General features: G+C 37.5%; 1 protein-coding gene and 1 non-coding gene across 2 annotated transcripts; one reads left to right on the top strand and one right to left on the bottom strand.

The window, feature by feature from the left end:
• Window positions 1–13465: 13465 nt before the first annotated feature.
• Window positions 13466–51833, top strand: LOC129041510 (uncharacterized). Its single transcript, XM_054497051.1, has 3 exons — window positions 13466–13881; window positions 50743–50840; window positions 51601–51833. Exons 1-3 carry the CDS (start codon window positions 13466–13468, stop codon window positions 51831–51833), a joined length of 747 nt encoding a protein of 248 aa, XP_054353026.1.
• Window positions 51834–54468: 2635 nt separating this feature from the next.
• LOC129041890 (U2 spliceosomal RNA) lies at window positions 54469–54657 on the bottom strand. The gene has a single exon (XR_008504002.1). It is a non-coding gene; the product is annotated as a U2 spliceosomal RNA (small nuclear RNA).
• Between the last annotated feature and the right edge of the window lie 17432 nt (window positions 54658–72089).

Genomic DNA, 72089 nt, shown 5'->3' with positions numbered 1-72089 from the left:
TACCCAGGAGTCATTCAGGGTCAGGTTGTTCAATTTCCATATAGCTGTATGGTTTTGAGTGACTTTCTAAATCTTGAGTTTGAATTTGATTGTGCTGTGGTCTGAGAGACTGTTATTATTTCAGTTCTTTTGCATTTGCTGAGGGATATTTTACTTCCAATTATGTGATCAATTTTAGATTAAGTACCATGTGGTGCTGAGAAGAATATATACTATGTTCTCTGTGGGTGAAGAGTTCTGTAGATTTCTATGAGGTCTGCTTGATCCAAAGTTGTGTTCAAATCCTGAATATCTTCGTTAATTTTCTGTTTCAATGATCTGTCTAATATTGAGAGTGGACTGTTAAAGTCTCCAGCTATTATTCTGTAGGAGTCTAAGTCTTTTTATAGGTCTCTAAGAACTTGTTTTATGAATCTGGGTGCTCCTGTATTGGGTGAATATAAATTTAAGATAGTTAGCTCTTCTTATTGAATTGAACCTTTTACCATTATGTAGTACCCTTCTTTGTCTTTTTTGATTTTGTTGGTTTAAAGTCTGCTTCATTCGAAACTAGAATTGCAACCCCTGCTTTTTTCTGATTTCCATTTGCTTGGTAAATTTTTCTCCATCCTTTTATTTTGAGCTTATGTGTGTCTTTGCATGTGAAATGGCTCTCTTGAAAACAGCACACTGAAGAGTCTTGACTCTATCCAGATTGCCATTCTGTCTTTTAATTGTGGCATTTAGCCCATTTACTTTTAAGGTTAATAATGTTATATGTGAATTTGATCCTGTCATGATGCTAGCTGGTTATTTTGCAGACAAGTTGATGTAGTTCCTTCAGTGTCGTTGGTCAGTGTTGTACTTCAGTGTGTTTTGTAATGGCTGGTAATGGCTTTTTCTTTCCATATTTAGTGCTTCCTGCAGGAGCTCTTGCAAGGCAGGCCTGGTGGTGACAAATTCCCTCAGCATTTGCTTGTCTAAAAATGATTTTATTTCTCCTTTGTTTAGGAAGCTTAGTTTGGTCGGATATTAAATTCTGGGTTGGAAATTCTTTGGATTTTGTGGGGGCATTTTTGTTATGCTGCTGTTGTTGTTGTTTTCTGTTTGTTTACTTTTCTTTTAATAGGCACCTCTTCTGTAGGGTTTGCTGGGGTTCCACTCCAGAACCTATTCACCTGGGTCCCTCCCGCACCTGGAGGTATCACCAGTGTGGGCTGCAGAACAGCAAAGACGGCTGCCTACTCCTTCTTCTGAGAGCTTTGTCACAGAGGGGCACTGACCTGATGCCACTGGGAAAGCTCCTGTGCAAGGTGTCTTTCCCAGTCAAGACACCTTGACTGGGAAACCCCTGTTGGGGGTTTCACCCAGTCAAGAGTCACAGGATAAGGGATCAGCTTAATGAAGCACTCTGGCTGCTGCTTGGCAGAGGGGGTGACACACTGGGAGAAATCCCTCTAGTCCAGACTGCCCAGATTCCTCAGAGCCAGCAGGATGAAAGACTAAGTCCACTAATTCATGGAGACTGTGGCTGCCCCTCCCGACAGGGGCTCCATCCCAGGGAGATCAGAGTTCTGTTCACAAACCTCTAGCTGGAATTGCTGAAATTCTGACAGGGAGGCCCCACCTGGTGTGGAGGGATGGGTCAGGATCCAGACCAAAGAGGCAGTCTGGCCACAATCTGTGAGAGCTGCTGTGCTGTCCTGTGGGGAATTCCCCCTGGATCCAAGCCACCCAGTCTCCCTTTCACCAGCAGGTCAAAACACCAGACTAGAGCTGCAGTGATGGCTGCCATTCCTCCTGCTGGGAGCTCAGTTGCCTTAGGCAGCCGACATCATAATGATGACAGCTACCCCTTCCCCCAAGAACTCGGTGGCCTTTAGTAGTCTCCAGCCGAGTGGCCACTGAGAATCTGCACATCTCTGTGCTTCGGACCCAAGGCCTTGGTGGCATTGACTCACCAGGGGAACTTCTGATCTGTGGGTTGCACAGATCCATGGAAAAAGCATGGTTTCCCAGGCAGGGTAGCACAATCAATCACCACTTCCCATAGCTGGGAGTGAGGGCTCCCCTTGCTCCATGTAGCTCCCAGATGAACTGTCACTCCACCCTGCTTTTCCTCACTCTCTCTGGGTTGCACCGACTGCCTAGTCAGTCTCAATGAGAGAACCTGGATATCTTGGTTGCCGGTACAGGATTCACTCACTGTTTTAATTCTTACTGGGAGCCTCCAACTGCAGCTGTTTCTAGTTGATCATCTTGTCCCCTCCCTTATTATTTGAATTTCTTACATGGTTTCTCACATTTTTATCTTTCTCTATTGTAATTATATTCTGAGTATGTTCTTCACAATTGTGTTTCAATTAGTGGATTGTCTCTTACTAGCTTTGAGATTACATCACATTAAATGTTTTAATTTGGGTACAATAATGTTCTTTTAAATACATTTCATGTGATTTTTCCATATTTTTTGTATTTGTCATTGTCTTAATTTTATTTCTAGTTTAAAAATTTTTGTTAACTATTTTGTTGCCACTTTAATAGATTTTCTTCCGTTTTCTTTTTAATTTGTTCTTGTTTGTATAAAGGAATGCTGAAAAAATATTGAATATTACAGTTATTTTCAAGTTGTTGAATTATTTTATTGTTTTAAAAACTGAAATCAATTTAGCCATCATATTCCCATTTTAACCTACATTATAATTTTTATAATGATTATAGCTTTTTCTTGGTTAATTCCATTAAGTAGTATATTCACAATATCATTAAAGGATTTTTTTTTAATTCCCAGACTTAATTGGAATATTGTTAAATATCATGCTGTTTGATACATTTTAAAAACAGAATAATATATATTTTTTATTTCCATTATATTCCCATATATAATTTTTTAAACAAAACTGAGATATGACTCATCACCTATCTTTTTAGCTTCTATAGAAAAAAATTTTATTAACAACATGAAATAATTTACATAATTTATAATATTGAATCATCTGTGTATTCCTGGAACAATTTTATTTGGTCATGATATATCTTTCTATAATTCAGTTAGTTCATCTTGCTGTTTTATTAGAACTTACACAATCATGTACTTACTTAGATTGACCTGTAGTATTGTTTTCTGTGTTAAATATATCTTGAGTTTATGACCAATGTTATGTTTGTTTCATAAAAATAACTTTCAAGTTTTGCAGTTGTTGATAAGCTATGATACATTTATTAGCTTTTTCATAACTAGTTTTATGAATATTTGGAAAACCTTTTCTGAAAAATTTTCTGGGCATGAACTTTTCTTGGGAGATGTACATTAAAGTTTTGTATTCTACAGAGTTTTTTCACTTCATTTGCATCACTTTATATTTTACCATAACATTATCATTTGATCTCTCTCTGTATATATACATATATATGTATATATATATATACACATACATATATATGTGTATATATATATACATATATACGTGTATATATATATACGTATATAGGTATATATATATGTGTGTATATATATATATTTGAGACAGTGTCTTGCTCTGTTGCCCCAGACTGGAGTGCATCGGCACAGTCTCCGCTCACTGCAACCTCTGCCTCCCAGGCTCAAGCAATCCTTCTGCCTCTGCCTCCCAAGTAGCTGGGACTACAGGCATGCAACACCACACCTGCTAATTTTTTTTTCTATTTTTAGTAAAGATGGGGTTTCACCATGTTGGCCAGGCTGATCTTGAACTCCCGATCTTAGGTAATCCACCTGCCTCGGCCTCCCAAAGTTCTGGGATTACAGGCATGAATCACCACTCCCGGCCTCAATCTATATTTTTAAATGAATTTTTATATATCTAAGAAATAAATTTTTAATATTTTCATTAATTTATACTCAAACTCTTTTTTTCTTTTTGAACTATTTCTTATTCCGCATTAATATCTGAAATTAATCATTTTACTTTCATTTTTATCAATGTATAAAACAATACATTTTCCTCTGAGGAGAATTTTAACTGCTTTCCATTGAATCTATGTGGATAGTTTATTATTGTTGACATCATCTTTATTATTAAAGTTTTCTATATATCACATCATTTTGTTTTTATTTCTCCTTTAATGCTACTTAAATTTAAGAAAGGTTTAACTTTCTATGCACTAGAGATATTTTTGTTTCTAGTTTTGTCATTAACATTTAGTTAAATTTATTGTAAAAACAGGATATTTCCTGAAGCATTTTCATTTCCTGCAAAATATTACATTATCCTCAATGTCAGCTTCTGTGACTGTTTCATGGTGTTATCTAGGATTTCATAATACCGAGTTTGCACATGTGTTCCTGTGTATGTAATAATACTAAGGTCTAATTAATTAATATTTGTTTTCTCCTTATCAATAAATAGCTAAAATAATAATCTGTTATCAAGTAGAGTGGAAGAGATGAGTAATATTTTTATACTATCAAAATGATGTTCCAATGCTTCGTTATCTTTAGTTTTGCAAATCAATATGTATTTACAGAATTTATTTGTTACTATCAAATTGTTTTTGTATCATTACAAGTTGCTCTCTTTTATGCCATTTCTAATGTTTCTTGATTTGAGACTGAAAAGTAATTTTTGTTTTAGATTCCCCATTTAATACTTGAGGTTAATATTTTTACTTGTATTGATATAACAGCCATGCTTTATTTAATTCCTTTATCATATGTTATGCCATAATTTGTTTTTATTGCTATATTTTTAAAAAATGTACTATAAAGCCTTTTTCAGTATTCATGAAGGTATATGAACTTATGTACAGCTGTGTTTTTTTAAATTCTTTTAGTCTGATAATTGGAAGGCTTTTTCAAACAAAGCTAATGTAAAAATGTTCAAATGCTTTAAATCATGAAATAATGTAATTATATCTTCCTATTGTAAATTGCAGTCATTTCATGATTTTAGGAAAATCAAGTTTAATTCTTTTTCTCAGTGCTTGGCTTTAATCGTCAACTATCTACACAGAGCCTAAATGTATTAGAAATATACTTGAGGCTGGGTGCGGTGGCTCATGCCTGTGATCCCAGCACTTTGGGGGGCCAAGGCAGATGGATCATGAGGTCAGGAGTTCAAGACCACCGTGGCCAAGATGGTGAAACCCCATCTCTACTAAAAATACAAAAATTAGCTGGGCATGGTGATGGGCACCTGTAATCCCAGCTACTTGGGAGGCTTAGGCAGATAATTGCTTGACTCTGGGAAGTGGAGGTTGCAGTGAGCCAAGATCATGCCACTGCAGTTCAGCCTGGGCAACAGAGCGAGACTCCATCTAAAAAAAAATATATATATATATACACACATATATATATGTATGTGTATATATACACATATTATATACATATATATGTGTGTATATATACACATATTATATACATATATATGTATGTGTATATATACACATTATATACATATATATGTATATACATATACTTGAAAAAGGGAATGATATTTTTGTATAGAATATTATGTAGTATATGTTTAAAGCTTGGAGAATAAGATAAAAATCAAAAGTGATTTTGACATGATATTTTGTGAATGATTGGCATACTTTAAAATTACTAAACTTTGTAACTTAATCATTGTACACTGCTAGATCCTTTTCTAAATGGTAGCATGACTACTTTCTGACAGACCTAATTTAATTTGAGCAGCCAACAAAAATAACAAAAACTCAGATAAAAAATATATTTTAAAATCATGCAGAAATGAGCTCATATGCCTACCTCTCAAGAAATGTAAAAAGGAAAACATTTTAAAGAGCAATTTTAAATTTCTCTATGTACTTGAAAGATTTTTAACATATACCAATAGCAATTATATTGGAATCATTGGGCAATATAATATTATATCATAGAGGGAGGGAGCCAAAATAAAAAGTAAATAACTCAATATAGTAGAATTCCTGTATTAGTTTTATGTTTCTGTGTATCAAACTACCACACAATTGGCAGTTTCATATTCACAGTGGATCCCTGAACAATGCAGACAATCTGGGCAACAATGCCCAAGTGGTTGAAAATTCCAGTATAACTTTTGGCTTCCCAAAAACGTAGCTACTAATGGCCAACTGTTGACTGGAAGCCTTATTAATAACATGAACTGCCTAGGCTGGGTGTGGTGGCTCACACCTGTAATCTCAGCACTTTGGGACGCTGAGGTGGGTGGATCACAAGGTCGGGTGTTCAAGACCAGCCTGGCCAACATGGTGAAACCCCATCTCTACTAAAAATACGAAAATTAACCAGGCATGGTGGCAGGTGCCTGTAATCCCAGCTACATGGGAGGCTGAGGCAGAGAATTGCTTGAAACTGGGAGGCAGAGGTTGTAGTGAGCAGAGAGTGTGCCATGCCACTGCACGCCAGCCTGGGCGACAGAGTGACTCTGTCTCAAAACAAACAAACAAACAAACAAACAAAAAACAAACAAGCAAAAAAAGCAAAACAAAGAAAAAGGGAACTGCCTATTCTTCCATTAAGATAGGTCTGAGAAAAGGAAATGTTATTCAGGAAATCATAAGAAAGAGAAAATATATTTAATAATCATTTAGTGGAAGTGGGTCATCATAGAGGTCTTCATCCTCGTGGTCATCATGTTGAGTAGGCTGAAGAGGAGGAGGGAGAGGGGGAGCTGATCCCACTATCCTGGAGAGGAAGTGGAAGAAGAGGTGGCAGATGCGGAAGGGGAAGCAGGAGAGGCAGGAACACTCCATGTAACGATGTGAAGGTTATGGGCACCAACCCTCTGTGCAGATGAAAATCCAAGTATAACTTTTGACTCTCCAAAACCATGCAGATATATTGTAATTTTTGTGTGACTTTTTTTGCTTTTTTGTTTCTCTAAAAATGTTTCCATATTTTTCTTCTTCCACAAATTCTTCTTCTACCATTTGCTTTAGTGTCAGGGCTCAGTTATCATAAAAGGATACATGTTGTAAAGAAGTCAAAAGCAAGCACTCTTGGATAATGACAACCCTTCTGCCACATTGTCTACTGTCAATTTGTTTTCTGGCACTACTTATTCTATGTTCTCCTCATTATCTGGCACTGGTTTGAATGCACTCATCTCCATCAAGTCATCTTCTGTTAAGCCCTCTGGTGTGGCGTCTATTAGTTCCTGATTTTTCCAAGATTTGTAACTTGAAACCATTTACACCACCCCCACTCCCATATTTTTTTCCATATGTACATTCTCTTTCATGATTTCCTTGATTTGGCTCTGTCTTTAATCCTGCGGAGTCATGTATAACATCTAAACATAGTTTTCTCCAATAGAAATTTATTGCTTCTGGCTTGATGGATTTGACACCTTTTTCTGTAACAACAATGGCATCTTCAATAGTGTAATCCTTCCAGACTTTTCTGTAACAACAATGGCATCTTCAATGGTGTAATCCTTCCAGACTTCTATGATGTTCTATCAAGATGCTCTTCTATAGCCTTGACCATCCTCTCCATAGAGGGTTGACAATCCTCCTCTTACTGTGCATAAGAACCCAACTTATGACTTCCTGTTATAAAGGCTGAATTAGAGATGTTGTGTTTGGGAGCAAGTAGACCACTTTGACACCTCTGGTGTTGAAGTAATGAGTTTCTTGGAGAACAGCGGCATTGTCCCATATTAAAATAATTTTAAAGGCAGTCCCTTACTGGCAAGGCACTTCCTGATTTCAGAGACAAATCACTGATGGAGCCAATATAGAAAAGGGGTTCTCATTGTCCAGGGCTTCTTGTTGTACAAACAAAAAGCTGGCAGCTGGTGTTTATCTTTTCCGTTGAAGGCTCTGGGGTTAGCAGCTTTATAGATAAGAGCAATCCTGATCATAAATTGGACTGCCATTTGCACAAAACAGAAGAGTTAGCCTATCTCTTCATGCCTTAAATCATGATGCTCGTTACTCTTTCTTGCTAATCAATGTCTTTTGTGGCTTTTTTTTTTTCCAAGAATGGAGCACTTTTGTCTGCATTAAAAACCTGTTCAGGCAGATATTCTTCCTCCTTAATGATTTTCTTAATGGCATCTGGGAACTTTTCTGCTGCCTCTTGGTTGGCAGAAGCTGCTTCTCCAGTTACCTTGACATTTTTTTAAGCCAACACTTTTGCTAAAATTATCAAACCATTTTCACACTGGTATTAAATTCTTCAGCTTTAGATTCTTCTCTTTCCTTTTGCTTTAAGTTGTCATATAATGACTTTACTTTTTCTCAAATCATATGAGTCTATAGTTATGCCTTTTATATAGCCAGGCTGCACCCACATAAAAGCTGCATCTTCAATATGAGATAAAAAAGTATTTCCCAAAAAGTGTAAGATTTTCATGACTGCTGGAAGAGGTGCAGCTATGGCTTCATGAATTTTCTTTTCTTTTGCACAATGATATTTATGCTGAATTCATATATCTTAAAATGGTGGGCAATTGCAGCTGCAGACCTCTGTCTCTGGTACATCCTAAGCAATTCAACTTTTTCTCGTAATGCCATGACTTTTCTCTCCTTCTTGTGAAAACTTCCAGCTTAACTAGTGGTACTTTGTATAGGTTATTCAAGATTTACCATGTTGCATGGAACACAATGAAAAAATATGCAAGAGCCATGAGAGATTGCTTTTTATTGGGATAAGCAATTTACTGAAGAGATGAGAGGCTAACATGGAGATGATTATCTTCACAGGGCATTTTAAGTGGATCCTAGCAACGCTTGAGTTCCCCTCAATAGCAACAGGGGAGGATCTGAAATTAGTACAGTAGTACAGCATCACTACAGTTAATTTTATGCAGCTATTATTTAATATTCCATCTTCATGTTTGTTTACATTTCTCTGGACTGAATGGTACCATGTATGTTTTGTGTTTGTGTGTGTAATTTTGATAAATTTTAATTTTTATAACAGATTTGTGGGCATTTTATGGTAATGATAATGAAATAGACTAGTAGCTACAAATATTTTCTGTCTTTATGACATATCTAATTTTTTCTTAAATTTTTATTATATTTCTAAGTTATGCTATTTGCAAGTTTTTTTTCAAATGGTCACAAATTCCCTAAAAAAGTATTTTAATATATTTGTTGGAAAGAAATTTGTGTGTATGTGATCCCATGCAGTTTAAACTGGTGTTGTTCAAGGGTCCACTGTATATGGTGGTCAGAATTCCTCCTCAGGTTGATTGGATTTTCTGTTCAGAGTTTCACTGGGCTAAAATAAAGGTATCCACTGGGGCTGCAGTTCCTACTGGAGGTTCAAGGTCCTTTTACCAGTCTTGAATTTTTTTTTTTTTTTTTTTTTTTGGCAGAATTCATTCCATGGGGATTCAGGGCTAGGTACACTGTGTTTCTGCTATTGGCTGAGAAAACTCTCAGCACTTCGAGGCCACCACAGTTTCTTACCATTTGACTCTCTTAAGTAATGAACAACATGACGTTTGTCATTTTCCAGGCTAATCAAAGAATTTCTTATAACCAGCTGGAAAAAAAGTAGTGCCTTTAAAGTGCACACTTGATTAGCACATGCCGAGGATAACCTCCCCAATTGCCATAGTACATAATACAATTAAGGGAGTGATAGGTCATCTTAGCCGTGGGTTTCATCCACACTGAAGGGGAAGGAGGCTGTAGAAGAAAGAGGGCTGTCTAAAACCCATGGAATTTTAATTTACAGAGGTGACAGGTCAATGCCATTGAAAGAATATTACTGAAAGTTTCCAAGAGAAGGGAGCCAGGCTGCATCATGCAAGGGCATCTGGGGAAGCACCATGATCAGCCAGGAGGCAGAAGGTGCAAGAGAAAGCCTGCTCCAGAGCCTGTATTGTGTTTTCTATGGGAAAGAAGGGAAGATGGGATCATTGGAATAATTTTGATGGGCTCTGGAACATAAGGGTAGTCTCTAGTTTGCTCCTGGCCCTGGGGTGATTTAGGGTAGGGAAAGAATTGGCATTGTGTGTGAGAGTTAGATAATGAAGGTGATTTGAGGCATAGGCTGTACTATTTGATTTCTATATGAAAAGTATGTTCAAAGGCAAGTTGTGTTTTATCTCTAAAAACTCCTAGGAGTTAGCTTGAATTACAATGGAAGGGGCAATCTCTCTATAGCAGGAAGATTCTCAAGATGTCAAACCATCATAAAATACAGGGAAAAAAGAACATGATTAATACAAGGTCGTGTGAATCATCTTAGAATTCTACCTACCATAAATTGAAATCAAATTCATAAGAGTTTGTTATGATAACTGAAGAGACCCAACATTGTTTAATGAAAAGATTATAAACAAAGAATAAAAAATTTAGCAGTGTATGATCTTCAGCAAGCATCTTTATTATTCTGAAGTTTAGTTTCTCTAACTGTAAAGTAAGTGTAACAGTATACACGCTAAAAATATGTAGGGTGAAGGGAGAAAGTATATTTTAAGAGCTTACCATAGTATGGGCACAGAGTTGGGCTCCAAAATGACAAATATCATTATTATTATTATGTTATTATATAAATTTGATTATTCTTAGATTCTTTTAGCCTGCCTGCCTGCCTTCCTCCCTTCCTTCCTTCCTCCCTCCCTCCCTCCCTTCCTTCCTTCCTTCCTTTTTCATCATTTAATTCCAAACTATGGAAACTCCTGGTTTTCTCATAACAGTGTCTGGACTTGTACCCTTTCTTATTTCTGAGATCCATATTGTGGTTTCCAGAATGTCCCACTGATCATATTATTTACAAAAACACCTAAAATATGTAATACCACCTATTTTGTAGGACAGCAGGCACCAGAAAACAGATAGACCAGTTTGAATCAATGGAGACTCATGATATACTGGGAAAACTTTTGGATTCTTATTTGACAAGATTATAAATAAACATATGTACATAGGACAGAATTGACTGAGGTCACAAAGTATGAATGAAAGGGAGTTGAGTTTGGAATGCGTGGCGCTACAGGGTTTAAAAGCCTACTTTTGGAAGTCTCCATTGAATTGAGAGGGACAAGGTGGGTTGAGGGTTAGTAAAAGAGAGAGAAACAGACAAACAAACACACCATGGTAAGGAAATAAAGGAACAAGCCAAGCATGGTGGCTCACACCTGCTATCCCAGCACTCTGGGAGATTGAGGCAGGCCGATTACTGGAGCCTAGGAGTTGGAGACCAGCCTGGGCAACATGGTGAAACCCTTTCTCTACAAAAGTACAAAAAAAGTTAGCCAGGTGTGGTGGTGCACACTTTGTAGTCCCAGCTACTCGAGAAGCTGGGGTGGGAGGATCGCTTAAGCCCAATAAGTGGAGGTTAGAGTAAGCCACGATTGTGCTACTGCACTCCAGCCTGAGCAACAGAGCAAGACCATGTGTCAAAAAAAAAACAAAAACAAAGAAATAAAATCAGGAACTGTAATTATGTCTTGATATAATTTTGGTTGTTTTAATCAACATAGATATCTGACTATAATTAAATATGGCAAAGTTTTAGACTAAAAATTCTTTGCTTGTTCAAGTTTTAAAACAGCTTTATAGCTTTTTATCTAGAAACTCTAACAAGAGAACAGCTGAGAAAGCTTTAGAGCTCTGCAGAAAGTGTGCATATCAATGACCCCTTCAGAAGAAGCTAGGGTGTAGTGGTCATTCTCAAGTTCCCAAAGGAGCTATAATAGGTGGAATCAGGGACCAATGAAAGATATTTTTATAGTCTCCTAGAATATAGGTTTTCACTATATTCTAAGCATTAGCATTTGTGAGACCCCTAGATGGCTGTCTAGTGAGCAAGATGTAAATGTTTATTTTATGAAACTATTGTGTTTTGGGTATTGTTACAGCAATGAACTGTATGTAATTCAATAGTTTAAAAAAAACAAAAAGTCACTTTTTAATAGGTAATGAGTAATTATGATGTCATGAAGGCAAATGACAAAGTGCTGTGTAACACTCTTGAGGATTTATGGATATAGACGTTCTTTGGGCTTCCAATGGTGGATGTAGGTGTGGGTTAAAGAAGCTGTAAGTTGGAAAAGACCCTGAACCTGCCAGCAGAATAGATTAGATTCTCTTCCTTATATTGCATACTACGTATTACATTTCAGATGTATTTAAAGAAATGGTATACTCACAAAAAGATGGAGGAATGGAGCAGTATTATGACTGTAGTTATGGAAATCTGTATCAAAGATGCAAGGAAAACATTCTAAATTAGGAAATTAGAGGAAACGGTATGTTCAATCATTGCTATCTATAGAGTTGTAAATCCCTGCAAATGATGAGATTGATTTATACAATATAAAGACCACACAAAACATAACAAACAAACAAAACACAACATAGTTTTGATTTCATAGCAATCTTGTTGGAAATAAGTAAATTCAGTGACAGCAGAAACTCTGATTCGGCAGAGACCACAGCAATGTCAGCTCTAGTCGCAGAAATCTTGGGAAGGTGATGGACTTCAGACAAAAGACAGGCAGAAAGTCTAGAACCAATTTTGTTTCATTGCAAAAGTCAGGAGGATATAAATGGATTTATGAATTATATTTAGTAGGAAATATGAATTTTAGAAGGCTTATTGCAAAATCAAATTTTGTGATTTTTAAACTATACTTCAGTGCTTCCCAGATATATTAAAAAATCATAATCCTGGGCTTTCCAGAAAATTTCTTTATAGTATTTTCTTCACATTTACCCATCATTTCCAAGATGTCTCATAAATTTTAATATTTTGTGACAATACTCCATCCTTTATCAACCCAGAAAAGAAAAGAGTATTGCTTTTGAGACATTTCAAACCAATGATTTTTTTTTTTTTTTTAATTCAGAAATTTTGGTCATTGATGCTAAAAGACGCCCCGGCTGTTGGGAAACCTAACCGAAATGGTTGAAGAAAGATTTTTAAATTAGTTAAACATAATCTGTCTACATACATTAAGATAATCAAAACGCTTCCATTTTTGTCAACCAGCGTATGCTGTAATCACAGTTGAAATCTGCAAGGCAGGCCGGCGCGGTGGTTCGTGCCTGTAGTCCCAGCACTTTGGGAGACGGAGGCAGGCGGATCACTTGAGGTCAGGAGTTCGAGACCAGCCTGGCCAAAATGGCGAAACCCTGTCTCTACCAAAAAAAGCAAAAATTAGCCGGGCGTGGTGGCACAGGCCGATAATCCCAGCTACTCGGGAGGCTGAGACAGGAGAGTCGCTTGAACCAGGGAGACGGAGATTGCAGTGAGCAGAAATCGCAACACTGCACCCCAGCCTGGACGACAGAGTGAGACTCGATAAAAAATAAATATTCACGCAGACAAATACTATCTGTGATGGCTAATCCTAGGGGTCAGCGTGGCTGGAGGAAGGTGCCTAGATGGCTGGGCAAAGTTCTTTCTCAAGAGACTGTGAGGGCGTTGCCAGAGGAGATTGACAGCTGAGTGGGTGACTGGGAGAAGAAGACCTGCCCTCAGTGTGGGGGACCAGCCAATCCGGTGCCAGTGCGGCTGGAACCAGGCCGACAGAAGATGGGGGATGAGCAGCATGCACGGTCTTCTCCCTATGGCTCACTCTCTCTTACTGTGCTGGGCGCTTGCTTCCTCTCCTGCTGTCCTTGGGAGTCAGACTCCAGGTTCTTCAGCCCCAGCCTGCCCCTGGGGCTCTCGGGCCTTGGAGGACTGACTAGGAGCACACTGCGGGCCTCTCTGGTTTGGGGGCCTGGGACGTGGCGAAGCCCTGCGGCTTCTGTGCGGCCTGTTCTGGGCGTTGCGGTGAAACGCCAGCCAGTTCCCCAAGTAAGCTCCCTGCACACACGCCTGATAGCCTGTTGGTTCCATCCTTCTGCGGGATTTTCACTACCACTCTCTAACTCACACACAGCTGAGAGAGTATACGGGAGAGATGAAGCAGTCCACTCCAAGAACATTGTCATCCTACCGATTACGAGGATTGCCTGAAATCGTTTGTACATGTGCATAAATGTGATTTTATGTCCAGCATCTTTAAGCATGTGGTACTGAGGGAAGGTGGGCAGCCCAGAATTCGTACCTCGGTTTTCAAATTTGGGCTTCAATTATACTTCTGACACCGGTTTCATGATTTTTAAAACTCATCACCCATTTGGGGAACTTTGTTTTCCCATCTATGAAATATGGATAATTGTGCCACATAATATTTATTTGAAGAGTGACAGGATATCTGAAGGTCATGAATAGTCAAACATCATTTAAACAAAATTTATAATGTTTTTTACAAAATTGAATCAAAATTTGATAAGTACTTATAAAGAGTAAGTCAAGTTTTTACCAAGACTTCATACCTGATATCTGTTTTATTAAAATGATAGGCATTTTTGAAGATTAAAAAAAAGGCAACTAGACAAACTGTCAGAGATATAATAATGTTTTCCAAGCTACCAATGATTTAACCTAAATACAGAGTTTACCATTTTCTAAGCAATTAAGAAAATGAGATCTCTTGCTAATTAAGAATTAGTAAAAATACTATCTATAATATATAATCTCATATATTATATATAATCTGTTATATATAATATACATAATCTCATATATTTTATATAGTCTCATATATTTTATATAATCTCATATATAATATATAATCTCATATATAATATATATAATCTCACATATATATATAAAATGAGAGATAAAATATATATGGTTCTGTCTCTCTGGAACCCTAACATAGGTGTTAAACATATTCATAATTTATTCTTTTAATAAACATTATTGAAAACAAAGTATCTGTCAAACATTGTACCAAGTAGTTGAGATTTAATGGTGAAAAATCACAGTTTGTGCTATCAATTTAGAAGGAAAGACATTTGAGCAAGTAATCATTTTGAAACCTATGATAAGTGAATAATTTCAGGACATTATGCTATGTGCTAGATTTATACAACCAAAAAGAGTGGAATAACAGGGAAAAAAAGTCTTTATTTAAATAGGAACCACAGGGATTGGGCGCAGTGGCTCATTCCTGTAATCCCAGCACTTTGGGAGGCTGAGGCAGGCGGATTACCTGAGGTCAGGAGTTCGAGACCAGCCTGGCCAACATGGTGAAACCCCGTCTCTACTAAAGAAAATGCAAAAACATTAGCCTGGTGAGGCGATGGGCGCCTGTAATCTCAGCTACTCAGGAGGCCGAGACAGGAGAATCGCTTGAACTGGGGAGGTGGAAGTTGCAGTGAGCCAATGTTGCGCCGCTGCACTCCAGCCTGGGTGACAAAGGAGACTCCACCTCAAAAAATAAATAAATAAAATAAATAAATAAATAGGAACCACTGTAATAGGAGTGAGTTTATAGGTCCATTGTTTAATATTCCCAACATTTTTATTTATTAATCAATTTAAAAATTTTAATTATTATGTATATTTAAAAGTTGTATATATTTCCGGGGCACATGTGAAATTTTGATACAAGCATACAATGTGAAATGATCAAGTCAGGCTAATTAGGGTTCCATTACTTCAAGCACTTATTATTTCTTTGCTTTGGAAACATTCCAATTTCGTTCTTTTAGTTATTTGGAAATATTGGCAATAATTGCAAATTTCCAGCACAAATTTCCTTTAGTCTTATTTACAAAACTATGGTAAGGAAGTTTAAATTAAATTCAAAGTACGCCATGTTACAGGTAAAATTGTTCCATAATAAAGCACACTGAAAAATTGTTGTATTTATTAGTTGAGGAGACTGTCACAGCATCTGTCCCAATATGTAGAAAACATATCTCTCTAACATGTGTGTATACAGACACACACACACACACACACACACGTATTTATAGTGCCAAGCTAGGTAGCTAATAAATGTGCTCAGCAGCAATATATAAATCAATAAAATAATAAAGGGATAGATTGAATTAATTTTGTTAGAAGATACAAAAGTTGAACATTTATAAATTTTAGGTGGCTTAAACTTGACCCTTTCATTTCACACTTTCAAAAAATAAAAGGTGAATTTTGTTTTGCTTTCACCCAGCAGAATTATAGTAAATGCATAATTCAAAAAATATAAAAATAAAAACAAACCTAATTAGTACAGTGCATCATATAATATGTTCACTTTCTTTAAATTTTGTAAACTCCATACCACTTTATTACTGCAAATCTGATTACAATGAAGTTACGTTTTACTGACTACTTTATATTTGTTAAGTTCTAGAGACTTATTGTTCAGGATAATAAGTACACAACAGCAAAAATATGTATTGTATATGAGATGAAAGTGTCTAGAGGATACTAATTTTTTGGTGTACGGATGTAAATTATTTTTTTCTTTGTATTTGTATGAATTACACATTGTAAGAAAGCAGTGCAGTTTTAGAGAATTATTCTTAGATTTCTGATGATAATTCATGATTTTATTAAACATTAAAAAGGAAAAAGTAGTAGCTGTAACATTAATATAACATGAAGTAGGACTCTGCTGAGATTTTTTTTTGTTAACAATATATTTAGTATTTATTTCAATAAACACTCAGGTCTTTTTTTGTTTTAATTTTTGTAAAGCCAAAGGTAAAAATACCATAATTTATAATATTTCCCTGGGTGAAATATTTAGATTTAAATGTATATTTTCTCAAATATTAATATGACTGCATAAAATTTGTGGTTATTAAAACAAAGCCAGCTCTGATTTAAGTAAATGATGTTTTCTTCTGAAAACTAATGAAAAAAATAGATCCTAAATCCTCCAGAGCAAAATAATCTTTAAAATTGGGACATAAAAATCATCTCATTTGGGGGTCTGCTCAAAGAAGAATCTAAGAGACTTATTTGTTTTCTTACATGTCTTCTGTATTATGCCAAATTTAATATGGTGACTGAAATAGATCATATAATTCTATGCTTCTATGCATCTCATTAAGTAGATCTCATTACTATATATACTTATATATTTTTCTTTCCTTTTATTCTATTCATATACCTTGGAGTGTCATTTCCACTTGACTTTACGTTTGCACTTTTGCAATTTTTCTCTTTAAAACTTTATGGTAATATAATGAATATATCATACAATTTAGCCGCTTAGTGTACAATTCACTGCGTCTTAGTATATAAACAATGTTGCACAATCAATTTTAGAGCATTTTAACAGCAGTCCCTGTAAAAGAAACTCCATCCCCGATTAGCAGTCACTCTACTTTTTAAATTTTTTCTTTTCTTTCCTTTTCTTTTTTTTTGAGACAGTGTCTCACTCTGTCGCCCAGTCTGGAGTGCAGTAGCGTGATCTCAGCTCACTGCAACCTCTGCCTCCCAGGTTCAGATGATTTTCCTGCCTCAGCCTCCCAAGTAGCTGGGACTACAGGTGTCCGCCACCACACCCAGTTAATTTTTGTATTTTTAATGGAGATGGGGTTTCACCATATTGGCCAGGCTGGTGTCAAATTCCTGACCTTGTGATCTGTCTGCCTCGGCCTCCCAAAGTGCTGAGATTATGGGCATGAGCCACTGTGCCTGGCCACAGTCACTCTACTTTTACAGCCACCCCCACCCTCAACTCTAGACAACCACTGATAAAAATTCTGCCTCTATAGATTTGCTTGTTCTGGACACTTAATATAATTGATATAAATGAGGTGTGAATTTTGTCAAATGATTTTTTCTGTGTCTTTTGAGATAGTGTGTGTTAAATCAATTAACTTTAAGATGTTATGGCACTCTTGCATCCTTGGAAGAAATTGCACTTGATCTTTGTGTATGATCTTTTTATTTTTCTGGATTCAATTGTTAGAATTTTCCTGACAGTTTTTACATATATTTTTGTAAGAGATATTGGCCTCTAGTTTTATTTTTCTCTATTGTTTTCTGGTTTTGATACAGCATAATACTTGCCTCATCGAATTACTTGGAAAGTGCTCTCTCCTCTTCTAATATTTTTTTTAAAAGTTAGTGAAGAATTTATATTTATTATTTCAAGGTTTTGTAGAAATCATCAAGCAATTTGGAACCAGTTTTTTGTGTGTGTGTGTGAAATGGAGTCTCTCTCTGTTGCTCAGGCTGGAATGTAATGGTGCAGTCTCGGCTCACTGCAACTTCTGCCTCCCGGATTCAAGCAATTATCCTGCCTCAGCCTCCTGAGTAGCTGGGACTACAGGTGCACACCACCATGCCTGGCTAATTTTTGTATTTTTAGTAGAGATGAGATTTTACCATGTTGGCCAGGATGATCTCCATCTCTTGACCTCATGATCGCCCTCCTCGGCCTCCCGAAGTGCTGGGATTACAGGCATAAGTAACCTTCCCTGGCTAGGACTGAGGTTTTTTTTTATTAGAAATGTTTAAATTTTTAATTCAGTTTCTTGTTATAGATCTATTCTCATTTGCTATAATTTTGTGAGTTTTGGTACTTTCTCAGAATTTGTTCACTTTGTCCAAGTGACCAAATTTTTGGTATATGTTGTTTATAGTGTTTTTCTTATAAGCCTCTTTATTATTCTACAACATTGGTAGCCATATCTCCTCTTCTTCCACTCTTGACATTAAGTTGCATCTTGTCTCCGTTTTTTTTTTCTTTACTAATATAACTAGTGGTTTGTCAATATTTTGGTCTATTCCAAGAACCAAATCTTGGTATCATTAATTCTCTCATTTTCCCAGTCTTTATTTTATTACTTTCTGCTCTAATATTTATTAGCCTTTAATACTTGCTGTGTGTATGTGTGTTTTTACTTTTCTCAGTGTTTTAAGAAGGTGGTTCTGGTTATTCATATGAGTTCTTTTTTTTTTTATATAAGCTTTTCAACTTTGAAGTTCCCATTGTATAATTTAAAAATTGTCTGGCCTTTCTTTCACTTTCTTACCACTAAAATTCTAAAAACCCTTATAACTTTCCAATGATGGAAGTGTCTTGGTTATTCAATGCCCCCTTGAAATACACTTGAAATTGTACTAATGAAGTGACTTACGGTAAGACCTTAAATAGCTTTTAAGATTGGGGCTGCTAATGCCAGAAAGGCCACTCATATGATTAGAGGCTTGCAGTTTTGTGCCAACAATATCAGCCTTACCCTTAACCTCTGTGGAAGGGAGGGAGGTTGTACATTGAGTTCAATTATGTGGCCAGTGGATTACATTGACCATGCCTATGTAATTAAATTTCAGCAAAAATTTTGGACACTAATGCTCAGTGGAGTTTCCTGATTGGTGAATACACTGACATGGAAAGAGAATGATGCAACCTAAAGAGGCATGTAAATTCTGTATTCCAGACCCCTGGGAACCTCACCCTGTGTATCTCTTTGTTTTGCTATTTCTGAGTGGAGTCCTTTATAATAAAATTGTAATGCTAAGTATAGTGTTTTCCTCAGTCTTATGAGTAGTTCTAGTGAAATTATAAGACCTGAGGAGGGTGGTGGAAATATTCTCGATTTGTAGCCAGTTGATCTGAACTGAAGACAATCTTGTTGTGGACTGTGCCCTTTAACTTCTTGAGTCTGTGCTAACTTTGGGTGGTTCATGCCAGAATTGAATTGTACTACCTCAGTTAGGGTGGGTGTCAGAATAGTTGGTGTCAGATGTGGGAGTCACTAGCATGACCGTGGCTCATTGAAATCTGTGCTTTGAGAAGAGAAGTAATGAAAGGGAAGGAGATAGGGAAGCTTGATTTACAAGTGGCCATGAGGTTACCCATAGTATGAAATAGCAGATATGCTGTAGTCAGTTACTGAAAGTAAAGGTTACCAATGAAATTCAGGTATGATTGATTCTTCTCCCAGAGAGGTGCATTACTGGGTGTATAAGAAAATATAAAAGAAAAAAAATAAGTTTGAGAAAAACTGGTGTTTGAATGTGTAAACTAGTTTTATTTAATTTATCTAAATGTATTATGGAGATACTAGTGTGTCTGACTAGGGGACATTTCCTCTATGTAGTGTTATAAAACAGAAACATAGAAATCTGCCTTTAAAGCTATATTAATTGGACCTGCTAAATAGGAGTTAATAAGATTGTGTGAGCCCAAGCAAGAAAGAAAAGAAGCAAGAGTGCTAGTATAGAAAAGTTATCTGTGCAATCACCTTGTGTGGAGCACAGGCTGGGGCTTATAATGAAAGCCTGTAAGTGTCTTCTAGTGAAGTATATTTCAACCACAGTGTGAAACATCTAATGTTTGTCCTCAGATGGGTCAGCCTTTGGCATGTGGGCTTTCACTATGAAAGAGGGGACTCAAAAAGTTGCTTTCCTTGATATCTTGGTTATGCTGCCTGAATCTGCTGATACCACAACGAGAAGTTAGGCTCCACTAATTGCCAGCTGATCCTATTGCTTTTAACAATACCTGGGTGGGGTATAAATTGTTCCACTTCTGATATAATTGATGTTGGGTCCTTTTATAGACTTTAAGATTGGTCTTTGAGGCTTTCGCTGACATACTAGGTGGACTCTTTTCATCTTTCTCCTTCCTGATTTTCTCTGATAAATTTCTAGCTAGTCCAATGTTTAGCTGGTTGCTGTTAAGGAGCAACCAGCCTCTTCTTTACTGTTTACTACCAAGTCTCCATTGTTTTTGAAAGCACCTTTAGGGTTGAACTTCTTCACAATCTGTTCCAAACAGAGGCAATGATGCTCATGGAGCTGTCTGCTCTTGTGTTTTTACTCTCCTTCTGAGAAGCAACTCTGAACCCTACTCCAAAACATGGGTAGGGACGAGATGCTTCTCTTATTTGAGTTACTCCCTTGCTTTATGAATAGGGCACTGAAAAGTGCTGATCACTTCTAGTCTTCTTGGGCTGCCTGACCAGCATGGAACAGGCAACTTACAAGTGATCTGGGGTGAGGCTGATAAGGGTTCAGTGTTCTTGGCCTGCTGTTCCTTTGTTAGGCCTTCCCCTCTCTGAATGAGGCCTGCATGGAAGAAGAAAGTCCTGTGCTTCTTAGCCAGTCTTGTCTGGAATAGAGCTTATGCAAAACAAAGCAGGGGTGGAGGATGAGAAATGATGGTATTATGCACTTCCTGGAGAGATGCCATAATTTTAGAATAAAAGGTAGAGGGAAAGGGAGTCCTGTGTTCTTGGCTATAGCCACTGGGATTTGAGCTTCCATCATTCTGAGCCATAAGGCAGGGAGACAGAGCAAGCTATGGTTCACATGCCACTAACTTTCACTGTTCATACTAAGATTTGGTAGATTTCTTAAGTTTTCTTGTCCTCCTCCATTCCTACTTACCCATAAGACAGTTTCTAGAGACTTTAGATAGTTCTTTTTTTAAAAAAAAATAATTTTTATCAGCTATGATCATTCGGCTGGGAAAAAGGTTCTGTAGAGTTTCTCATGCCATCATTCCAAAATCTTTTTGTACTATCTGCTTTCAATCTGTGGTAACACATAAACTGAAGCATCAACAAAAACTTCAAGTCTAAATATAGTAATTACAGATGAGTACTTCACTACAATTCAAACCCTTATATTAATTTTCAGAACTCAGCTTCAGGGAAAGGAGTTAGAGAAAATGGAATAGCAGGCAGATGACCTATCCACTGATACAAGATAAAAGAAGGCTAGAAGAAGTCTTTTTATATTTTTTACAAATAGATTTACACGCATTTATTCATGCATTCTTAAGATGATCACTACTGAATATACAAAGCCTATCAACACTGCTTTTTATTTGTTATTCATGTAAAATAACCACAGGTTCCTTGGTATTTAATTTTTTTAAATGTGGTCCAGGAAAACAACACCTACCTTCTTTCTATTCTTTCAACTCTCTGGAGTTGAAAACAAAGGGAAAAAGGAGTAGAAGAAATGTGATGGATAATTTTTTAGTTCTTTTACATTCATTCTGGTAGATAATTTTTTAATTCTTTTACATTCATTCTGGTGTAATGAACATTATTTTTGGTTTTTCTACCACATAAAGAATACTGCACTAGAAATGATAATTTAAGCCTAATGCTTCTCTAGTTGGAGAAAAGAAGATAATATTAAGTGATGAAGAGTTTTAACATACCAGATAAGCTTTTTTTAAATGCCATAAAATATCTTTCATTTATGATTATTGATTTGTAATTTATAATTGGGGGAAATTCAGTATGCTATAATAGGTTTGTTTATTTTTTGTTATTTTAACTCTATTATTCAAACTGGTATACATTTATTTTAAATCTGTAGGTAAAATACAGATATGATGGCAGGGTATGATGATTAGCTGTGGTTTTTGACTGGCTTGGCAGTTTGGGGATATTGCATTTAACCAAAATATGTTTGTTTTATAAACTCTTGAATTGCTACAAGAATCACTATTCCATGGCTAAACAAACTAACAAGAGATGTTAATTTCTGATTAAGTGATCTGAAACATTGAGTCGACCGGGCGCAGTGGCTCAGGCCTGTAATCCCAGCACTTTGGGAGGCCAAGGAGGGCAGATGATGAGGTCAGGAGTTCGAGACAGCCTGACCAATATGGTGAAACCCCTTCTCTACTAAAAATACAAAAATTAGCTGGGCATGGTAGCAGACACCCATAATCCCAGCTACTCAGGAGGCTGAGGCAGGAGAATTGCTTGAACCTGGGAGGCGAAGGTTGCAGTGAGCCGAGATTGTGCCACTGCACTCCAGCCTGGGTGACAGAGCAAGACTCCATCTCAAAGAAAAAAAAAAGAGAAAGGAAACATTGAGTCAATGGGAATCTGATGAAAATATTTTCATATTTTGAATTAAAAAATTCAATTATGGGACAAAAATAAGCTATAAGCTAACGATGACAGGTTATTGTAATTGATGTAATAAGTGTAGAAAATATCATGGTCAGAAATAAAAGGGAAGGAACAACGATGATGAAAAAGAAATGGAACTGTTCAGAAAGAAGATTAGGGCTATATAGTAGCTAATGCACTGCAAGACTGATTGCCTACAGCTATAGAGCCAAAGTCAATGAAAGACATGTGATATTAGATACTTAGATTTTAAAAACTTTGTTAAATAAATAGAATATATATGAATATGTTTAGGAGCTATATCTGCCTACAATGTTTATACTGGCAAACAATAGGATATTGTTGGCAAATAAAAGCCCTATAGAGTTATTTCATACTAGAAATATTAAAATAAGAATAGTTACACACTTTAAACAAATTTAATGAGGCCCCAGAAAAATATTTTAAGATTGAAGTTGAGAAATTAAGGAATATAAAGTCAACTTTAAAGAACATCCTCTTTCAAGCTTGTCAAAAGCATTGTAGTATGGGTTGGGAATGTAGAATCAAAGGCGAAATACAACTTATGTCAGAATCACCTTCAGTGCCAATTAACAATGTAAATTCCTTTGATGAGATTTGCTGGGATAAGCAATTTTGAGGACAAGGGTTGGAAATCAACAGTTTATAAGATATCCGGTGATTCTCATATATACTAAAATTTAAGAATCACTGCCCCAGTCTATTGCATTACTAGACAATTTGCAATATGGAATCTATTCAATAAAATATATATGGTGATTTCAGAAACTGAGGAATGAAAATGCATTTTTCCCTTTATTCACTTAAAGAGCAAGGGGCCGGGGGAAGGACTGTGGCCTTCGGGATGCAGGAGATGCCCTTAATGCACTCGACGCAGTCTTTATTTATTTATTTATTTATTTATTAATATTATACTTTAGGTTTTAGGGTACATGTGCGCAACATGCAGGTTTGTTACATATGTATACATGTGCCATGCTGGTGTGCTGCACCCACTAACTCGTCATCTAGCATTAGGTATATCTCCCAATGCTATCCCTCCCCCCTCCCCCCACCCCACAACAGTCCCCAGAGTGTGATGTTCCCCTTCCTGTGTCCATGTGTTCTCATTGTTCAATTCCCACCTATGAGTGAGAATATGCGGTGTTTGGTTTTTTGTTCTTGCTATAGTTTACTGAGAATGATGATTTCCAATTTCATCCATGTCCCTACAAAGGACATGAACTCATCATTTTTTATGGCTGCATAGTATTCCATGGTGTATATGTGACACATTTGCTTAATCCAGTCTATCATTGTTGGACATTTGGGTTGGTTCCAAGTCTTTGCTATTGTGAATAGTGCCACAATAAACATACATGTGCATGTGTCTTTATAGCAGCATGATTTATAATCCTTTGGGTATATACCCAGTAATGGGATGGCTGGGTCAAATGGTATTTCTAGTTCTAGATCCCTGAGGAATCGCCACACTGACTTCCACAATGGTTGAACTAGTTTACAGTCCCACCAACAGTGTAAAAGTGTTCCTATTTCTCCACATCCTCTCCAGCACCTGTTGTTTCCTGACTTTTTAATGATTGCCATTCTAACTGGTGTGAGATGGTATCTCATTGTGGTTTTGATTTGCATTTCTCTGATGGCCAGTGATGATGAGCATTTTATCATGTGTCTTTTGGCTGCATAAATGTCTTCTTTTGAGAAGTGTCTGTTCATATCCTTCGCCCACTTTTTGATGGGGTTGTTTGTTTTTTTCTTGTAAATTTGTTTGAGTTCATTGTAGATTCTGGATATTAGCCCTTTGTCAGATGAGTAGGTTGTGAAAATTTTCTCCCACTTTGTAGGTTGCCTGTTCACTCTGATGGTAGTTTCTTTTGCTGTGCAGAAGCTCTTGAGTTTAATTAGATCCCATTTGTCAATTTTGGCTTTTGTTGCCATTGCTTTTGGTGTTTTAGACATGAAGTCTTTGCCCTTGCCTATGTCCTGAATGGTAATGCCTAGGTTTTCTTCTAGGGTTTTTATGGTTTTAGGTCTAACGTTTAAGTCTTTAATCCATCTTGAATTGATTTTTGTATAAGGTGTAAGGAAGGGATCCAGTTTCAGCTTTCTACATATGGCTAGCCAGTTTTCCCAGCACCATTTATTAAATAGGGAATCCTTTCCCCATTTCTTGTTTTTCTCAGGTTTGTCAAAGATCAGATAGTTGTAGATATGCAGCGTTATTTCTGAGGGCTCTGTTCTGTTCCATTGATCTGTATCTCTGTTTTGGTATCAGTACCATGCTGTTTTGGTTACTGTAGCCTTGTAGTATAGTTTGAAGTCAGGTAGTGTGATGCCTCCAGCTTTGTTGTTTCAGCTTAGGATTGACTTGGCAATGCGGGCTCTTTTTTGGTTCCATATGAACTTTAAAGTAGTTTTTTCCAATTCTGTGAAGAACGTCATTGGTAGCTTGATGGGGATGACATTGAATCTGTAAATTACCTTGGGCAGTATGGCTTTTCATGATATTGATTCTTCCTATCCATGAGCATGGAATGTTCTTCCATTTGTTTGTATGCTCTTTTATTTCCTTGAGCAGTGGTTTGTAGTTCTCCTTGAAGAGGTCCTTCGTGTCCCTTTTAAGTTGGATTCCTAGGTATTTTATTCTCTTTGAAGCAATTGTGAATGGGAGTTCACTCATGATTTGCCTCTCTGTTTGTCTGTTGTTGGGGTATAAGAATGCCTGTGATTTTTGTACATTGATTTTGTATCCTGAGACTTTGCTGAAGTTGCTTATCAGCTTAAGGAGATTTTGGGCTGAGACGATGGGGTTTTCTAGATATACAATCATGTCATCTGCAAACAGGGACAATTTGACTTCCTCTTTTCCTAACTGAATACCCATTATTTCCTTCTCCTGTCTAATTGCCCTGGCCAGAACTTCCAACACTATGTTGAATAGAAGTGGTGAGAGAGGGCATCCCTGTCTTGTGCCAGATTTCAAAGGGAATGCTTCCAGTTTTTGCCCATTCAGTATGATATTGGCTGTGGGTTTGTCATAGATAGCTCTTATTATTTTGAGATAGGTCCCATCAATACCTAATTTATTGAGAGTTTTTAGCATGAAGGGTTGTTGAATTTTGTCAAAGGCCTTTTCTGCATCTATTGAGATAATCATGTGGTTTTTGTCTTTGGTTCTGTTTATATGCTGGATTACATTTATTGATTTGCATATATTGAACCAGCTTTGCATCCCAGGGATGAAGCCCACTTGATCATGGTGGATAAACTTTTTGATGTGCTGCTGGATTCTGTTTGCCAGTATTTTATTGAGGATTTTTGCATCAATGTTCATCAAGGATATTGGTCCAAAATTCTCTTTTTTGGTTGTGTCTCTGCCCGGCTTTGGTATCAGGAGGATGCTGGCCTCATAAAATGAGTTAGGGAGGATTCCCTCTTTTTCTGTTGATTGGAATAGTTTCAGAAGGAATGGTACCAGTTCCTCCTTGTACCTCTGGTGGAATTCGGCTATGAATCCATCTGGTCCTGGACTCTTTTTGGTTGGTAAGCTATTGATTATTGCCACAATTTCAGCTCCTGTTATTGGTCTATTCAGAGATTCAACTTATTCCTGGTTTAGTCTTGGGAGAGTGTATGTGTCGAGGAATTTATCCATTTCTTCCAGATTTTCTAGTTTATTTGTGTAGAGGTGTTTGTAGTATTCTCTGATGGTAGTTTGTATTTCTGTGGGATCGGTGGTGATATCCCCTTTATCATTTTTTATTGCATCTATTTGATTCTTCTCTCTTTTTTTCTTTATTAGTCTTGCTAGCGGTCTATCAATTTTGTTGATCCTTTCAAAAAACCAGCTCCTGGATTCATTAATTTTTTGAAGGGTTTTTTTGTGTCTCTATTTCCTTCAGTTCTGCTCTGATTTTATTTATTTCTTGCCTTCTGCTAGCTTTTGAATGTGTTTGCTCTTGCTTTTCTAGTTCTTTTAATTGTGATGTTAGGGTGTCAATTTTGCATCTTTCCTGCTGTCTCTTGTGGGCATTTAGTGCTATAAATTTCCCTCTACACACTGCTTTGAATGCATCCCAGAGATTCTGGTATGTTGTGTCTTGGTTCTCATTGGTTTCAAAGAACATCTTTATTTCTGCCTTCATTTTGTTATGTACCCAGTAGTCATTCAGGAGCAGGTTGTTCAGTTTCCATGTAGTTGAGTGATTTTGAGTGAGATTCTTAATCCTGAGTTCTAGCTTGATTGCACTGTGATCTGAGAGATAGTTTGTTATAATTTCTGTTCTTTTACATTTGCTGAGGAGAGCTTTACTTCCAAGTATGTGGTCAATTTTGGAATAGGTGTGGTGTGGTGCTGAAAAAAATGTATATTCTGTTGATTTGGGGTGGAGAGTTCTGTATATGTCTATTAGGTCCGCTTGGTGCAGAGCTGAGTTCAATTCCTGGGTATCGTTGTTGACTTTCTGTCTCATTGATCTGTCTAATGTTGACAGTGGGGTGTTAAAGTCTCCCATTATTAATGTGTGGGAGTCTAAGTCTCTTTGTAGGTCACTCAGGACTTGCTTTATGAATCTGGGTGCTCCTGTATTGGGTGCATATATATTTAGGATAGTTAGCTCTTCTTGTTGAATTGATCCCTTTACCATTATGTAATGGCCTTCTTTGTCTCTTTTGATCTTTGTTGGTTTAAAGTCTATTTTATCAGAGACTAGGATTGCAACCCCTTCCTTTTTTTGCTTTCCATTTGCTTGGTAGATCTTCCTCCATCCTTTTATTTTGAGCCTATGTGTGTCTGTGCATGTGAGATGGGTTTCCTGAATACAGCACACTGATGGGTCTTGACTCTTTATCCAATTTCCCAGTCTGTGTCTTTTAATTGGAGCATTTATTCCATTTACATTTAAAGTTAATATTGTTATGTGTGAATTTGGTCCTGTCATTATGATGTTAGCTGGTTATTTTGCTCATTAGTTGATGCAGTCTCTTCCTAGACTTGATGGTCTTTACATTTTGGCATGATTTTGCAGCGGCTCGTACCGGTTGTTCCTTTCCATGTTTAGTGCTTCTTTCAGGAGCTCTTTTAGGGCAGGCCTGGTGGTGACAAAATCTCTCAGCATTTGCTTGTCTGTAAAGTATTTTATTTCTCCTTCACTTATGAAGCTTAGTTTGGCTGGATGTGAAATTATGGGTTGAAAATTCTTTTCTTCAAGAATGTTGAATATTGGCCCCTACTCTCTTCTGGCTTGTCGAGTTTCTGCCGAGAGATCTGCTGTTAGTCTGATGGGCTTCTCTTTGAGGGTAACCCAACCTTTCTCTCTGGCTGCCCTTAACATTTTTTCCTTCATTTCAACTTTGGTGAATCTGACAACTATGTGTCTTAGAGTTGCTCTTCTCGAGGTGTATCTTTGTGGTGTTCTCTGTACTTCCTGAATCTGAATGTTGGCCTGCCTTGCTAGATTGGGGAAGTTCTCCTGGATAATATCCTGCAGAGTGTTTTCCAACTTGGTTCCATTCTCCCCGTCACTTTTAGGTGCACCAATTAGACGTAGATTTGGTCTTTTCACATAGTCCCATATTTCTTGGAGGCTTTGTTCGTTTCTTTTTATTCTTTTTTCTCTAAACTTCCCTTCTCGCTTCATTTCATTCATTTCACCTTCCATCGCTGATGCCCTTTCTTCCAGTTGATTGCATCGGCTCCTGAGGCTTCTGCATTCTTCACCTAGTTCTTGAGCCTTGGTTTTCAGCTCCATCAGCTCCTTTAAGCACTTCTCCGTATTGGTTATTCTAGTTATACATTCTTCTAAATTTTGTTCAAAGTTTTCAATTTCTTTGCCTTTGGTTTGAATATCCTCCCATAGCTCGGAGTAATTTGATCATCTGTAGCCTTCTTCTCTCAGCTCGTCAAAGTCATTCTCCGTCCAGCTTTGTTCTGTTGCTGGTGAGGAACTGCGTTCCTTTGGAGGAGGAGAGGTACTCTGCTTTTTAGAGTTTCCAGTTTTGCTGCTCTGTTTTTTCCCCATCTTTGTGGTTTTGTCTACTTTTGGTCTTTGATGATGCTGATGTACAGATGGGTTTTTGGTGTGGATGTCCTTTCTGTTTGTTAGTTTTCCTTCTAACAGACAGGACCCTCAGCTGCAGGTCTGTTGGAGTACCCGGCCATGTGAGGTGTCAGTCTGCCCCTGCTGGGGGATGCCTCCCAGTTAGGCTGCTCGGGGGTCGGGGTCAGGGACCCACTTGAGGAGGCAGTCTGCCCGTTCTCAGATCTCAAGCTGCGTGCTGGGAGAACCACTGCTCTCTTCAAAGCTGTCAGACAGGGACATTTAAGTCTGCAGAGGTTACTGTTGTCTTTTTGTTTGTCTGTGCCCTGCCCCCAGAGGTGGAGCCTACAGAGGCAGGCAGGCCTCCTTGAGCTGTGGTGGGCTCCACCCAGTTCGAGCTTCCTGGCTGCTTTGTTTACCTAAGCAAGCCTGGGCAATGGCGGGTGCCCCTTCCCCAGCCTTGCTGCCGCCTTGCAGTTTGATCTCAGACTGCTGTGCTAGCAATCAGCGAGACTCCGTGGGTGTAGGACCCTCTGAGCCAGGTGCGGGATATAACCTCCTGGTGTGCCGTTTTTTAAGCCCGTCAGAAAAGCGCAGTATTCGGGTGGGAGTGACCCGATTTTCCAGGTGCTGTCTGTCACCCCTTTCTTTGACTAGGAAAGGGAACTCCCTGACCCCTTGCGATTCCCGAGTGAGGCAATGCCTCGTCCTTGTTTGGCTTGCACATGGTGCGCGCACCCACTGACCTGCGCCCACTGTCTGGCACTCCCTAGTGAGATGAACCCGGTACCTCAGATGGAAATGCAGAAATCACCCATCTTCTGCGTCGCTCAAGCTGGGAGCTGTAGACCGGAGCTGTTCCTATTCAGCCATCTTGGCTCCTCCCAGGAGTCAGTATCGATGCATTCTTAAATAAGAAAATATGAAAGGTATTTTTTATTTAATGATGGTTTTCTTTAAAGGACTGTATCATACCACTGATGGTTAATTCATTATGAGTTATTATAAAAGGTTGAAATATACATGCTTCAGATAATCTGGTTTGATCCATAGCTAAAATTAGTAACAATTAGACATACCATCTAAACTTTAGTAGCTTTTCTTTTCTTTTTTTTTCTTTTTTTTTTTCAAATGGAGTCTCCCTGTTGTCATCCTGGGGTTGGAGTGCAATGGCACGATCTCGGCTCACTGCAACCTCCGCCTCCCAGGTTCCAGTAATTTTCCTGCCTCAGCCTCCTGAGTAGCTGAAATTACAGGCACCCGCTACCATGCCTGGCTAATTTTTGTATTTTTGGTAGGGATGGGGTTTCACCATGTTGGCCAGGCTGGTCTAGAACTCCTGACCCCAGGTGATCCACACACCTCAGCCTCCCAAAGTGCTGGGATTACAGGCATGAGCCACCATGCCCAGCCAGTAGTATTTTTATAACAAAACATTTGATATTTTTTATACTTATTAGGGTTTAGGTCAGATCTACATACTCTGAAAGTCGGTCAAAGGAAGTTCATTCACATGTGAAAATAAAATGCACAGGTCTGTCCCAATCTGGTCATGCTGCTATAACAAAATACCATAGACTGGGTGACTTAGAAACAACAGGAATTTGTTTCTCACAGTTTGGGAGGTTGGGAAATCCAAGATTAAGTCATCAGCAAATTTGGTGTCTTGTGAGGCCGTGTTCTTGGTTCCCAGACAATTCCTTTTAGCTGTATCCCCACAAGCTAGAAGCAGGGAAGGAGCTCTCTGGGATTTTTTCATGCAGATACTAATCCCGTTCACGTGGGCTCCATCCCCAGGAATGAATCACCTCCCACAAGTCCCACCTCCCAATACCATCACCCTGGGGGTTAGGATTTCAGCACATAAACTGTGTGATGTGATGACATAAAAGTTCAGTCCTGTGGGAAGCTCACTAAAATTATACCTATACATTGTGGAAGAATTCAGGAGAATAAGGAGAAATGGATGTGTTTATCTTGTACATTTCATTTGCACCAAATTTATTTCTGAGTTTTCACTAACATTTGTTAAAATAGGGAGTGTCCAAGCTTCCAAATTCTAGCCAATTGAAGCATTCTATGTGGGCATTTAATTTTCAAGTTATCAAGGAAAAGCAGTTGTTAGGGATGAAAAATCATCCCTAATACAAAGCTCTTCATTTTTAGCCCAATTTAATAACTTTTTTGTGGGAAGAAGTTCTCACAGAAAAGTCCAATGAATATTTTATATTTCTTTAGCCTCATTCCTCAGAAAGAGGACATTTTAAAGAAACATATTGAAAGAATGTAAAAACCACATTCTAAAAGTTTTACACTCATTTGCTACAATTTCAAACCATTTAATTTTGTCTTCAGTCATTACTTTGATTTAATTGCTGTTATTTAGAACCTTTACAAACATTCAATCAGCGTTTTCTGTTTTAAAGCCACTAATTTATTAATGATTTATGTCACTTCACCTCTCGAATTCTTCTTTGTTTTTTCTAATTCTAGTGTAAGCTTGGGGAAATCAGATCTTTCTGTACCTCATGTGTGTGAACAAGCCTAAGGTTTATATTTTATTTATCTATGTACTTGGAACATAAAAAGGAGTGTCCTGTCCACAGACTAAAACCCAAAGTACCCAGAGGAAGGGCCTAACGTCAAAAAGACCGTTTGACAATGAAGATTCTACTCTACATTGTGGCTGCACATACCCATTGCTGCAAATTTCTGAGACATACAACTATTTTGATGAAGTTGTAGATACATTTCTATGAACTCACTAAGCTAGCTGACCCTGAGATACCAGATGCCATTCAGGAGTTAGCACTTTGAAATAAACTCAGCAGATACCTTTCATGCCAGTATTAAGCATATGGTTTAGTATAATGTAACTCTGTAAAATGTTTGTTAGACAGTCACTCAGTCAACCAGTCAAGAGATACTTATTGAAAAATCTACTATTTGCCAGGTATATCATTCAACTGGAGACTAACAGGGACCAAGATATGAGCATTGTCCTCCAGGAACTTCCAGCCCACTCAGAGATACAAATGAGCGCGTAGGAAAGTAAACACTGTGTAATGTAGAGAACATAGAAGATTAACATAAAGAGGCAGCTAATATCTTTTGAAAGTCAAATAAGGCTTTCCATCATGGGATGAAATAACCTAAAACGAGATGGATGAACAGGTTTTAGCATATTAGTGGTGGCGGTGGAGTGCTGTGCAGTGTTCTAGGCATAAAAGCATGGCAGGTGCTGACTTCCAGAGTTTGGAGAGTATGAAGTGGATTGATTGAGCTTCATTTTATATCAGTATTGCAATGGTATTACTGATACTGAGTGCATTGCCTTAGAAGTGTTTTCCTTACTTTCAATTTTGGTTTATTTTTATGCTAAGCAAGTAAAGGTTCATGTTCAAATATATAACTGTCATTATGGAGTGCCCTTAGCTGAGATGAGGCCTTAGGGGCATGAAGTAATGGCACTTCGGGTGGAATCCGGAGTTAAATGCACTTCAAAATTCGCTCCTGTGTTTCTCAATGCTTGGTCTAGGAGCTAAGAATAAGTGTATGTATCCTAGGACTACATAAAAATCTCATTATCTGTCCCCAGAGTCAGATTCTACCACTGAATGCCTAAAACTTGTCCCTAGGGCAAAACCTTAACATTCAAGTCTGGTGCTTACCTTTTTCTTCTGAATTGTTTCTGTTTTATCAAATCTTTGTTTATTCCTCTGAATAAACCACAGCCTCTCGAATTTCCTTAGAGATATGGAGGAATCTTCTGCACAGACCAACTGACTCACTAGATGTCTGGGTTTCTGTGAGATATTTGAATGGTCGTTAGAAATTCTACATCATGAAACATCTCCTTGGCAAGTACTGGGCCATATGGGAGAGATGAAATTGATTGGATGGCTCCTGATCAGCCAGATGGAAATCAGGATGCATGGAAGCTGAAGTTCCATGCTATGCCCAGGCCTTTACTCCCCATAGTCTCTCCACTGACTTGGAGATACACAGATGCCAAGGGGAAGACCTTCAAAATGATGCTTGCAGTGACACTGTTTAATGTTCCCTGTTTTGTGGGATGCAGGGGTCTTTACATTTGATGAGGCTTAACAAAATTCATTAACTCATCTGTAGCATATGTTGAGAACTGCGTTTTTCACAGTCATCCCGAAAGTTCCCATCAGTCACATCCCCACCTAATACTGGATGTTTTGCCCATAGGAAGAAAGAGGGGCTTATAAGCTATAAAAATATTTTGCTATGATAATTTTAGATTTATTCCAAAGCCTAGGCACACCTACCACAGACATTAACATATTCTGAATTCATTAAGACTGTCTCACCTTCTGACAATAAATTTTGCTACTTTAAACTTCTAACCTAATCCTTGATCAGAGTATGAAGGAAACTTTGTATCTCAGAAGAGGCTTACAAAGCAATTTACAGGTCACAAAAAATAAACAAAATAATAAAATAACACTTGCTAATATTTAAAGTTTGGTTAGATTCTATTCCCAGGGATTTATGTGTTTTACCTCCCCTCACATACACTATTTCTAGGAGGGAAGCACTAGTATGACCTTAACTTTATATTTGAGGACACTGAGATTGAAAGAGTTTATGCAACTTTTCTAAGTTCTCACTTAGACTAATCTAAAGCTCAGGATTATAATCATGATCCCATCGTGATTCCCTTAGCTTAAATTTTAAATTTAAACAATAACACTTCCATCATCCTGGTTTACTCACTAATTTCTTCTTGTGTTCAAGCTTTTACTTGTTCACTCACTAAGTTTAGCATGATAAGTTATTGGGGCACCTCTGCTCTTCACCCAGCATCCATTCTTGCAGGTTTTCAGCCGTATCCACTGCTCACAAGCAATCTACCAGGAATAATTGTCACGTGGAGAGCCAGAGGGGCACAAATATGAAGAAACACGGATTCTGCCCTTTGTTTCTCAGAGGGAGACACACGCAAAACTCATAACGTGGCTGACATGGCCAGAGTCACGGGGAGGGGGAGGCTGAGGTGTAGTGCAGCATGAGAGGATTGGACCCCCAGCAAGACGGGCAGGGGAATCTGGGCTTGCAGCTGCTTGCTGTGTAATCAATATGCTTTTCAAAGATTTGAGGGTTGGAACTGGGAAGAAGCCTGTGTAAAGAGAGAATTCATTCTCTGACCAGAAAAAAAAAAAAAAATTCCTCAAATACAGCTGGGTAGACAAATACACTTTGTGAATGGTCATTTTGATTACCAAGAACTAAAGGAAAAAAAAATCGACTATTTGTTTATAAATGGGAAGCATATGGATTTCTCAGCCTGGGCTCTGTTGCTAACTTGGCTTCATTATCATTATTGTAATTATTATTTTATCCAGCTGTCGTGCTTCTTTAGAACATCAGCCATCGTATATCCAATATTCATTATCACCTGGTGAAGCTCCTACAGTGGTGGTGTATAAGTCAGGGTTCTCCAAAGAAGCAGAACTTATAGGATATGCATATATCCTGTAAGTGCATGTGTGTTTATATGTATATAGGATGTGTGTTTATATACATATATGTAGAAAGAGAGAGAGATCAAAGGAATTGGCTCGCAGGATTACGGAGCATGGCAAGTCCGAGATCTGCAGGCTGGCTTGGCAAGCTGGAGACCCAGGAGAGCTGACAGTGTGTGGAGGCTAAAGTAACGCTATCCCGGATGCTCATCCAACATGTTGACTTCTGACTAACTCTGGTTTGGGGAATGCCTTTAAGATTACTGTGCTATCCATTGTTCCTTGTGTAAACATGTACTTAACATAAATCTTGCCCTTAAGCAATTGTCCCACACATCCCTGCTGAAGCATGGACGTTCTGTCCTCATGGTGCATAAGCCCTAGGTCTTGGGGGTAACTCCATGGAATCCACCATCCCATCTTGTGGCCGTCCAGGGCATGGTTCTGTTTGTAAGTCCCCGTTTAGTGTTTCTGAGAAACTGGATATCTCAGACTCTGTCTCTGGCCTCTCAGCTTCCTCGGCCTTTGGGAGTAGGTTTACATAGACATGCCCACTGTGGAACATGGTATGAGTTTCATTCCAAGGAAAAGCTGATGTTTCAATTCTAGTGTGAGGGCAGGAAGAAGCTGATATCCCAGCTTCAAGGTACTCAGACACAAGGAATTTTCCCTTACGTAGGTGGAGTTGAACTTTTTGTTCTACTCGGTGCCTTTACCTGACTGGATTAGGCCTTCTTACATCAAGGAAGGCAATCTGCTTTATTCAGTCTTCTTATCCAAAGACATCCCCAGAGAAACATCCATATTAGTGTTTGACAAAATATTTGGGCACCCCATGGCTCACTCAAGTTGACATATGAAATCAGCTATCACAGGTGGTTCTCACAATGTGGTCCTGGGATTGACAGATAAACACTATCTGGGAATTGTTAGACATCCACATTTTGAAGTGCTAACCTAGATCTGCTGCCTCAGAAACTCTGGGGATGGGGCACAGCGACTGTGTTTTCAGGAGCATTGCAGGCAATTCTGATGCAAGCTAATGATTGAGACCCAGTGGCAACAGGATTGCTCCTGCTTCTCTCAGATGTTACTCACATTGAAACTTATCTGTTTGGAGAAAAGAGTTATTATTTCAGGGTGCTTCCTGCAGTTCACATCTGCACTGGGTGAACTCCATGGCCTATTAGACCAAGGAGTGGAAACATCTATTACTTGTTAAGGATAATTTTCAGAGTCCAGAGTGCTAACCATTACGTCATGGGGCCAGATATGGTAAGGATAGTTTTCGAGGTGTACATTTAATATGCTACTAACAGGAAGTTGTGAGGACTGTCATTAAGCTATAGTATTAGTACTCTTCATGGTGCAACACACCAATTCTGGACTACGAATCAAAACACCAGTGGTTTTGCACCAAGGCCAGCACATACCCAGGTGTGCTGCCTTGTGGCATGACTTAAATACCTCCAGCCTTGAAGTCTTTAGCTGTTACTTGCACAAATAATGCCAGGCCTGTCTACTTCAGATGTTTATTTGAGTATAAAATGAGAGAAAAAATGAACTAAAGCTTTTGATGCTTGTGAAACACTGATCAAACACACAGGGAGAGAAAGGCTAAGTTCGATGTATTTTAAAAAGCAGCGTCAAAAATATCAGTGGGAGAGAAAGTGTCTGTCTTACAGAAAGCTGTAGAAGAGGAACGATGTGTCCTCTTGCTAATATTTCCTTCATCTGGAAACACCCATCACTGGGAAATTGAGGTAGCAAAGGAACAAATAGCTAGGCCTCTCTGTGGTCTTAGTCCTAGTAGTTCACACATGAAATCGACAAGAAGCAAATAGATTAGATGTTGGCAAATTCTTATGAAAATCAATCAGGGGATTAAAAAAATAAGACTTGCCTTCAATGATTATTCAAATTTAAAGAAATCTGATTGTTAATGTAGCCACGCACACAGAACTTGGTGTGGAAACTGAACAGCTCATACAGGGTATTTTGCCCTAGAGCTCAATGAAGGTGTAGTTATGGTTGATAGTGGATAATGGAGCTCCTCTCAGAGCACAGAGTCTGAGTCTCCCAGAATAGATACTGATGGCCTCAGCAGCCCATCTGGAGCAGCCACAGTGGGGATGCCAGGTGCAGCAGTGGAGGTGTGGCTGGGACTGTGCACTCCGTGGAGCAGGCAGGGGCCAGGGACAGGAGGGAGCCCTGCCATCTCTGAGTTGGCAGGTCAGAAGCTCTGCACTCCCAGGTGCAGCTGCCTCCACCCAGCCATGGTTCTGCACCCAGGCATCCCTGCATTCTTGGGAGCCCAGGAATCCCCCTGCCCAGGCAGGCTCAGAAATGTCTGCTCCCACTCCTCCTCACTCTTAGCACCTGCTATGGAGCAAAGTTAAGGCCAAACTTGGGTGCTGTCACTACCCAGCTGGTTGTGCACATGCTTGGGGTGGCACTGACATGCCAGCTGCCTGCTGCCTCAGCCTTCTCCAAACTTTGGGTGCCAACAAGCACAGGAGGGAGGCTGAGTGGGGGTGAGAGCAGTTCGGTTCGGGCCTGCAGGCACTCCTTGGCATGAAGAGCCTGGGCACCATAGATGGCATGTTGATGGTGGCAGGAGGTAGACAGACTCCTGGGTGGAAAGGGACAGGTCCCTGGTAAAACCCCACCTTCAAGTCAGGGACAGCCTGAAGACTGGGGGCCAGGCTGCCAGTTATGAGTACAATCTGCAGTCCAGAGTGAGAACTTGTGGTGCTTTCTCTGGGCCTGCCCATGGCATATACTTTCCTCCTTCTGAGCCCATAAAAACCCCGGACTCAGCCAGACTCAGATGTCAGGACTACCAACTGTGGAAAGGAGCTACCCACTTCAGGTCTCCTTGACTCTGTGAGATGACCTGCCTGCAGATAGGAGCTACTCACTCCAGTTCTCCTCTCTGCTGAGAGCTGGACCATCATCAGGACCACCTGCCTGTGGAAAGGAGCTACCCACTTCAGGTCTCCTGAGAGCTGTTCTGTTGCTCAATGAAGCTCCTCTCCACCTTGCTCACCCTCCAGTTGTCCACATATCTCATTCTTTCTGGATGTGGGACAAGAACTTAGGAACCTCCAAATGACAGGACTGTAAAAGCTGTAACACAAACAGGGCTGAAACATGCCCCCACCACTTGCCATATTGCAGGCGATGAGAATCCCAGACCTAGGGGTTCCCTTCAGAGATCCCAGACCTAGGGGTTCCCTGAGCTAGGGCTATGTCACCCTCTTTGGGGCTCTGTGGCTCCTGGCATCTCCAGGCTTCTGGGTACCATTGCATCCCCTCATCCAGAGGCAGATGCCTGCAGTGGAAGCCATGCACAGTACATCTGGTCCAGCTGCAGCCTCACATAGAGCTGCCACCTGTGCTGGCACCTGCAGCTGCCTGCCCCACCACAGCAAAAGCGTACCTGGCTGTCTGCAGTGGACAGACCCCATGCTCACTCACCCACACGCCTCTTCCTGCTCTACACCTCGCTTGCCCTTGGCAGGTGTGGGATACAGGATAGTAGTGTGAGCTGGACACAGCTACCAGTCTAAGTGGGTGGAACGAGCCCAGAAACTAATGCTCAGGCAGAAAGTGCCTCCAGCCACAGAGATTTCTGGCTGGTGAAGTGACTCCCTAAGGATCCCATGATAATAACAAAGCACTGGATCTCCTGTTAGGGGTTAGAGTTTTTCTTTTCCTGACCAGCAGGATTATCATGTGCCATGGATGCCTGTTTTCCATTTTTTATTCTTAATGGGAATTTTGTTGTAACTCTTCTATGTGTGCTCCAACACTGCAGAGACAGATAGGTTATCATTGAGCTTGAGACTGGCTCAAATCACAGATAATAGATTACAAACTGATGGTAATCTAGGTGACTTTTGATGTTACTTCTTCCTTAAAGATGTGAATATGTTCCATGTGGAGGGACTGAGATTGTTCATGGGCAACTTTTAACCTGTTTTCTGGACTATGACAGACAAATTGAAATGCAACTCCCATCACAATCCACTTTTCCCAAGTTTTTCTTGCAAATAAAAGTAACTATGTCATATACATCTATCAAGGGAGTTTTTGTGGGTGAGGTATGTATATATCTCTTTAAGAACAAAAAGCAAAACCCTACTAATAGTAATTTTTTTTTGGTCATTTTCCCAATCTCCTTCACCCAGCTTGGAGTTTTTTGTGATACTTGGAGAAGCCACAGGTATCTGCTAGCCATGCAGATGAAACATGGAACCAGTCAACCCTGGAATTCTGACCTCTGAATTTTTGACATAATGAACAAATAAACCCCTCTGTGTTTAGGTCATTTTGGACCAGTTTTCCTGTTATTTGAAAATGAGTACATTACTACATCATAAATGAGAAGTAGAAAAAATAAATCCACCCACTGGCAAAAGGAGATCATGCAGAGTCTTTTCTATCTCAGTTTGGATTTGGCAAGAAAAATATTCTTCAGTAAAAGTCCTTAAATGATGCTCTTTCTAAGAAATTTGATGTTCACGCTTTTAATACCTGCACAGCCCAGTCACTTTCAAGCAGATATTAGGGTAAAATGCAGTTGGAGGCTGGTTTTGCCACTGGAATACCTGAAAGAAATGTCCAATGCCAAACATAGGATTCTTCACGATAAGATCTTTTTCAAAGATGTGCTCATAATACAAAATTAGAAATTAAAATACAAGGACACATGCATTACAATGATGAAAATTAAATGGACCAAACAATAACAAATGGTGGTGAGAACCATGAGCAACTGATACTCTTGCACATTGTCTGTGAAATAGAAAATAGTACAGCTACTTGGGAAAACCATTTGGCAGTCTCTTATAACATTTAAAAAGGCCTGCACAAACATCCAGCAATTCAGTTGATAGGTGTTTACAAAAAATGAATTAAAGCAAATGTCCTTACAGAATTATATTAGAATGATCACAGTTTATTCACTTTAGCCAAATCTGGGTGTTATGAATAAGCATATTGAAGTGTACTCATACAATTGAATTAATACGTAGAAATTAAGGTAAAGAAAATATGGACACATGCAGCAACATGAATGAAGCTAAAAATTATGTTAAACAGAAACAAAGCAAAGACAAAAGAGTACGTGCTTAAGATGTATATTTATGTAAATCTCAAATACAGGCAAAACTAATGTATGGTAAAAGAAACCAAAACAGTACTTACCTCTGGGTAGCGGTTAATTGGGGCTGTTTGTAAAGAAAATTTCTTAAATAATGAAGGTTGCAGTTTTGCTGATTTATTTAAACTCAGAAAACTCTGTAAGTTCTATTCCTTTTACTGTGTGCAAATTATACATCCATTAAAAATGATCAAATGCACAAGCACACAGCACATGGGTCTAGTGCCAGCATGTCATGGGTAAACAGTGAGCAGGCAAAGTAACAACAGATTAGAATTTGGATAATTTAAGATAGTCAAACTGTAGATGAAAATTACAAAAACATCTGAAATGATTAAAGGCATTACAAAAGGAAATAATAAAAAGACATGAACAGTGAATAAGAAGCAGGCATATTTGAAAAAGAACCAAACAGAAGCCAAATGTCTGTCAAAACCAATAGCCTAAAAGTTTAGATCATGTACAACTTGAAGATGAGTTATTAAATTATAAGATAGAGATGCAGAAACTATCTAGAATGCACCACAGAAATATAAGATAGAAAATATGTAAAAGGATATAAACAGACACTTCTCAAAAGAAGACATTTATGCGGGCAACAGACGTATGAAAAAATGCTCATCATCACTGGCCATCAGAGAAATGCAAATCAAAACCACAATGAGATACCATCTCATGCCAGTTAGAAAGGTAATCATTAAAAAGTCAGGAAACAATAGATGTTGGAGAAGATGTGGAGAAATAGGAACACTTTTACACTGTTGATGGGAATGTAAATTAGTTCAATCATTGTGGAAGACAGTGTGGCGATTCCTCAAGGATCTAGAACTAGAAATACCATTTGACCCAGCAATCCCATTACTGGATGTATACCCAAAGGATTATAAATCATTCTATGATAAAGACACATGCACACGTATGTTTATTGTGGCACTATTCACAATAGCAAAGACTTGGAACCAATCCAAATGTCCATCAATGATAGACTGGATTAACAAAATGTGGCACATAATATGCCATGGAATACTATGCAGCCATAAAAAAGGATGAGTTCATGTCCTTTTTAGGGACATGAATGAAGCTAGAAACCATCATTCTCAGCAAACTGTTACAAGGGCAGAAAACCAAACACCACATGTTCTCACTCATAAGTGGGAGTTGAATAATGAGAACACATGCACACAGGGTGGGGAACATCACACACTGGGGCCAGTTGGCAGGTTGGGGACTGGGGGAGGGATAGCATTAGGAGAAATACCTAATGTAAATGATGAGTTGATGGGTGCAGCAAACCAACATGGCACATGTATACCTATGTAACAAACCTGTTGTGTACATGTACCCTAGAACTTAAAGTATAATAATAAAAAAAAGATAATATGTAAAAGAAGGGAGAAGATACATGTTTGACAGGTTGAGACAGTAAAACATATTCCTAATTTGAGAAAGATAAAGTAGAGTGACTGGAAGACAAGCAATATTTGAAGAGAGTGGCTGAGAATTCTTTTAACAGTTGAAGGATATGAATATTGATATTCAGGAAGCATTAAATTACCAAAACCATACGTATGAAGTAATCAAACAATAGGATGCTGAGTCATAGGATATGTTGTCAGCCTAATTGTTATTTTTGTACAGGCAATTTATAGTTTTTGGTGGTATTAAGATTGCCTTTTTTTTGAGATATGGAAGTGTCAAGTTGTGGATTTATTTTTTTAAATTCTGCTTGGACTCAATATGCCCCTTTTATATGAAGACTTACCTGCTTATGTATATATCAGCACTCAACAAAGTGATAATATACATTTTTAAAGCACCTATTTAGAAAAAATGAGCCTGTGTAGGTCTCAATGCATGTCAACAAATGTCTAAGAATATACAAAGAACGTATTTTCTAACCATAATTAATCATATTTAAAATAAAAAACTAAGTAGTAGTAAAGTAAATAAACAAGCAAAACTGGAAATTAAAAAAAATCTAAATAACTAATGGGTTTAAGAGAACATAATAATGAATATTACAAATTTTTAAAATTAACCAAAAAATAAAATATACCAAAAGCAAACTTATGGAGTTTATTTAACATGGTACTTGGAGGGGAAATATATTTACCTTAGGGTGTTCACCTAGAAACAAAGAAGAAATATATAATTTTGTTAAGTGTTCAATACAGGAATTCAGAAAAAGTAAGAAAAACTTTTTTTAATTGAAGGAAAAAATTAATTTAAATGTTGGAAAATAATGAAAAAACTGGCAAAATCAAACCTTAAGTTTCTGGAAAGAAACAAACATACAAAAAAAATACATGAACCATGAAGAAAAAATACATACATATAAAAATGTATTAATCATAGTAGAAAATGTAAAAACATAACAACATTGCTCAAATTTGAAACCTCAGCATAATAGATAATTTTTTAGAAGACATACATATTATTAAAAATATTATTAGATATACAGGACCTGAATATTATGGCAAGTATACTACTGCTTGTGTTTTCAGAGCACGTGCAATGTGCATCTGCATATCTTTCTTTTTTCGACTTGCTCTCTTCTCTTTGCTGAATTCTGTAATCTCCACAATATATCTTCCAATTCAGTAATCATTCATTTCAATTCTTTCAAATCAATTCTTTCTTCACCACTATCTATTGTTTAATCTACGCATTGAGCTTTTTTAATGACTACATTTTACATATTTAATGTTTCTCGTTAGCTGTATTTTAAACCTGACATTCTTTCTTTCTTTGTGATTATGTTGTCTAGCAGTTGATACAAAAGAGAAAGTGCAAGGTCTTCAACACGTTACTTCAGTACATGCATAACATAAATGGCACTGAGACAACCTTTAGTGCTTCTCAGCAAACACTGCCCTTGCCTCCTGTCCTCTTGGGTGCATTCATCTTTGCTTTGCTTTTCAAAAAATATAATGTTACCATACCAATGTTCATGTTATTTCAAAAGTTTTTCTTATACTATTTATGTAAAAAAAAGCATATATGTGTGTATATATATATATATCTTAAAATATTTTTTCAATATTATGCTTCTACCATACATCCATATTGTTTCACCTACACTATGAGTATTTCATATATACTACATGCCCATTCTATATTCCTAATCTAACTGATGAGCATTTGGGATATTTCCAACTTTTGCTGTCAAAATAGTGTTGCTATAAGCATTCATGTGCCCATTCCTTGAAAGTTATATGTAATGATTTGTATAGAAACTATATCTAGAGAAGTCAAATTGCTGCAGGATTCTAAGGAACACGCATGTTTATTTGCAAAATAAACTCTAATTTTTTTCCAAAGATATCAGCAAGTGCAACAGCAAGTGACTGCTCATCTCTTCAAATTTTTGCCAAAACATGCTATGACAAACCCTTAACTTTGCAAATCCAGTGTAATCATATTCTAGAGATTTAGAATGAATATTTTTTATTAAGTTAAGGAAGATATCCGTCTGTCTATCTATCTACATCATCATCATCTATCTATCATCTATCATGTCTCTATCTCCCTATCAATCATCCATGTATCTTTTTTAATACTATAAATGGATATAGTACTATGTTAAATAATCTTCTGCATCTAGTAACCTGAGGTCAAAAGTCTTCCAATTTGTCTATCTCTCTCTGTCTCTCTCACTGTCTCTCTCAACTGCCCTCACTCTCTTCCTCCTTGTCTGTCTTTCTCTATTGGAAAATATGCCTAGCTTTATATAATGCCATAGAAAAAAGGCCTAAATTTTTTTCTATAAATATTTTGGATTATCCTGGTTAAATTTGTTCCTAGGCATCATGTAACTTATGGCTACTATGATTGTTATTTTAAAAAGTTTAATTATCTAACTCCTGATTGTACATAAAAGTGCAGTTCATTCTTATATATTAATCCTCTATCTACACCTTTATATATTGCTATGTCTGCATCTTTTAATGAAATATAATATATTTTCTATAGATGCTCTTGAATTTTCATTGTAGAGAATTATATAATCAGCTATTTTCATTATGTTTATTTCTTTTAAAGCTCACCTCGTTATTTAAGACAAATTTACTGCATTGGCTAGGAAATTCTATAACATGTTTCAAGAAGCTGTGATAGTTGGCATCCTTGTCTTTTCCTTGATTTGTTAAATAATTATTTTTACAGGTAACCTATGAGAAAGATATGTTCTATAGGGTTGGATAGATTTTCAAATATATAGAACATGTTTTCAAGTTCAGGAAGTTCTCTTCTAGTCACTTAATTATTTTTAAATTTTACAATGAATGAGTGTTAATTTTCATCTTATAGTTACTCTACATATTATTAAAATAATCATATTAATTCATAAGTTGTGAATTACATCAATTTAATTAATGCTTATTCTGTTTTTCATCCACACATTTTTTAACAGCAGAAAATTAGCTATGTACATGATGATTTGTTTTATATGTTAATGTACTTGGTTTAATCATAAAATGTTTAGGATTTCTACATTTACGTTAATGAGTAAAATTGAATTGTATGTTCCTTTCTTTTTTTTTTTAAAGAGAAGGTAATTTTAATCACCCCATTTTCAGTGTGGTGAGTGAAGCACAGTAAAAATCAAGCAATTTATGGTAACCCTTATCACATTACTGATAATAATTCAGAAGTATTGCTTCCTAATTCTAGAGTCTCCTCTTTCTCATTGTGGTGATGTTTCCAGCTAACACAGGAGAGTCACATAAAATCCTGGCCGGGCGCAGTGGCTCATGCCTGTAATCCCAGCTCTTAGGGAGGCCGAGGCGGGCGGATCACGAGGTCAGGAGATTGAGACTAACCTGGCTAATACAGTGAAACCCCGTTGCTACTAAAAATACAAATAAATTAGCCGGGCCGGGTGGCGGGCACCTGTAGTCCCAGCTACTTAGGAGGCTGAGGCAGGAGAATGGCGTAAACCTGGGAGACGGAGCTTGCAGTGAGCCAAGACTGCGCCACTGCACTCCAGCCTGGGCGACAGAGTGAGACTCCGTCTCGAAGAAAAGAAAAAACAATCCTTAAGTACAACTTCTGATCTGGCACTTACATCCCATATTTTAAAAATTTCTAGTGTTATTTTTTTCTTTTTATTCATTTCTTTATTTATTTTATTATACTTTAAGTTCTAGGGTACATGTGCACAACGTGCAGGTTTGTTACATATGTATACATGTGCCATGTTCGTGTGCTGCACCCATTAACTCATCATTTACATTAGGTATATCTCCTAATGCTATCCCTCCCCCCTTCCCCCAACCCACAACAGGCCCCGGTGTGTGATGTTCCCCTTCCTGTGTCCATGTGTTCTCATTGTTCAATTCCCACCTATGAGTGAGAATATGCGGTGTTTGGTTTTTTGTCCTTGCGATAGTTTGCTGAGAATGATGGTTTCCAGCTTCATTCATGTCCCTAAAAAGGACATGAACTCATCCTTTTTTATGGCTGCATAGTATTCCATGGTGTATATGTGCCACATTTTGTTAATCCAGTGTATCATTGTTGGACATTTGAGTTGGTTCCAAGTCTTTGCTATTGTGAATAGTGCCACTATAAACATACATGTGCATGTGTCTTTATAGCAGCATGATTTATAATCCTTTGGGTATATACTCAGTAATGGGATTGCTGGGTCAAATGGTATTTCTAGTTCTAGATCCTTGAGGAATCACCACACTGACTTCCACAATGGTTGAACTAGTTTACAGTCCCACCAACAGTGTAAAAGTGTTCCTATTTCTCCACATCCTCTCCAGCACCTGTTGTTTCCTGACTTTTTAATGATCGCCATTCTAACTGGTGTGAGATGGTATCTCATTGTGGTTTTGATTTGCATTTCCCTGATGACCAGTGATGATGAGCCTTTCTTCATGTGTCTTTTGGCTGCATAAATGTCTTCTTTTGAGAAGTGTCTGTTCATATCCTTCGCCCACTTTTTGATGGCGTTTGTTTTTTTTCTTGTAAATTTGTTTGAGTTCTTTACAGATTCTGGATATTAGCCTTTTGTCAGATGAGTGGATTGCAAAAATTTTCTCCCATTCTGTAGGTTGCCTGTTTGCTCTGATGGTAGTTTCTTTTGCTGTGCTGAAGCTCTTTAGTTTACTTAGATCCCATTTATCAATTTTGGCTTTCGTTGCCATTGCTTTTGGTGTTTTACACATGAAGTCCTTGCCCATGCCTGTGTCCTGAATGGTGTTGCCTAGGTTTTCTTCTAGGGTTTTTATGGTTTTAGGTATAACATTTAAGTCTTTAATCCATCTTGAATTAATTTTTGTATAAGGTGTAAGGAAGGGATCCAGTTTCAGCTTTCTCCATATGGCTAGCCAGTTTTCCCAGCACCATTTAGTAAATAGGGAATCGTTTCCCCATTTCTTGTTTTTGTCAGGTTTGTCAAAGATCAGATGGTTGTAGATGTGTGGTATTATTTCTGAGGGTGTGTATTCCTTTCTTACATGAGTCATATCTCTTTTATATGTTTAGGTTACATTAGCTTCATAGGAAGAGTTGGAATGTAAATTATCTTTTTTTAGTCTGGTATTATAAGATATTTAAATCACTGGTTGAAATTTTAAAATATAGGATTCTTCAGATATTTATGAATCATTCATGAGAAGTTACATGGTTAATTTTATATAGATGGTTTATTATATATAAATTTTCAAGTTTATAAATTAATTTCGTAATTGGAATTTTCTAATTAACTTTATAATCTGCTTTATCCTTAACCGTATTCCTATTTTAATTTTTATTTGTGCCTTCTTCCCTTTTAATTTATCTCTGATTAAATTTGCCAGTGTTATTTTATTTCTTTATACTTTTCATTCATTCATTTAAAAGTATTTATATGCATTTTGAATTAGAGTTATCAAATAATAAACTTCTGACTTTCCATGCTTTCTATTGTAGGTTTATAGTCTATTTCTGCAAATATTTTATTTATTTTCTTGCTCCTATATTCTCCATTCCATTTCTTTGTGCTCGAGTAGGTTTCTGGGCTCGTTTATTTTCAGATTTTATTGTTTTCTGATAAAAAAATATTTACAGAATATACTTTACTCTTTCAATAGTAGTTTCATTGCTACCAGAATTGCTAGAATTCTACTAGAATTGATATGTAGTGTTTTGTTTATTACTCATTTCTGAGAAATATTTAGTTTTCCAATATGCCATCTTCTTTTTTTCATAAATTATTTACAGCATGTTTTTAAATCTTCATTTTTAAAATCTTTAGTATACATGTGTGGATATAAACATTTAAGTATTACATTAAATCTCAACTGTACATATAAAGGTTATATGTAAAAAAGCATATTTTTAAAAGGCTCACTAGAAATTATTTTTAATCTTCAACTTATTGTCTTTTACTATATGTTATTTTCTAATAGATGATATAATCTTCCTTATTTAAGGAAGACTCATCTGAATTTTTCTCATTTTATTTTTTATTATGTAAATTCGTTTAAGTGGACTAATACCTCTTAAGTCCTTAATATTTTCTCTTTTATACTGAATTTTGGGTAGATTACAGCTATTAAAATGAGTCCAATCATTCTAGAATTTACTTTACATTATGTGGTAAACAGTAAAACCCCTAGAAAGCCATCACCACTAAATTTATTACAAATGATTTACCATGCCTCACTCTGGAACAAAGTTGGCAATAGACTTAATATAGTGATTTTTTACCTCTTATCGATCAATCAATACCACCCAAAAGCCTATGTTAGTATGAACAGAAATATCATCTTTTTTTTTTTTTAACTAAACAATCAGTTATGTTCATACCCCAACAGGTAGTATACTTTTAATTCCACAGAATCTATACCTTGACATCATAGATGGTTTGGTCTTGGATTATTTTTATTAGTGCTATTCGTTTATCTTCTATACCAGAAGAAATATCTCATTTTAATTTGCACTGCTTTAGGGGTCCACCAAGATACTTTATCAACGAAACATGATTCCAAATAAGACATTGAACTAACCTACAGGATGGAGCTTTTTAGTGCTGATGTAGGATATATTCTTCAATTTTCTAGTAATTTTGACTTTGGTGTTGTAAAATCTACTTTTCCTTCTAATGACGATGAAATGACAGGTGCAGATGCTTCTTCAATTTTCAATTCATTATATTAAAATAAGTTATCCACTTTGAAAACTATTTCTCGTTGACATGAAAGAAGACATCCGTCTGTTTAACATTATTGTGGAAGGCATGGAGCCTTGCTCATTGAAGTCCAAGACAATTTCATTTTATTTTCATTATTTATGATACATTTTTTGAATATTTAAGACAGGCTCTTGATCTTGGAGTTTTGCTAAAATTTAAAATGCAGAGGGAAATGTGGGTTGCTCTCTATGGAACAAAACCATAATGCATGTTCTTACTTCATTCTCAGATAAAATCTGAAGGTGAGAAAAGAGCAACTAGCACTGTGATCCCACCTTTCCTTCAGGTGCACCATCAACTTTATTGTACTTAATCCTTATTATAGCCATTTTAGAGTGGTACATTAGTATCTTCAAGATTGGAAAAATATTGAGAAAAGTTAACCGTCCTATCCAATTCACAAGACTAATAAGTGGTGGAACTGTTATTTGAAGCAATACTTTCCATGTTTCAAGTCTGTATCCTTCTTTAAAAATTCTGCCTTTAAGCCAGGTGTGGTGACTCATGCCTGTAATCCCAACACTTTGGGTGGCCGAGGTAGGTGGATCGCTTAAGGTCAGGAGTTCGAGACCAGCCTGGTCAACATGGTGAAACCCTGTCTCTACTAAAAACACAAAAAATTAGTTGGGCGTGGTGGCACACACCTGTGGTCGCAGCTACTCAGGAGGCTGAAGCAGGAGAATCACTTGAACCCAGGGAGTGGAGGTTGCAGTGAGCCAAGATTGTGCCACTGCACTCCAGCCTGGGTGACACAGCAAGACTCAGCCAAAAAAAAAAAAAAAAAAAAAAGCCTTTCTTTCACTCAGAGTCTAAGAATGTATATTTTTGTTGCTCTTAGTGTGCATTAAAATTAATTCTAAAACTGCCATGAGATTCCTGCCTTTCTCAGAAAAATCTGATGGGGAAGTTTAGAACAGCTTCCCGCCTATGAGAAATAATGGATTCACCTTCCTTGTGTAAGATTTGTTGCTGACTCCTCTCTTTAAGCATTTCAGTGGCTTCTTAGAAGCCACAAAATTATAGCTTTTAAATTGCCAATGCCACATTAAAAGAATCAGTAGTTCTGGAAATGGCATGCCAACGTTTTCCCAATAATTATTGATAATTATTTTATTATTGAAATTGTTTTCTTTGGAAAGATATGAGCCTGTGATTCAATTTAATTATTAGGAAGAGTTTTTTTCAAGTGTATGCACACACACATGGAAACATATACACATGAATAATATTTACATATACTATGTCTCTCATTTTACTATGTAGTGATTATTTGATAAAATAATATTCTACCTGGTGCAGATTTTATTGAGATTGCTTCACTTACTCCCACATCAGAAATTTTCTCTTGAAGTACTCAAAGTATTGAAAATTTCTTTAGACGTTGCCCCAAAATTACTCAAGCTAACTAATCTGTAGATTTGTAGCAAGCACATTTCCTTTTTTAAAAAAAAATCACCATTTTCATTTTCTAGTATTCTAATACGTTACAAATTCTCTTTAATTCCTTAAAATCCATCAGTCTCACAATCTCACTTGAGTTTATCTGAAAGGGCCCTTCTTATTATTGAAAAGTGATGTATCCTGATCCAAAGGCATTGACTGATTTAACATAGAACAATCCTCTTGAGTTTTCTTAGAATCAGAGTCACTCAAGTTGTGAAGCCACTTCCAATGTCAGCTGCTATCTACAAAGTTTGAAGTCCTTCCACCAGGAAAATAGGGGCTCTTAGGTTATGGACAACACACTGCTTCAATTCATGGGCTCAAATTAATAAAAGAACTTTCCTTATGTGGAACAGAAATCTATCTGCAGGAGCACTCAACATGCTATTACTCTTATCCTTTATAAAATAAAGCTATCCCTATGTCTTCACGAATGCCTTTTCATTTTTGAAGCCAAAATTTGTTTCCTAAATAAGAAAACTCAAGTGCTATTTTTGTATCCTTAAAAATAAAATAATTCTTTTTCAATCTTATTCCTGAAAACATGACTTTATTTCTGCAATTCTCTTCTTCCCTCCTTCTCAATAGGGATTCCCTTATACCTATATGCTATTTCTGGAGTTCTCAGGTTTTGGCATTTTCGAATGAGTGTAATATTTTCTATATAATAATATTTAGCACTAATACATGGTATCATTTGAGATATTTTTTTCTAAACTTTATGCTTTGTTGTATACATAATATCTATTTTAACTTTTGCAGCATTCCTCTGAGTAACCTTTATTACCACTACATCTAACTAAAAAGGAGAAATTAGAACATGGAGCAGAATGATCTGTAATGTATGACAAATGTATCTTCATAATAGCCTAAGGGTTAGGCTACAATTTACATTTTTGGACTCCCTGTACTGTGGCAGCCAGGACACCAAATCTTTCTACCACCAGCTCTATCCAACTCTGGATAATTTAGGACTCAGCAGTACAGGCACTCCAGCTCTGTCCACACCTATGCCAACAGCTCCCTTGATCTATGGATCTGTAATTGGTACTGCGGTCCAACCTAGGTTAAATGGATCTGGAAGAAGTTTCATATCAGCTCTGGAATGAGCTTGGAGTCTTTTAGTTATGACATTTTGGGGACATGTTTAGACAAGAGAATGTACTTTGTATAGGTCTGAAAATTACTTAGAAAATTTCCTAGATTCAGAAGATATGTCATTTTAAAGACAAAGGTCTTTTAAATAGCTTAGTGCTTAGTGCCCACATCACAATAATGTAAGCAAATTTGGAAGATATTTGGCCAACAATCTGCTTAAGAGTAGTTTCTTTTGAAAAGGCTTTATGAAGGTTGCCATTTTAGGACTAAATTTTAATGGAATATGAAAGTATGAACTCTTCCCTTTTATCAGAATAATCTTAAAATCACTAGGAGGTTAAAAATAATTCAGTGAAAAAAAAACAGTCGTAACAAAGCTTGTCAGGGCATAGAATCTAGCATCTCTAAGAAAGGCTAAACTGATTTGGTGGATAGGATTCAGGACTCTGGCATACTCGACAGCAAGCATTGCTTCTTCTCCTTCGCAGGGATGGACATAGAACTACTCTAGGAACTTCCTCAAACACTGCTGAGGATTTCATGGCTGAAAGCCAAATATTCAGTTATTTAATAACACTGATTTCTTAGCTAGGGTTAAATCCTGTGGGTTGATGATTGGAGTCAGCATTTTCTCTTTTGGTTTCTAAATTGTGTTTTTGTTATTTCTCTCTCTGAATTTAGTCCCCCTGGGATTACAAGAGTGTTGAAGAAATATTGTGACACATCAGAACACCGCGAAATACATAGACACTTTCAAATCATGGAAGACTCTCAAGGTAAGACACCTACTTGGTAGGATAGTCTTCTTGTCCACCTTGCATCCCACAAGCTAATTTTCACTGGACCATCTACTATAACTTTGGAGGAATAGTTGTCAAAGATGGCAGGGCTATGTTTTCCAGGAGCTACATCAGTTGTTGCTGATCATCAACAGAATTTTACCACTAAGATCACACACTTCGTTGTCTCCATCATCAGGTGTAGATTGCTGGGGCCACTGGTCATACCATTTAGCCCTGACTTGACCAGAAGCAAAAGCCATGAAGCAGCCAATACAGAATTCTGGAGAAAAAATGGAGAAAATAAAGAAAATAGCTGTGAATATTAGAACATTGAAAAGCATGCCTAGAAAACAAATAATGAGAAACTTATTGAAATCATAAAATGATAGTAATAATTGCACGGTAACCTTGATATCTCAAGCATGCAAAACATAAATAAAAAGAGAGTTGGGAATCTCAAACTTTAATTTTCAGGTCCAGGTCTCTTGTAGCAACATGGATTGTTGAGATCTACCAAAAGAAATGTTGACTCAGTAGGTCTTGCATGGATGCAGGAATGGGGTTTCCAAGCATCCTGAGTCACCATGACACAAGTGGTCCCGATCATACTCTGACAAACAATGAAGATGTGATTGGAGTTTGGTGGTGAAACATAAGACCAGCAGATATATGGAGGGCATATCAGTCACTTCACTCACCCTATTTCAAGTGACTGTCTCTTCTCATAAATGACCTTCTCCTCTTTGTGTGCCAGGGCAACTGCTCTGTGGAAATGGGGGACAGTGGGCATCCTATTTGTGTGGACTTCTCCTTGCACAGTTCTTGAGCTCCATGGGCAGAGGCTGCTCTGGTCTGCTCTCTGGGCCTCAGTCAAGTGTGACCAGTGCAGCCTTACATCCCGAGCCAAGCAGCTCTCTTGGGGATGCTGCTGGTTCAATATATGTTGGCCTCAACTTTGCAAGACCTGGCTATATATCCTGGGAATAGTAAAGCATCTTCTGTTGAAGAAGTCCTCTGAACCAGGTGGAACTTACATACTATAAAACCTGATATGCACTATTTTCTTCCTAATTATTTTCCAGATATGCTGCATTTGGGGTATTGATTTTGTTTTTCAAAGCGACAAAAAAATTAAGATGACAGTGATTTGCCAAGCACTTTAATTTTGTTGTTGTTGTTTGTTTGTTGTTGTTGTTTTTGTTTTGTTTTGTTTTGAGACAGACTCTCGCTCTGTCACCCAGGCTGGAGTGCAATGATGTGATCTGGGCTCACTACAACCTCTGCCTCCTGGGTTCAAGTGATTCTCCCTCCTCTACCTCCCAAGTAGCTGGGATTACAGGCGCATATCACCATGCCTGGCTAATTTTTGTATTTTTAGTAGAGACAAGATTTCACCATGTTGGCCAGCTGCTCTTGAACTCCAGACCTCAAGAGATCCACCCACCTCAGCCTCCCGAAGTGCTGGGATTATAGGTATGAGCCACCATGCCCAGACTAAATTTTTGTTTTCATTTTTATAGTTATAAAAAATATTACTACACTGTTGTAGAACAAGTGTCACTTGCATCATACTTTATGGAATGTATTGTGGTGTTCCTAGTGACCTAACATAGTCTTTGCAAAAAGAAAAAAGAAACAATGTAAGTAATTTTGAATTAAACATACTCTTGCCATCAAATTAATACCATTTGTAACAGGAGGGCCTCATAGAACATCTCCCAAGCTATTGGTTTTCTCAGAATGCCTCCTGAACTCTTATTTCAAACATGATAGAATGTTAGAAAGTCTGAATATGCTTTTCAACCAGTGTTGATATAGGGAGACTTATAGGCAATACACACTTTTCAAGGCATTTTAAACAAAAATCACATGTAGTCATACGAAAGAGTAAACCTGGACGCCAAACCTTTACAACCATATACAAGATTTAACCCAAAATGCATCAAACACCTAAGTTTAAGATCTAAAATGATAAAACTCTTAGAAAACAATATGGGAAGTAATCTTCAGAACATTTGATTCAGAGTCTTTTTTTTTAATTAGATATGACACTTAAAACACTGAAACAAAAAATTAATTAAATTGGACTTTCTAATTTTTTTTTTTAAAAAACCCTTCTGCTTATCATGGGATGCTATCAAAAGAGTGAAGAGACATTCCGCAAATAGGAGAAAGTATTTGCAAACCATATACAAATGACATGGAATTAATATCCAGAATATAGATGGAACTCCTACAACTCAAGAATAACAACAAAAAAAATGACTTAAAAATGAGCAAGAGACTGAATAGACATGACAATAAATACATAAAAATATGTTCAACATCACTAGTTATTAGAAAATTAGAGATCAAAACCATAATAAAAGACTACTTCACATCTATTAGAATGACTATTACTTAAAAAATATAGAAAATCAGTGTTGGTGGGGATGTGGAGAAATTGGAATCCTGCTGTGTTGGCTGGTAGCAATGTCAAATGGGGCAGCTGCTGCAATTTGGTGTTTTCTCAAAAACTTAAACACAGAATTGCTATGAAATCCAGTGGTTTCACTTCTAGGTGTACAGTGGAAAGAATTGAAAACAAGCATTCACACAAACATGTGTACACTCGTGTTCATAGCAGCATTGTTCACAGTAGCCAAAGAGTGGAGGCAGCCCAGGTTTCCTTCAGCAGACAGTTAGATGGATAGATGCAGTGTGATATATGCATGCAATGAATACTTTTTCCTTTTAAAAGTAGTGATGTTCTGATACATGCTACAATATCGATGAATTTTGAGAACATTGTGCTGGGTAAAATAAGTTATGCACAAAAGCGTCTGTTTTGTATGGTTTGACTTCTTTCAGCGCCTAGATTGGGTGAATTCCTGGAGACAGAAGAGGAATGGAGGTTGCAGGGACCAAGGGAAAGGGGAAAGGGGAGTTATCATTCGTTGGTGGGGGCTTTTGTTTGGGATGTGAAAGTGTTCTGGAGATGGATGGTGGTGGTGATTGTGCAACATTGTGGGTGTGTTTGGTGTCACTGAATTGTACACTTGAAAATGGTTAGGATTCTAAATTTTATGTTGTTTTACCAAACTAAAAGCAAAAATGTCAGAAAACTTACATTGATATTCTGAATATGATTCATGGAACATCACAATCTCACCTAGATACTAAAAAAAAAAATGTGTGCACCAAGTGCAGGCAAATAGAAAATGTTTGTGGACAGTGACTTTCACTAGGAGAGGCTTTGCTGTGCCCACTTATTAAGAGCCATTCTCTACTGTTTACTGCACTAGTCCTAAAGCTGCTTCCTCTATGATTTTCTGACAGAGCCCTTGTTTTTGCCCAGTATTATAAACTGAGTTACATAAAGGCAGAGCAAATGCTAAAGGAAACTGTCCAGAAGGAAGGACAGTAGTAAGTGGAGAGATGTTATTGCAAACAAGCACCTGGTAACAGCTGTGTTAATTGGTAAGTGAAAAGGAGCTCATAGGCAAAGCCTGTTACACCCCAGCATGGCAGCTTGCTGCTTAGATGTGGGCTTTTTCTGTTTTTGTTGTGCCACTTACTGTTAACTGGTTGTGTGTTTCTAACATTTCTCATTTCAATTTATGGAAAATTGTTACCCAATTCCCAGTTTTATGCAGAACATCTGATTAGCAGGATCAAATGGTCAACATTAAGCATGTGTGTATTATTTTCAACCATCTCCCTGCTCCAAAAATCCACTTAATATATTGTCCTGGGATAGAGGATGTACCAGCTATTAAACTGATAAAAACAGATTCTACACTTGATCTTAGCCAAAAGACCTAGAAGGGATTCTCTCCTTTAATCTCTTGCACCTCAGATCCTTTAATCTCTTGCTCCTCAGATCCTTTAATCTCTTGCTCCTCAGACTTGGTAGGAGAAATTTTGTCTTAACGTTCCTTAGCTTTGCTGAAGCAAGTCTTACACATGCATTCTTCATTAGCCTTATATTCATTATATTCTGATCCTGTTTTTTATGCGTAAAAAAGAGAGGTAGGTTCTAAATAGTTTGTTTTCAACTCATTTTTCTAATAATCAATTCTATCAATTCAATTCTCTCCAAAATCATTTGGTAAGAATTTGAGGCAATGAACTGGAACAAAAATGAACTTCAGTATTTCAAAAGAAATTTAATATGAATTTGCTCTAATCTATGCCCATTTTTGGACTTACTCCCCTTTGCTTTTTGGAAATTCTCTATGTTAGCACACAGCACATTTTGCTCCAAAGGTTTGCATACCTAAAATTCAACCTGGAATGCCAGTTATTTCTTTTCGGAAAAGGCTTATTTGTGTTTATTTAACTGACTCTGGTCAGTGATAGCCTAATTAACTCTAAATTTTGTTCTCTCCTTCTTTTTTTACCTTCAGGATGATTCTGTGGGAAACAAAACAACAATATCTAAGTTTCAGGGGGAAAAATGTAGGGTGTGTCAATAGCTGAATGTGTATCTGTCATTGTCCAAGTCTCTGATATTCTGTAGTGCACGTCTAGATCTATGTTGACATGCTTAAATTCTTTTGTTTCCCTTTTATTCATAAATGACATTCTGATTTGGCTCATTCATATCATATAACTAAGTTTGGAAGAGATATTCACATTGTTAGATATTAAGGGAGATCTATGATGACTCCTAACATCCTCCCTTATTTTAGGCCAAAGTTTACACTATCAAGTACATTATTTACAATGTGCCTTTTTGGCTGTTTCCTTATTTAATTGAAGATACATATTTTAGTATCTTAGTTGTTTCGTGCCGCTCTAACAAAATTCCTTATATTGGATAAATTATAAGTAATAGAAATCTATTGCTTATAATTCTGGAGGCTGAGAAGTTCAAGATCAAGGTGCCAGCGGATCTGGTGTCCAATGAGAGCTCCCTGCTTCACAGATGGTGCCTTGTTCCTGCATCCTCACATGGCAGAAAGAGTGAATGTTGTGTCCTCACATGGCTGGAGTGCGAAAAGTACCAAACTTGCTCCATTGCACCCTTTTATGGGAGCACTACTCTCATCCCGAGTGCAGAGCATTTATGGGCTAATCACCTTCTAAAGGCCTCACTTTTAATACCATTGCATTGAGGATTAAGTTGCAACATGAATTTTGAAAAGGACACAAATATTCACAGTGATGTATTTTTGTTTTGGTGATTTTTAAGAGAAGGAGGTTATAGGTAAAAACGGTTTGATTTGTTCAACCTTCCTTGAAAGTATTGAATTTTTTAATGAAGTGTTTGCAAAGAGTAGCACATGAATAGTTATGCAGAAGCAAATTCTTGATGTTTTTTTTCTCTAGAATTCACAAAATTGTGACTAAGGCCTTAACCCCTCCACAGCCTGGTTCATCTTTCAATTTCATTTAAGATGGATTGTATGGAAATATGAATGAGCAATGTCCATGTCACCTTTTAGTTTTACAAAAGTTGGGCAGCTAACCTCACATCTGCTCATTGACTATGTTACTTGTGGAGTTTATCATATCTACATGCAGAGAAAATTTACTACTGCTGACCTGTGTAATCACTAATTCCAACAAAGGGAAGACTGGTCAATGAAGAGGTGAGAAATGCATAGAAAGCTGCCTTCTTTCCTCTGCCTCCAGCAGCCTGTGTAACAGCCAAGTTGTTAATATGAAGGGAAATGGTAAAATCCCTGCAGTCTCTGCATTATGGTGAGAGTGAGCAGAGGGCGATCTTGGAGGCTGGTGTGAAAGGACTTTGTAATAAGTCAATGAGAAGCTTAACTGCATGGGAAAGGCACAGAATAAATTTTTAAATTTGCTTATTTCTTTTTCAAGCTGTTAATTTCATTTTTACCCTTTCTGTGCTTTAAAAAAAAGGGCTGATTACTTACTTTAATCTGTCTTTCCATTTAAATCTCTTTGTATATTCTCTTGAAAATCTTTCTTTTAAAGTGGTGTTCCTCACTCTAACTTCATAGAATGAGAGAAAAGCAAGCAAGAGCTTCACACTACTTGCCTAAAACCCCAAGTAGAAGAAAACAAGGCAGATCCACACTAACAGTGTCCATGCCTGTGGAGGAAGGCCTGCCCTTAGAAAGTGTCTTTTTGAAGCATCTTGGTTTTTCCTCTGACGGTACCAGTTGTAAACAGTGAAGCATAGATTTGTAGCTGGAGAGGGACATTCGGGGGAAGAAGATATTCTCCTGTTTCCATAAGGCACTTGGTAGCCTCTTGGAATGCAGAATACTGCCTCATTGTCTGAAATAAGCCATCCACTAACGTTCTTTCAACAGTGATGCTCTACTCATTCTTCAAATCTCATTTCCAGGGTTTCAAAGAATCTCTCCAGGACCCTTCAGACCAGGCAAAGGAAGGACTCTTACTCTCCTTCCTGGCAACTTCCGGTGTAGCACTTGCCATGGAGTGTCCCTTAGGAATAAATCTGGACATTTTCACTTCACGTTTGTGGCTCATGCTGGAATATAGTCAGTATGAGAAAGAGATCTATGATCTTTTATTTGCTGTTTTTCTTAAACTTGGTATCTTGAATAATATCTGCTCCAAAATAATCATAACTAATTTACCCCACTGCAGGAATATTTTTAAAGCTGGGAAAGACATTCCTCTCCTGAAGTTTTTGCAAGTGTACTATGGCCTCCACCTACTTTCTCCTGAAGATCCTGCTTCCAGGGATGGGAATCACTCAGATGTTTATAAACAATAGGTCCTTTGCTCTTGGGGGAAAGCAAAAAGATCATTGAGGGTGTGCATAGGATGGGAAATCAGAATATTTTTCTAAGCTTCTATTCATGAGAAGAAATGCGTATCATTAAATTTGGCTTACAATCAAGAAAGCTAGAAAGCAGGAGAGCATTCTCAGATATTTCAAGGAAGGTGGTGTGAAGTGTGAGATCCAGGGTGAAGGATGGCTCTCCTCTGCTTGAAAGGGTCTCAAGGATAGGCTAGGTTTCCTTGCAGTGGCTGGAGGGTCCCAAAAACAAAAGGAAACTGACATTGTTTCCTCAGGAGGGTTACAATCCCAGGAGAACTGGGAGCTTTCTACCATCAGCTGGCTATGCTAAGGGGTGTGGATGCAAAGAGCAGAACTACAAGAAGCAAACAAATATGTTTGTGAGCACATGCCAAAGGTTTATGTAACTCATCGTGAACTAATCATGGGAAAGACAAAGTTCAAAGAAAATTAAAGGAGCGGGGCTGGCAAGGGATGCCGAAATGCCATTACTATCTAAAGTCCAAAACCAGTTCTTGTTCTCCAGGGAACTAAAACCATAGCTATTAAGGTCATTTTCTCTAGCAGACTGTAAAACTAGGATGACATCCATGTTTATATAGATTAACTTCTAACTTGATAGGGTTGTAAAATATCTGAACTCTTGCTGTTGAGAATTGTTAGTTAAAAATACATTCCCTGAGAAAATCATAATGGTCAAGTGAAGTCATGCCAGTTTATCAGAAAAGACTCAAATCAGCTTACAGAAAAAATCTCCATCTCTCCCTCTCTCTCTCTCTCTCTCTGATACATCTATGATATATAGATATGCTATCTATGTGATATAGATATGATACCTATGATATCCATATGAGAGAGAAAGATATAAATACATACATAGATATAGATAAATAGATATAGACACATATAAATATGCAAGCCATCACTATATTTTCATGTTTGGATAAACATATTCTAACCGAAATTTGAACAAGATATCTTTGAGGCCCTAATTGACTTCAATTTTCCACAAGGCAAAGTTTTTGAAGGTACCTAGTTTTAACTGACAGTATGGTCATCTGATTTCTGGTATTTCTCCTGGAAATGTGGATGCCTCACAGTAAAACTAACAGGAGGAGTTGTCACAACTGTCACTGTGCCCCTTGCCCCACACGTCAGTTATACATTTACAAGTAATTCTATTTAAACCCACTATTAAAACAATATGTCAATCAGAAACCTGGTTCAGGCCATTAGCACCTTCATGGGTAAAGCACTTAAAATCAGAAGTGATGACCTAGGGAGAGAGGAGGCCCTGCAACCAGGCTTTTTCCTAACCGCACCTGAGGTTGGGACCTGACCTGGGTCCTGTCACAGGACCTGATGGAATGCAAGCCATCATGTAAAGACCACTGGACTTTTAACACTAAGTGCTTCTAACAAAAAGCATTTGAAAGGCAAACATTTTATTCACATATATTTCCATTATCCCTTGAAGTTTTCTGTGTGATTTAAGATAAAGATAGACATTTTTTTTTTTTCTGGCTTTGGCTCCGGCCGGTAGCAGTGAATTGCTGCTCAAAATGAACACTATTAGGCTGCTTTCTTTTTCAGCCCACCAGGTATTTTTGAAAAAAGTACTTTGAGAAAAACAGAAACTGCAAGCAAGACAGCTACCAGGATTAGGGATCACGGTGACTTCTACCATTGCTGGATACTCCCAAAAGGGTTCTCGAGAGAGCAGCTGTGTCTGCCCTGCTTTGACGTTCTTTCCCAGGCATGGCGACTGTAAGTCAAAATGTAATCCTTATCTGGTCATACAAGCCCTGTCATTACTCATATATGCGGATGATATTTTAAATTCTTCCAGTTTTTTTTAGGGAGGAGTATTAAAACATGAGTAAAGATTAATTTGTGGGCTCACTGAGAGTGGGGTTTAATTTGCATTTTTATCCTCATTGATTAGCACCAAGCCCAGAAGAACTTGTGTTCACTAAGACCTTGTTGATTGAGCAGCTAGAAAGGGGCTTGTCTTCCATAAGGAGATCTCTGCTCTTGTGGATTTTACTCTCTAGCAGAGGGACATGGGCAACAGACAATAAAATAAATGTTACATGGTGTATTTGAACAATATAAATGCCACGAAGATGAAAAATAAAAGTGCAGAGCAAGGAAGAGAGATGAGAAGGCCAACTGAGATCTTAAATGAAGTGGGGATGGTGGGCCTCACAGAGAGAGGAGATGACACACTTGAAGAAGGTGAAGGGGCAAGCACAGACACTATCTGGGGAATGTGCATTCCTGGCAGTACCATCAGTGCTAAAGCCGTAGGTGGAGGTGTGCCTGGCACTTGCCGGGAATAATGAGGAATGGGAGGCGGCGGAGGAGAGCTGAGCTGCCAGGAGAATGGCACAGGACATTGGAGGGCTGATGAGGTCCAGATGACATGTGGCTTCACAAACCATTGCAAGGATATGGCATCTACTCTGAGTCAAATGGAAATTTATTGCAAGTTTTGAAAAAAGAGTGATGGCCGTGTCCAGTGGCTCATGCCTAGAATCCCAGCACTATGGGAAGCCGAGGCAGGCAGATCACTTGAGCCCAGGAGTTTTAGACCAGCCTGTGCAACACGGTGAAACCTCGTTTCTACCAAAAATACAAAAATGAGCCAGGCGTGGTGGCACATGCGAATAGTTCCAGCTAATCAGGATGCTGAGGTGGGAGGGTCATTTGAGCTCTGGAAAGTGGAGGCTGCAGTGAGCTGAGATCACCACCGCACTCCAGTCTGGACAACAGAATGAGACCCTGTCTCAATAAAAAGAAAAAAGCATTGATGTGGTTTGGCTCTGTGTCCCCACCCAAATCTCATCTTGTAGCTCTCATAATTCCCACATGTTGTGAGAGGGACCCAGTGGGAGATGATTGAATTATGGGAGCCAGTCTTTCCCATACCATTGTCATGGTAGTGAATAAGCCTCATGAGATCTGACGGTTTGATAAGGAGAAACTTGTTTCACTTGGCATTCATTCTCTCTTTGCCTGTTGCCATGCATGTAAGATGTGAATTTTGCTCCTCCTTGACTTCTGCCATGATTGTGAGGCTTCCCCAGCCATGTGGAACTGTAATTAAACCTCTTTCTTTTGTAAATTCCCCATTCTGAGGTATGTTTTATCAGCAGCATGAAAACAAACTAATACAAGCATGATATAATGTGGATTTACATTTGAAAATACTTGAGACTACTCTGTGTGTGGTTGGAGGTAGAGAAGGGGAAGGAAATGGAGATCCCTAGGAGGCTGTCAGTAATACAGGTGAGATATTGATGACTACAACTGTAGTGGCAGCCAGGATCCCAGACCAGGTGGAGCAGGGAAAATAGTCAGACTATGGATATTGTTTTGATGAGAAAAGCAACTGCGTATCTTAAATATGGATTTGGAGAAGAAGAAAAACTGATAAGTCAAGGTTGACGTTGAGGTTGCAGGCATGAACAAGTAAGAATGAAATTTCTATGCCTGAGATCGGGGAGAGCTGCTGCTGGAGCAAGTAAGGGAGTAGAAGAGGGAATGTTGGTGTAAAATCAGGGTTTTTTGTTTGCCCCTGTGAGGTTTGAGGTGTCAAGTAGACATCCCAATGGGAGTTTCAAGCAAGTTAAATATTTGAGGGCAGTACCTCAGGGAGATGTCTGAGCTTGAGATATGGATTCTGCTGTCAGTAAGTATTTCTTCAACAGAAGCTTGGTATTAGGGAGAAAAGGAAAAACCTGGATCAGGGAAGCAGGGGGAGAGCCACAGTTCAACTTCATCTCACTGCAAAACAAAAAAGACACAATGGGAGGTGTACATGGGAAGTAAAGTAGATTAAGACATTCTTCTTGATTTCACAGTCCTTTTTTTAAACTACATTTACCTTCAAATAATATTTTAAGTGTTCAATAACCTTGGAATAATTTTTGCTAAATGCAGCATTTCCAACTGTCATGTTTACCAGTGAATAACCTAAGTATATAAGTGGGACTGAGTTTGAATATTTACTGTCATGCATTACTTCTGTCAACACTAGCCTTCTAGTTCAAACTACATATTTTATCTTCAATTGATTATCTATTACATAATCAGACAATAATAAATACCATGTGATTATTTCTTTGGAAAACTTAATCTAACACAAAGTATATGCTGCTGCCAAATCTGGTGAGAAACAATGCATTTGGTGAGCTTAAAGCAATTGAGAAAAAGTAAGAAAATATGGTAGACACCGTTTTGTGGACTGTGCATTTTTAAATTTGCTACCATATCATTGGATTGCATAAATTGGAGAGCTATAAAACCTAAAAGTGTTTGTTTTTCCTAATAAAGTGCTGCCAGCTCTGTACTGTGATCTGCACACATCAGAGAATGGAGGCTTAAAAAGCAGCTAGAGAATATAGCTCCTCAGAAAACAGAAATTCCTTCTGAAATCATAAAGCTTCATTCCCCCTCAGAGTGGTGAAGGTCTGCCCCTGCCTGTCAAGTAGTTTGCAAGGCAGAGAGGTGTCTTGTGTAGTACAAAGACGTGTTCCTAATTGTGGCACCCACTGTTCCTAGAATATGCCTCAGAGGCCCCAGAGCTGAGTGACGGTAAGTGGCTAGCACTAGGAGTGAGCAAGAGTTGAGCACATACTGTCATGAAGATGAACTTGTCCAAGGAAATACTTGCTGTGGTGACATTTTTTTCTATGCAGAGAGGCATACCTTGTTTCTGAAAAGAGATGAGTGCTTGAAATTTTCTTTGAGCAGAATGTTTGAAATCATGCAAACTGAAGTGGCAAATAAGGCAAAACCATTCCCCACATGTAGAAAAATCAGCAGAAGCTTTCAAACATATGAGTTATGAAACAGCACAGCTGGGATTCTTTTTAAGCAATGTGTCAAGTTATTACTCAGAGCACTGAAGACGTTTTTGCTTCCTGCTACATTTCTCTGAAAAGCAGTTGAAAGGACTGGCTGCCTTCAAAATGTGGACAGAAACATGAAAAGTGGTATATGCTACTCAAGCAGGCATTTCTTTATTTTATTGAAACATTAGCATTTGATATTCATCAAAATTACAATTAAAACACTGCCACTCAGCCAAATTATTGGTTATCTAGGTCCTTCTGTGAAATGCACTGGTAGGGGACATAGTAAAATAGCACGATGGAGAGAATCCTTGATTTCAGGTCAGAAGACTTGGATTGCAGTATTTGTTCCACAAGTTTCTACATAAGAGAAGTGAATTTTCACAATTTTAAAATGGGGATATAAAAACACATACCAAAAGTATAGGTGTTTTATGATGAATAAGTAACAAAAGGTTTGTGAAAATTACTTTTTATTTTGCTAATTATTTTAATAATACTTTTTAAGATATAATCTCTCACACCCACTAGGATGACAACAAAACCAAACAGACAAAAGCAGGGAAAAAACTGTTGGCAAGAATGTGGAAAAATTGGAACCGTTGTGCACTGATGGTAGGAATGTAAAATGGTACAGCTACTGTGAAGATAATTTGGCAGTTTCTCAAAACAATTAAAGATAGAATTGCCATATGATCCTGCAATTCCACTTTTGAATATATACCATAAAGGACTGAAAGCAGTTTCTCAACAAGATGTTTGTTCACCTATGTTCATAGCAGCTATTCATAATCACTAAAACATGAAAACTACCTGAAGTGTCTGTAGACAGACAGAAGGTTGGATTTAAAAAAATGTGATGCATTTTTAGTTTTTCAGCCTTAAGAAGGAAGGTAATCTTAAAACATGCTACAACAGAAATGAACTTCAATGACATTACACTAAGTGAAACAGCCAGCCAGACACACACACACATACCCTCCCGTACACACACTCACACACACACACACACAAAATATGGTATGTATGTTTTCACTAATACAAAGTACTTATAGTAGCCGCATTCATAGAGACAGAGAATAGAATGGTGGTTACCAGGGGCTGGGGGAGAAGGGAATAGGTAGTCATTGTTTAATGGGTATACAGTTTCAGTTTGGAATGATGAAAGTTCTGGAGATCGATGGCAGTGATAGGTGCAAAACAATACAAGTGTACTTAATACCACTGAATTTTACACATAAAAACTTAAGATAGTATATTTTAAGTTATGTGGATTTTCTTACAATAAAAATTGGATCAAAGAAGAACCAAATAAATGGAGACTTACTCTATGTTTATGAACAGGAAGTTCAATATTGTCAAGATGTTAATTCTCCCCAACATGATCTATAGGTTCAATGCAATCCCAGTCAACATTCCATCAAGTTCATTTGTGAATATTGACAAGCTGATTCTAAAGTTTATGTGGAAAAGCAAAAGACTCAGAATAGCCAACACAATTTTGAATGAGAACAATGAATTTAAAGGACTGACACTATCTGGCTTCAAGACTTACTATAAATCTATAGTAATCAAGACCTTGTGGCATTGGTGAAAGAATAGACAAATAGATCAAAGGAACAAAACAGAAAGTCACATGTCTATATAGTTAACCAATCTTTTACAAAAGAGCAAAGACATTCAATTGAGAAAATATATTCTATTCAACAAATAGTGCTGAAACAATTGGACATTCACATGCAAAAAAGGAGTCTAGACACAGACCTTACATCTTACATCTTTCACAAAAATTAATTCAAAATAGATCACAGAACTCAATGTAAAATTCAAAACTATAAAACTCCTAGACGATAGCATAGAATAAACTCTAGATGACTTGAGTTCAATGATGGCTTTTTAGCTATGACACCAATGGCCCAATCTATGAAAGAAGGAAACACAATGGAAGTTTCTCCTCTGTGAAAGATAGTCACTAGAATGAAAAGACTAGACTGGGAAAAAATATTTGCAAAATAGACATATGACAAAAGACTCCTGTCCAAAATATACAAATAACTCCTTTTTTTAACGTAGAAGAAACTTTAGAAGGAAACAGGAATATTTAGTGGACTCCCAAGACAAGAATGTAGATGTATATCAGAAGCTGAGCACTGAAGTTGCTACTAGAGTCTCCCCGAGCCCTTATTGGATTCTCACTTCAGGAGCTGCTTTCATTATTTTGCCTCTCAGTTTCAAAATAGACAAAGAACTCAACACTCAACAATAAGAAAATGAACAACCTGGTTGAAAAATGGGCCAAAGACCTTAACAGACACCTCACCAAAGATGATAAACTGGTAGGAAATAAACATATAAAAAGATGCTCCACATCAGATGTCATCAGAAAAGTGCAATTAAAACAACGAGACACCACTATGCATCTCCTAGAATGACCAAAACCCAGAACACTGACACCAAATACTCTTGAGGATGTGGAGCAATTCTCATTGCTGATGGGAATGCAAAATGGTACAGTCTTTTGGAAGACAGCTTGGAGATTTCTTATAAAGCTAAACTTGGATTTACCATACCATCTACCAGCGGTGCTGCTTGGTATTTACCCAGTGGAGCAGAAAATGTACGTCCCCACAGAAAAACAAGCACATGGAGGCTTACAGAAGTTTTACACATAATTTCCAAGACTTGGAAGCAACCAAGATGTCCTTCAGTCAGTGAATGGAAGAATAAACTGTGGAACATCCAGACCATGGAATATTATTCAGTGCTGAAAAGAAATGAGCTAAGAAAGCCATAAAAAGACATGGAGGAAAAGTAAGTGCATATTGTTAAGTGAAAGAGTCCAAAAGGCGACGTGCTCTATGCTCCAACTTTATGACGTTCTGAAATCGGTTAAACTACGGAGAAAGTAAAAATATTAGTGATGCCAGGGGTTAAAGGAAGAAAGAAAGGGATAGGCAAGAGAACAGAGGATTTTTAGGGCAGTGCAAATACTCTATATAATACTATAATGGTGGGTTATACCTTTGTCCAAACCCATAGAATGTTCAACACGAAGACTGAACCCTAATGTAACCTGTGGACTTTGGATGATAACGATGCATGAATGCAAGTCATAAATTTGGAAAAATGTACCTCTCCTGGGAAGGAGTTGATAATGAGTGAGTCTATGCATGTGTAGGGGGAGGGGTTATGTGAGATATTCATGTACTTTCTGCCCAGTTTTGCTGTGAACCTAAAATTACACTAAAAGTGGGCAAAGGACATGAACAGACAATTCTCTAATGAAGACATACATGCAGCCAACAAACATAAAATAAAGCCCAATGTCACTGATCATTAGAATATTGCAAATCAAAACCACAATGAGATACTATCAGATGATTATTAAAAAGTCAAAAAACAACAGATACTGGCGAGGCTGTCAAGAAAAAGGAATGCTTTTACACTTTTGGTGGGAGTTCAACCATTGTGGAAGATGGTGTGGTGATTCCTCAAAGACTAGAGGCAGAAATACCATTTGACCCAACAGTCCCATTACTGGGTATATACCCAAATGAGTATAAATTATTCTATTATAAAGACACATGCACGTGTATGTTCATTGCAGCACTATTCACAATAGCAAAGAAATGGAATCAACCTAAATGCGCCTCAATGATAGACTGGATAAAGAAAATGTGGTACATATATACCATGAAATACTATGCAGCCTTAAAAAGAAATGAGAGTATGGCCTTTGCAGTGACATGGATGGAGCTGGAGGCCATTATCCTTAGCAAACTAACGCAGCAACAGAAAAACAAATACTGCATGTTCTTACTTATAAGTGGGAGATGACTGATGAGAACACATGGACATATTAGGGGGAACACACACTGGGGCCTGTGGGAGGATGTGGCGGGGGTGGGAGGATGGGGTGTGGGATGCTGAGCTTAATACCTGGGTGATGGGATGATCTGTGCAGCAAACTACCATTGCACACATTTACCTGTGTAACAAACATGCACATCCTACACATATACCCATCAACTTAAAAGCTGGAAATTTTAAAAAATGAGATAAAAATTGTGCTACAAAATGAAGTCTTTAAACAATGGGGAAATTGTAATCTCTTACTGATATCACAGTTATTATGCATCATTTCTCAGAACCTAATGAAGATTATTGCTGAAAATAGGAACCAACACATTGTTTTTGTTATTGATCAGAAAGAATTAAGAAAGCTTAGGCCGGGCACAGTGGCTCATGCCTGTAATCTCGGCACTTTGGGAGTCCAAGGCAGGTGGATCACCTGAGCTCAGGGGTTCGAGACTAGCATGGACAACATGGCAAAACCCTGTCTCTACTAAATATACAAAAATTAGTTAGGCATAGTGGCAGACTCCTGTAATCCCAACTCCTCAGGAGGCTGAGGCAGAAGAATCACTTGAATTAGGGAGGTAGTGCTCCAGCCTGGGTGATAGAGCAAGACTCCATATCCCCCATGGCCTCCCCCACCCACCCAGAAAAGAAAGTAAAAAAGAAAGCTCACCATCTTTGTGGCACAAGCCAACAAGGTTGAAAAAGCCGAAGATGCCAACATCTACTGTTTTTTGATTTTTTGATTATGGCCATTCTTGCAGGAGTGAGGTGGTATCACATTGTGGTTTTGATTTGCATTTCCCTGATCATTAGTGATGTTGAGCATTTTTTCGTGTTTGTTGGCCCTTTGTATCTCCTCTTTTGAGAATTTACTATTCATGTCCTTAGCCCACTTTTTGATGGGGTTGTTTATTTCTTACTGATTTGTTTGAGTTTGTTGTAGATTCTGGATATTTAGTCCTTTGACAGATGTATAGATTGCAAAGATTTTCTCCCACTCTGTGGGTTGTCTGTTTACTCTGCTGACTGCTCCTTTTGCCGTGCAAAAGTTCTTTAGTTTAATTAGATCCCAGATATTTATCTTAGTTTCTATTCCATTTGCGATGAACAGGGAACCTTTCTACAATGCTGGTGGGAATGTAAACTAGTACAGCAACTATGGAAAACAATGTGGAGATTCCTTAAAGATGTAAAAGTAGAACTACCATTTGATCCAGGAATCCCTCTACTGGGTATCTACCCAGAGGAAAAGAAGTCATTATTCGAAAAAGATACTTGCACACACACGTTTACAGCAGCACATTCACAATTGCAAAATCGTGGAAGCAACCCAGATGCCCATCAATCAATGAGTGGATAAAGAAACCATGATATATATACACACAATGGAATACTACACAGCCATAAAAAGGAATGAATTAATAGCATTTGTGGAGACCTGGATGAGATTGGAGACTATTATTCTAAGTGATGTAACTCGGGAATGGAAAACCAAACATCATATATTCTCACTGATACGTGGGAGCTAAGCTATGAGGATGCAAAGGCATAAGAATGATACAATGGACTTTGGGGACTTGGGGGGAAGAGTGGAAGGGAAGTGAGGGATACAAAACTACAAATATGGTGCAGTGTATGCTGCTTGGGTGATGGATGCACCAAAATCTCACAAATCACCACTAAAGAACTTAGTCATGTAACCAAACACCACCTGTACAACAATAACATATGAAAAAATAAAATTTAAAAAAAGCCAAAAACAAGTGAATGAAAGGAATAATTGATGGCCGTGATTTCCAAGTAGATTTGCTGGGTCAAGATCAAGGTCAGGGAAAAATTTACACACTGTGAATATTTTTTTTATCTGCACTGGAGTTGAACAGAAAATTTGAATTCATACTTATGGGGTCACAGTATGTCTAATTTTAAAATATTTGCATATGCTCTATTAAATTCATTTAATTGTCTTTTATTTTATTGTGCACAATAAGCATTACATACACAGGGTAAGGAATTAAGTAGCTATAAAATAAAATAGGATGAAAATTATGCATTCCTCTTCTCCATTTTTTCTAGAAACAATGTTAAACCTAAATGATTTTAAAAATATAGGTACTCATTCTTAAGGTATTTTTTTTTTCTATTTTTCAGTAGGCTATTAAAAATATTTGTAAAACAACCCATTAATAAATAACATAATCTATAGGCATAAAAAAGAAACTATGTATGGAAAGCAAAATGCTAACAACAAAAATTTGAACCAAAATACCAAAAATGTCTACTAAGATAATGTAAATAACTAATAATTAGACAGTTTCACATTCTTGAATTGAAAGCTATAATTAAAACTATATGTATGCATATATATATGTGTGTGTGTATACATATATATATATATATATAATCCACCAAATGCTACATCATGTTCATACTTTCTTGTTACTCTTAATTAGAAAAACATGTTGGAAAGCAATTAAACAATAAGTGTCAACACATTTATTAATAACATCAATGCAATATTACTAAAAAACCATACTTCTGAGTTTCTATTCTATGAGTAAAACCTATAATCTGTGATATTAATATAATACTATTCATTAGAGAAAATATTAGAAACCAATTAAATGCCCAGCATTCAAACACTGAATATGAAAGTTACCATGTTTCAAAATCTCAGGAAATATATATAGCCTTAAAAAAGTGGTTGTGATGATTTTTTTAAAACCATCATTTATTACTTTTCTATTACTGCATAACAAATGATCACATTTAGTGGCTTAAAACATGCACATTTGTCTTAGTGGTACTGGGTGCGGAGTCTGTCCATGACTGGGTCCTGTGGTCAGGGTCTTGCAAGGCTGAACTCAAGGTAGTTACCGTGTCTGTGTTTCTTTCTGGAACCCAGTCTTGTCTTCCAAATCTATGCCTTTGGTCCTGACTTCTTACTGGTGGGCACCTTCCTCAGTCCCAGAAGCTGTCCACAATTCAGCCAGGGGGCCCCAACTGTAGGCCTTCATTGCTTCTCCAAGGCCAGCAGCAAAGTCTCTCTTTCTACATAAGATAAGATTTATATTTTCTAAAAATGCTACGTTATGTGTGCTATTTTCTCACCTTTACTGTGTTCTATTGGTTAGAATATTCTATTGGTTACTATATTCTATTGGTTAGAAATAAATGGCAGTACTACCATCATTCAATGGAAGGGCATGACACGTGGATCACTGGGAGTCACCTGAGGGTACATCCGCCACAACAGTAAAGGTATGTCTTATGACGGTAAATGAACAAAGTAGAATATGACTTGAATATATAGAATAATGTAAATAATAAACAAATGGTCATGAAAAAGAAAGTATTGGGCTGAAATGAATCAATCATCAACTTTTTGGAAATAATATATTTTTGAATTAAAAATTACTTAAAATAGAAAGGAAAGCATTCAAGAAGTCCTGAAGTGAGTCTTAGCTGAAACAAACAAATCAGTTGCTCTAATTGCTATTAAGCATACCCAGAAAAGTTAATTAGGTTTACATATATATTTCCCTCATATTCTTAGTACAGCCTCCAAATCTCAATTTGGAACTTTATATTATAATCCAATTTGCATGTATCAAATATTAAATGTAGTTTCAGACACACCTTAATATAATATCAGAGTAATTTGCATTATATGTATGTCCAAGATTTTCTGATGACCTGATCCCCCTTTTCAGTTTATCTCTATATCTGAAGAAATAAAAGTCTCAAAGCAAAGATATGGTGGATTCAGAATGGTTGAAAAATTTCCTGACAACCCATCTTGCTTATCACAGTTCTTTTATATTAACCATCATACTAGATATGAATGTAAAATGATTTATCCAGATTTATTAGAAGACCAAAAAGAACATAGGGGTCATGAGACAATCCACTTACTTGGGGTTCATCCAACAGAATTCAGCGGAAGAATACTAATTGGAATACAAATGAATTCAAGGAAAAAAAGGAAAAAGGAAAAAAGCCTATGCAAATTACATCTGTTACAAGAACATTTTGTTTTAGCTGGAATAATTTCAGTGATGTAAAATTAGTCCTTTTCTCTCTTGTTCTCTTTGGGGCTGAGCATTGAAACCTGAACTAGATAAAGTATGCACGTGGCACTGTAAACATAAGAGGAAGAAACATTAAACTATGAAGGCACAGGGGTGTTTCCCTGATTCTTGCCCCCTGTGAATGCAGGTGCCTGGCCTTTAGTTATATCCTTATAAGCATTTATGCGATTATGGGAAGATCAGGAGAGTTACCTGCTGCATTCCCCATCCACTGGCTGTTCGTTCATCTGCTGATTCTCAACATTTCACTCTGCAGCTTTCCTTTCACCAAGCAATGGTAAGCCACAAATAGCTTGCTAAGAACCATTATCTCTTCTAAAAGCATCAATGTTCTGATTATGTTGGTGATGAAATGAGGATTTTGATACTGCCTTTCCCCACCAGAAGTTAATAGTGCAAAAGCATAATAATAAGTGTGAAAAGTTAAATATATCTTCTGGGCTAGGGCATTAATAGCAAGGCCAATTCTGTTCATAGTCTCGTTTGGTACTTATGGCATCCCATAAGATAAGCATAATTGCAACCCTAGACAAGAAACCCCGTCTCTACAAAGAAAAAAAAATTAGCTGGACTTGGTGGTGCAAGGCTGTAATCCTAGCTACTTGGGAGGCTGAGGCAGGAGAATCGTTTGAGCCTGGGAGGTGGAGGCTGCAGTGAGCTGAGATCACACCATTGCACTCCAGCCTGGGCAACAAAAACAAAACTCCATCTCAAAAAAAAAAAAAGACGGGTGAAAAAATTACATGGTCTTCAGATTCTAGTATTATAAAGTCAACACAAACAACAAAGGTAAAAGGAGAAATGAACAAACAGATGATAATGCTGAAATTTTATTTTGGGAAAGTTTTTCCCTCAAGGAGAGCCTGAGAAGTGTCTATGGATTCTGCTGAGGCATCTACCACAATAGGTAGTGCAGTGCTAGCTAGAGTGAATGACCTTTCCATTGTTATTTTTTAGTTCCAATACATTGTAGCTTGTTTTTTTTGCAAGACACGATGACGATGAAAGTAAAAATATTAAAGACATATAAAGTCTTATTTTTATTATTATAATCAACAGACATAAAATTACTTTATTCCACAAACATTGGTAAATGCTTTACTTGAATTTCTTTCCTTTTCTAGTCATGGACCAGTAACAAATTTCGTAGATCTAAACTTATGTGCAGACTACATTGTGAAGGGTAACAATTTATTGGACAAGTTTCTTGACATGACTGCTAAAATTTATGTAATGAAGAGATTCCAGAGCTATTTATTGTAATGTCCCTTAAGATAGGTTAATTGAATAATGCCAAATTAAATTTCAATAGCATATGTTCTATGAAGGACTAAATTATTGTCCAAAGGAACCGTTCTTGATTGTTGTAGGTTTAACCTAAGGCTACAATTTAGAATACTTGAGAAAATATTTTACCATACATTATGTTAGAACATTGTCTACAAATATTATTTCTCTGAAATTATTATTAATAAGGATTAATAAGCAGATGGTTTAAGATTACATTTCCTCTAAAGAGCTACTTCAGATAGATTAACATGGATTGTCAACCAATCGGCAATGGAAATTTCAAACATTCCTAAGAAAATTAAGATACATAAATAGACACATTCTTAAATAACCACTTTACCTCTACAAGGAATGAAACAAGGGCCTGTGGAAGGAAAGAGGATTCCATTTCAGATTGTCTTTAGTAATTTGC

This window comes from Pongo pygmaeus, chromosome 6, assembly GCF_028885625.2.
Source record: "Pongo pygmaeus isolate AG05252 chromosome 6, NHGRI_mPonPyg2-v2.0_pri, whole genome shotgun sequence".
NCBI classification, from domain to species: domain Eukaryota; kingdom Metazoa; phylum Chordata; class Mammalia; order Primates; family Hominidae; genus Pongo; species Pongo pygmaeus.
Note: the sequence above shows the minus strand (reverse complement) of the source record. Positions and strands in the feature narration are given on the sequence as shown.

Coding starts and splice junctions, on each gene's coding strand:
- LOC129041510 (XM_054497051.1), top strand. CDS start 13,466: ATGGGGGATGAGCAGCATGCACGGTCTTCTCCCTATGGCTCACTCTCT. Junction 13,882..50,742: donor ATTGTCATCCTACCGATTAC/GAGGATTGCCTG, acceptor TCTCTCTGAATT/TAGTCCCCCTGGGATTACAA. Junction 50,841..51,600: donor AATCATGGAAGACTCTCAAG/GTAAGACACCTA, acceptor TTTGTGTGCCAG/GGCAACTGCTCTGTGGAAAT.